This window comes from Oratosquilla oratoria, chromosome 13 (assembly GCF_046742065.1).
Source record: "Oratosquilla oratoria isolate Oo_2021 chromosome 13, ASM4674206v1, whole genome shotgun sequence".
Taxonomy (NCBI): Eukaryota; Metazoa; Arthropoda; class Malacostraca; order Stomatopoda; family Squillidae; genus Oratosquilla; species Oratosquilla oratoria.
The window spans coordinates 33,551,250-33,623,338 of NC_134789.1; the positions used below are offsets into that span (position 1 = coordinate 33,551,250).

General features: G+C 36.5%; 1 protein-coding gene and 1 long non-coding RNA gene across 4 annotated transcripts in view; both read left to right on the plus strand.

Annotated features, from left to right (window-relative positions):
* Window positions 1-11,132: 11,132 nt before the first annotated feature.
* LOC143032366 (52 kDa repressor of the inhibitor of the protein kinase-like) lies at window positions 11,133-29,956 on the plus strand. Of its 3 annotated transcripts, XM_076197002.1 has the most exons (5): window positions 11,133-11,206; window positions 16,160-16,331; window positions 29,081-29,248; window positions 29,352-29,396; window positions 29,694-29,956. In XM_076197002.1, the coding sequence occupies exons 3-5, from the start codon at window positions 29,191-29,193 to the stop codon at window positions 29,855-29,857; spliced, it is 267 nt and encodes an 88-aa protein (XP_076053117.1). In that variant the 5' UTR covers window positions 11,133-11,206; window positions 16,160-16,331; window positions 29,081-29,190; the 3' UTR covers window positions 29,858-29,956. The 3 variants fall into 3 exon arrangements, with proteins under 3 accessions (XP_076053117.1, XP_076053118.1, XP_076053116.1); XM_076197001.1 differs by lacking the exons at window positions 11,133-11,206; window positions 16,160-16,331 and adding an exon at window positions 28,758-28,977; XM_076197003.1 differs by lacking the exons at window positions 11,133-11,206; window positions 16,160-16,331; window positions 29,352-29,396 and adding an exon at window positions 28,639-28,977 and having other exon boundaries at window positions 29,694-29,833.
* Window positions 29,957-40,181: 10,225 nt separating this feature from the next.
* The window catches only part of LOC143032370 (uncharacterized), a 134,980-nt gene continuing 103,072 nt past the window's right edge, over window positions 40,182-72,089 (plus strand). The window contains exon 1 of the long non-coding RNA XR_012967106.1: window positions 40,182-41,035. This is a non-coding gene — a long non-coding RNA (uncharacterized LOC143032370). The remainder of the gene's footprint in view (window positions 41,036-72,089) is intronic.

Sequence of the window (72,089 nt, forward strand, 5' to 3'; positions counted from 1 at the left end):
CCATCTATAACCACCACTCACTGCAACCAATTGCCACAATGACATAGAACTTCATTTACAATAATGACTTAAAGCAAACTTACAACCACCTGACTTAACCTTGTGTTTTAAAGAAATTTGACCATTAATTAAAAGGAAACAAAAATTATATCAGAAGTCCATAAAATAATCATAATAAAAATAATTTTGTTCTGATACAGAACGTAACCAAACCCATCCCCTTACCTAATCTAACCATACTGCTGTTTGAAGATCTTTGATGCCATGGCAAAGTTCCCATCCATATACCAAGTTCAATTAGTAATCCCTCAAAGGCAATAATATTACCCCCAAAATAACATGCAAATGAAAAGTTCTGTTACCAACGCCAATTAATACACATTATCTCAAAGAATTGTAATTTCTTTCAAAACTACTCGTACGGTATTCTATTCTATCTTACCTTGGATTCCAAAGAAAATGGTTCAGAATTCCACAAAAATTCTACAACAATCTCAATTAAATCATAATCCAACAAAAACCTTAATACCAAAAATTGTATAGATTTAGAGAAGAATGCCATAAGGGTGTGTGAACACTTGTCCACTTCTGAATTAAGACTGTGAGCATTTGTCCGTACACAGGGAAAATCACAATATTGGTAAAGGGAAGTGGAAAACTGTCCATACACCGTTACCATGACTGAGTTAAAAATAACCTAACCTAACCTAACCTTCAAAACCAAACCAAACTTAACCTAAACAAAACAATTTAAGATAGCACTAGTCACTAACACAATGAAATTAAATCATTATATAATCACAAATTTACAGGAATTACAGCAGGTTTTATTTTTGGCCTTCTAATAAATTCTACAATACTATAGTAAAATCACATGCGTAAGGAATATTTTTACACTCCGCCATGTACCAAGTGTTCGGGTTTCGTGACCTATGGCCCAAACGAACTTTGTCGAAATACCTAACCTAACCTAACAAAACCTAACCTAACAAAACCAAACCTAACCTAAAAAAAAAACCTAACCTAACTAAAAAAACTAAAAACCTAACCTAACCTACCCAACCAAACCTAACATAACATAACCTAACCTGAACCTTACCTAATCTCAACCTAACCTGTTTGAAGATCATTGATGCCATGGCAAAGTTCCCATCCATATACCAAGTTCAATTAGTAATCCCTCAAAGGCAATAATATTACCCCCAAAATAACATGCAAATGCAAAATTCTGTTACCAACGGCAATTAATGCACATTATCGCAAAGAATTGTAATTTCTTTCAAAACTACTCGTATTCTATCTTACCTAACCTAACCTACCTAACCTAACCCACCTAACCTAACCTACCTAACCTAACCAAACCTAACTTACAAGCACAACTACAACGACCACCTACAACCAGCACATACAACTATCATATATAACCACCACCACTGCAACCAATTGCCACAATGACATAGAACTTTCATTTATAAAGTTTGGCAATAATATTACCCCCAAAATAACATGCAAAGTTCTGTTACCAACGCCAATTAATGCACATTATCGCAAAGAATTGTAATTTCTTTCAAAACTACTCGTATTCTATTCTATTCTACCTTACCTAACCTAACCAAACCAAACCTAACTTACAAACACAACTACAATGACCACCTACAACCAGCACATACATCTACCATCTATAACCACCACTCACTGCAACCAATTGCCACAATGACATAGAACTTCCATTTACAATAATGACTTAAAGCAAACTTACAACCACCTGACTTAACCTTGTGTTTTAAAGAAATTTGACCATTAATTAAAAGGAAACAAAAATTATATCAGAAGTCCATAAAATAATCATAATAAAAATAATATTGTTCCGATACAGAATGTAACTAAACCCATCCCCTTACCTAATCTAACCATACCGCTGTTTGAAGATCTTTGATGCCATGGCAAAGTTCCCATCCATATTACCCCCAAAATAACATGCAAATGAAAAGTTCTGTTACCAATGCCAATTAATACACATTATCTCAAAGAATTGTAATTTCTTTCAAAACTACTCGTATTCTATTCTACCTAACCAAACCTAACTTACAAACACAACTACAACGACAACCTACAACCAGCACATACAACTACCATCTATAACCACCACTCACTGCAACCAATTGCCACAATGACATAGAACTTCCATTTACAATAATGACTTAAAGCAAACTTACAACCACCTGACTTGACCTTGTGTTTTAAAGCAATTTGATCATTAATTAAAAGGAAACAAAAATTATATCAGAAGTCCATAAAATAATCATAATAAAAATAATATTGTTCTGATACAGAACGTAACCAAACCCATCCCCTTACCTAATCTAACCATACCACTGTTTGAAGATCTTTGATGCCATGGCAAAGTTCCCATCCATATACCAAGTTCAATTAGTAATCCCTCAAAGGCAATAATATTACCCCCAAAATAACATGCAAATGAAAAGTTCTGTTACCAACGCCAATTAATACACATTATCTCAAAGAATTGTAATTTCTTTCAAAACTACTCGTACGGTATTCTATTCTATCTTACCTTGGATTCCAAAGAAAATGGTTCAGAATTCCACAAAAATTCTACAACAATCTCAATTAAATCATAATCCAACAAAAACCTTAATACCAAAAATCGTATAGATTTAGAGAAGAATGCCATAAGGGTGTGTGAACACTTGTCCACTTCTGAATTAAGACTGTGAGCATTTGTCCGTACACAGGGAAAATCACAATATTGGTAAAGGGAAGTGGAAAACTGTCCGTACACCGTTACCATGACTGAGTTCAAAATAACCTAACCTAACCATGAAAACCTAACCTAACCTTCAAAACCAAACCAAACTTAACCTAAACAAAACAATTTAAGATAGCACTAGTCACTAACACAACGAAATTAAATCATTATATAATCACAAATATACAGGAATTACAGCAGGTTTTATTTTTGGCCTTCTAATAAATTCTACAATACTAGAGTAAAATCACATGCGTAAGGAATATTTTTACACTCCGCCATGTACCAAGTGTTCGGGTTTCGTGACCTATGGCCCAAACGTGCTTTGTCGAAATACCTAACCTAACCGAACCTAACCAAACCAAACCTAACCTAAAAAAAAACCTAACCTAACTAAAAAAACTAAAAACCTAACCTAACCTACCCAACCAAACCTAACCTAAACCTTACCTAATCTCAACCTAACCCAACCTAACCTGTTTGAAGATCATTGATGCCATGGCAAAGTTCCCATCCATATACCAAGTTCAATTAGTAATCCCTCAAAGGCAATAATATTACCCCCAAAATAACATGCAAATGCAAAGTTCTGTTACCAACGGCAATTAATGCACATTATCGCAAAGAATTGTAATTTCTTTCAAAACTACTCGTATTCTATTCTATCTTACCTAACCTAACCTACCTAACCTAACCCACCTAACCTAACCTACCTAACCTAACCTAACCTACCTAACCTAACCAAACCTAACTTACAAGCACAACTACAATGACCACCTACAACCAGCACATACAACTATCATATATAACCACCACTCACTGCAACCAATTGCCACAATGACATAGAACTTCCATTTACAAAGTTTGGCAATAATATTACCCCCAAAATAACATGCAAAGTTCTGTTACCAACGCCAATTAATGCACATTATCGCAAAGAATTGTAATTTATTTCAAAACTACTCGTATTCTATTCTACCTTACCTAACCTAACCAAACCTAACTTACAAACACAACTAAAACGACCACCTACAACCAGCACATACAACTACCATCTATAACAGTTCTAACAGTTGATGTTCTGGAAGAGGCTGTTAAGCCTGTACATCCAGCTCGGAATGATTAACTAGATTTGTGATTACACTGGTGGTGGTGGTGGCTATATTATAAATAATTTTACTATAATCTATTTTAGCTCTATAATTATAAAATAAATCTTGATCCCTCCATGCCTTATCTATATTGTTTTCAAATTTCCAAATAGACTGTGAGTCAACAACAAATTGTGGCAGCATGTTCCAATTGTTAACCACTCTATTACAAAATTAATTCTTTCTTTTTTCCAGTCTGAAACAATTAGTATATTCCCTTCTTTGCACCGTAATTCAATACATAAGTACTCACTGTATTGTTGCTCCATAATTACCTCTGTAAAAGATAAATCCCTTCTCACATACAGCAACAGCCCTCTGCCTTCCGGTGCATTTATAACATTTCTCTCAATAATCTCATATCCATCAATATCATATTCAACCAACAATCTTTCAAATCTCATATTTTTTGGCTTTACTTCTTGTAATGCAATTATAGAAGGCTTTTCTGATGCTTCCTCCAATCTCAATTTTAACTCGCTTATCTTATCTTGAGAGAATACATCCACATTGCTGAATAATATCTTAAACTTATTTACACTTACATAACCATCACCATCAGTCTTTTTTCTTTGTCCTGGATTCCCCCAACTTACTGATTCTCTATTCCTTCCACTTTCCTGATTTTCTTTATCTTTAATTTCTCTGGCGGGCCCCTCACCCGATAAATGTAGTTTCCCGAGAGATCTTCTGCTTCCGTCTTCTTAGCCTCTGCCACTAATTCCCTCATGTCCTTTCTCTGTGACCTCGTTAAATCATGTTGAATTCGAATTTCCACCACTCACTGCAACCAATTGCCACAATGACATAGAACTTCCATTTACAATAATGACTTAAAGCAAACTTACAACCACCTGACTTAACCTTGTGTTTTAAAGAAATTTGACCATTAATTAAAAGGAAACAAAAATTATATCAGAAGTCCATAAAATAATCATAATAAAAATAATATTGTTCTGATACAGAACGTAACCAAACCCATCCCCTTACCTAATCTAACCATACCGCTGTTTGAAGATCTTTGATGCCATGGCAAAGTTCCCATCCATATACCAAGTTCAATTAGTAATCCCTCAAAGGCAATAATATTACCCCCAAAATAACATGTAAATGTAAAGTTCTGTTACCAACGCCAATTAATGCACATTATCTCAAAGAATTGTAATTTCTTTCAAAACTACTCGTATTCTATTATATCTTACCTTGGATTCCAAAGAAAATGGTCCAGAATTCCACAAAAATTCTACAAAAATCTTAATAAAATCATAATCCAACAAAAACCTTAATAACAAAAATCGTATAGATTTAGATAAGAATGCCATAAGGGTGTGTGAACATTTGTCCACTTCTAAATTAAGACTGAGCATTTGTCCGTACCCCGGGAAAATCACAATATTGGTAAAGGGAAGTGGAAAACTGTCCGTACACCGTCACCGTGACTGAGTTCAAAATAACCTAACCTAACCATAAAAACCTAACCTAACCTTCAAAACCAAACCAAACTTAACCTAAACAAAACAATTTAAGATAGCACTAGTCATTAACACAACGAAATTAAATCATTATATAATCACAAATATACAGGAATTACAGCAGGCTTTATTTTTGGCCTTCTAATAAATTCTACAATACTAGAGTAAAATCACATGCGTAAGGAATATTTTTACACTCCGCCATGTACCAAGTGTTCGGGTTTCGTGACCTATGGCCCAAACGTGCTTTGTCGAAATACCCGTAATTAATGCTAACATGGAGGTAACCCCTATGGACATTTGGGTCATGGACCTAATATTTTTATCTAACTTATTTGGAAATTGAATTATGCCTATACATATAACATACGTGACATTATAGTTAAATAACCACTTCAGTTTGTGATATACAGAGCCCTTAGATGCCTAAGTACGGCCCAAGGCAAAGTACCGCCCCGGCGAAAGTTCTCAGTGACACACACACACCCTCCCCATCATTACTTTACATCTCCACCATCCCTTACAGCCTGCTAGAGCTATTGGCTTGTGAAATAAATATACGATTTTAAAATTTGTATTTAAAATCCCTATTTCAGAAAGGATAAGGGGAAAATATTTCATATTCTGTTTACTCTAACAGAAAATTCGTATATTACGGTAAAATATTTGAACCTTTTTATTAGAATTATTTTGTCAGCCTTGTCCTTTGTCAGCATGTCCAGATTACAATTGCCACCACCCAAATGTGCCGCCTCATGGCATATCTGTGATCTTAAGGACAATTACTTTGGACTTGTTCTACAGGGTCTAACAGATAAATCCTTACAAACTTTGAAGAGGTTTTAAGCACTTAAAAAGTAACATATGGCAATTCTGATTGTTTCCAGATACTTCCATTTGTCTAATAATTTAGCCAGTTGTATACTAGCACCAGTGCAATAAACATTAAGCAATGGAACAAGCCAAACGTTCAGCCATATGCGAACTTCGTTGCGCGGGTCACACTAGTAGCGCCATAATAAGGATGCTAAAATACTCCAGACAAACTGTTTACGATGTTTGTAAACGTTTTGATGAGACCGGCGAAGACCAACGAGCTGCTCATAAGCCCAGAAGGGGCAGAATTCTAACACCTCGCTTTTTAGCTGGTCTCAAGAGAAGTGTCAATGCAAATCCAGCCTTACCATTATCGACATTGGCAAAGAAGAGAGGTGTCAGCACAATGACAATTCACAGAGCATTAAAGAAATTGGGATTAACCTCATTCTCATAAGGAAAAAGACATCTTTTGACACGAAAAATGAAAGAAATCCGCTTGACCAGGTGCCAAAAGCTGTTGAACTGGATGAAGTCGAATGGCTCAGTCATCAAGTTTTTTTCCGACGAGAAGATTTTCACGGTTGATGCAACTTTCAATAAGCGGAATGATCGCTGGATAGCCTCCTCATCCTCAGAGGTTCAACACAAGACAACGACGAAGAAACCAGCAAGTGTCATGGTGCTCTGTGTGGTGTCAACTGAGGGGGACGTCTTCACTCACTTCTTCAACAAGGAGAAAGTCAATGCCGTTGTCTATTGCAAAGTTCTAGAAGAGAAAATAATACCCTGGATGAAAGATAAGGCTAGTGGCAACCAGTTTGTCTTCCAACAAGACTCGGCTCCAGCCCACACAGCGAAGAGGACCACCAACCTTCTCGAAGGGTCAAATATGCAGTTCTGGACAAAGAGTTGTGGCCCTCAAATTCGCCAGACCTAAACCCTTTAGATTATTATTTTTGAGCGCGAATTGAGGCCAAGGCATGTGACAAGCCACACAGAAGTATAACAACCCTGAAGACAGACATCAAGAAGGCTGTGGGTTCATTATCAAAGTCTGAGATCATCAACGCTGTATCCAAGTTTCGTAAACGCGTGAATGAAATCATTGTTCTTATTGCCATTTCTAAATATACTGAAAATTTCATACTCTCTGTTTATTATAACCCCGAGATATTAATCTTAAAACATGTGATAAGAAGTTGTACGGATTTATCTGTTAGACCCTGTATATGGTCTTGATATGTCCCTGTACTGCTTTAATAATTAATTAGTAATAATTTTTAACTGACATGAATAAGATATGATCATGTGAAAATATTTCCTGTGCATATCTGCGAGTCTGTAATGTTATTTTCTAACTGACGGAGATTTGTGCTTTATGTTATTGTTCTATCCCTGTATTGTTTTATTAGTAATTATTTGTAATTAACGTGAATAAAATAGGATTGTGTAAAAATATTTCCTATGCATATCTGTGAGTTGGTCATGTAATTTTGTAACTGACGGATTTATTATATGATCAAGTGAAATTAATATCAGTATTGACGTAAAATAAGATCGGGTACCTAAAAACCAACCCAACCTAAGCTGGTGGGCAAAAAGCCCTCTAGCATGATAAAGTACTGATAAGATGGGTTACCGTGACAGATTTAAAAGTGAACATGACTCTCGATATGGAGCGCAATCTCCACTAGAGTCCTTCTGGGAAAAGCACCTTAGCATGCTAAAGTAATGAGGCAACAGGTGACAGAGTTCAAGATGAACCTGACTTACTATATACAGTAGGTTTTAAGCTCCACCACAGTCCTGGTGACAAAGCAATATAGGGTGTTAAAATGCTGAGTAGACCTAACCTAACAAAATCTAACCTGCAAGGCAGGATACTTACGTGTGGCTCCAGGTCTACATTACCAACTTGTGACGGCGTGTGGTGGATCACTGCACTTCACAGTTTATCGCTTCACTACATTAATTATATTCCGTTACACTAATAAGTGCACACTCACTAACACTGACATAGCACGATCACATTATCATAAGAGAAAGAGGAGGGAGCTATATTCACAGCGTACGTTCTATTCGGCCCACCTTTGCGCGCAACTTACGCTTCACTCTCCTGCACTATCACTTTCACTTCAAAAAATGTCTCCGATTTTCCACCGCACCCTACTGTTCCTTGGTCTAAGTCAAAGTTCCCGCAATGCAAGACACATCCCACTGATGATGTTGATTCTCCGAGATCACGTCATCGACTGAATGACGCCTTCTTCATTAACAGTATACTCTCATTGTGGATCACCCCGCTGGGCGTCTTAGAACGGAGCACGCTGATTGGTCCGTTCCTTCTTCCAGGACATGCTTGGCAGTAGCCAATGATAGGTTGACACAGCTGTCTCCGACATGGAAAAGTGTTTTGCCCACCAGGACTGTGGTGGAGCTTACGTACTATATCCTAAGTCAGGTTAATTTTTAACTCAGTTACAGTGATCTGTCGCCTCAGTACTTTAACATACTAAAATGCTTTGGTGTGTATCAGACGAGGAAAACAGGGGATCATAATTTTGCCAATATATTCGATAGCGACAACATGGAGATCATTACTACTAAAAGAGAAGCCCAGAAACTTTGCTTGGATAGATTTATGTATACGAAGAAGACCGTGGCGAACAATGAAGATAAAATAACATGGCCTTGTTAAGCGTGATTCGCCCGTAAAATGTCAAGCCTTAATGAAAACTCAGGGCTTTCTTTCCAATAATTCTAATTTTTCTCTATAATATACGCCATACTTTAATAATAACTGGGCGGCTGAAAATGCTAAGAAAATTTATTGTTAATGAAATGTTCCGTCGAAAAACCCGAAAGGCTAAGTAGATTATAACCCAACCTTAGCGGCCGAAACGTCCTCTTTGTTCCTAAACAAAGACAGAAACGTTCGTTCAACTCTGCTCACACCTCCGTTTCTCTACCACCTTCTCCATTTAAAGTGGCTAGTCGACAGATCGCCGTGCCTGAGTTAAAAATGAAACGGACTTACAATATAGAACGTAAGCTCCACCACAGTCTTGGTGAGCAAAGGACAGGCGGTAGATTACTGTTATTGAGTTAAAAATCAACCTGACTTACGATATAGAACGTAAGCTGCACCACAGTCCTGGTGGGCAAAGTACTTTACCATGTCAGGGTACTGAAGCGACGGGTCACCGTGACCGAGTTGAAATGAACCAGAATTACGATACAGAAGGCAATCGCCACCACAATCGTGTTCTAGTTTTGACTTAATGGTAAGTTTTTAATTTTAACTTACATACAGAACTTGTAAGTAAATCAACTTCTTGACATATTTTATGCTGAAATAAATCAAATAAGCTTTTCCGTTTTGTGCCCCCAATGTCTTCCAAATGCACAAATTAATTAAAATACGCAGTTTAAAGATATAGGGATGACTAAAATAAATAAAATTTCTCATTTTCTCTTTTTCAATGTATGTTGGTGGTGATGGTAGTGTGGCATGGGATTCTTGCATACATACATACATATACCAAGGCTTTTTCCCCCTTCCAAGGGAGGTAGCCAAAAAGGGAAAGGCATAAAAACACTCCCACCCATTTCATCCCTAAATACACTCCACACCCCTCCCACCCTCCCTCTCATCTGAGCACCTGGATGACGGGTCATCCCTGCACCCTGCCCACCGCCCTGGGTCAGAAGCAGTGTCGCAAGACACAGCACATCCACAGCAAGGCCGCTTCATTTAATCGGCGACCCCCCCTCTCCGTCCCCCCTTGCATATAAGGAGAGGATGGGGAGAAATCCCTTCGGGCTGCGTCAAAATTTACTCACACATACTACCCCACCCCCCACCTCCCCGCCCATTCCTCCTCATGCAATCAGAACATCATCCATATACAAACATTCTCCACTCACCTCTATGCACTCATTTAAATCTATCCAAAAGGCCTCCCTTTCTTCCACGCTCTTCTCACTGCCTGGCCCATATGCACTTACAAAGACCCACATCTCCTTTCCCAGTTTCACCTTCATCCACATTATCCTTGAGGAAACCTCCTTCCACTCCACTACCTCACTTACTAGAATAGCCACCACTTCCCTCCCTCGTCCTCTCTTCACTCCTGATAACCTCCCACTTACACTCCCAAACTTACACTCACCCTTCCCTTTCAACTTAGTTTCACTCAAAGCCAACACATCCATCTTTCTTCTCACAAACATACTACCTATCTCTTCCCTTTTACTCTCATCTGTACCACATCCACGCACATTAAAAGACCCAAACCTTAGGGTGCTGGCCCGAGGCCCTCCAGCACCCCTTATGCCTTCACTTTTCTTTTTAGGATATATGCCCCGTGGGGCTACAGGGAGAAGGATGCCTAGTCCCTCTCCCCGTCCCTTTCTTCTTGCCTCTTACGATCCAAGTGAGATACTTGGTGGCAGTATTCTTTTCCCCCACCACAGGGAATTCCCCCATCACAGAAAGAGAATACTCAGAGAAATGGTACAGGACAGCAACAAGGGGTTGGGGGGCAGCATAACGGAGGGACAGTCGTAGTATAAAAGTGTCATCATTTCTCTATGAACAGAATTTCTTCTATCATAGACAAAATGATGTGTGGCTCTGGTCCGTAGGGGCGCCCCATATAGACCCTAAAGTATCGACTGCATGCTACTTTGCCACAATAACAAGCAGCCAATACCCCAGACATTCTTGCATAATGTATAGAAAAATATTTATCTTACCATGTTGTCGTTCATAATTCTGCTCTTTCATATGCGAGTTGTAATTTTACATTATCTACTGAGAACCGAACCCGGAACAGTCAGGGGTCATTTATTGTAACTCATGCAAGTTCTTTCACAAAAACAGCTTTCACTTCACAGGTGCTCAATATTGGAACTCACTAGCCGTGTCCATTAAGCGGTCAGATAGCAAGGTTACCTTCAAGAAAAAAGTCAAAGATTACGATATGCCTCAGGTATGGACCGAGAATAGCACTGACTTTATATACTACTAGTCTAGTGAGGGGTACCAGACTCCTTCAGTAATACCTTCCAAATCTGCATCCACTCAAAACTGTTCTGACCTTCCCTTTCTTGTCCTTTAGATGTCGTAGAATAACAATGTTTGATCCTCAAAACTGGTTTCCTCCTTTGTTTTGCTAGTCATAGTATGGTATATGCTTCAGGTATGGTCTGAGACTGGTTATGATCTGATCATAATACTAGTCTGATGAATCAGGGTACCAGGCAACAATTGGACCTTTCGACCCTCTTGTTTTGTTTTTTGTTTTTTTTTACTCAAATCCCGGACGTTTCGGCCTATGATATCTATTGGAAACGTTCATTCACAATTAAGTGATTTTCAGTGGCGCAGCTAAGGGGGGGGGCGTGACAGTTTGCAAGCGTGTTAACACACACACACACATATATATATCCTTTAAGAAGATAAATTCCCTGTGGTCGGGGAAAAGAATACTGCCACCAAGTTTCCCACTTGGATCGTAAGAGGCGAGAAGAAAGGGACGGGGAGAGGGACTAGGCATCCTTCTCCCTGTAGCCCCACGGGGCAAATTCCTAAAAAGGAAAGTGAAGGCATAAGGGGTGCTGGAGGGCCTCGGGCCAGCACCCTAAGGTTTGGGTCTTTTAATGTGCGTGGATGTGGTACAGATGGGAGTAAAAGGGAAGAGATAGGTAGTATGTTTGTGAGAAGAAAGATGGATGTGTTGGCTTTGAGTGAAACTAAGTTGAAAGGAAAGGGTGAGTGTAAGTTTGGGAATGTAAGTGGGAGGTTATCAGGAGTGAAGAGAGGGCGAGGGAGGGAAGGGGTGGCTATTCTAGTAAGTGAGGAGATAGGTAAACAGGTAGTGGAGTGGAAGGTTTCCTCAAGGATAATGTGGATGAAGGTGAAACTGGGAAAGGAGATGTGGGTCTTTGTAAGTGCATATGGGCCTGGCAGTGAGAAGAGCGTGGAGGAAAGGGAGGCCTTTTGGATAGATTTAAATGAGTGCATAGAGGGTTTAGGAAGAAATGTCAATGTAATAGTACTGGGAGACCTTAATGCTAGGGTGGGAAATGGTCCAATCGATGGAGTGGTTGGGAAGTGTGGAGTTCCAGGAAAGAATCGTAGTGGAGAGTTGATGGTGGAAATGTGTCTAGAAAGAGAGTTGATGATAGCAAATACAGTGTTTCGGAAGAAAGTCAAGCATAAGTACACATGGGAGAGGGTGGTGGAGGGAAGGGTGGTAGATAGAGCGCTAATGGATTATGTAGTGGTAAATAGGATTATGATAGGAAGAGTTAAGGATGTACATGTGCTAAGGGGAGAGGGTGGGGGAATATCAGATCATTTTTTGGTGGAAGGTAAGCTGAGAGTGGAGGATAGATGGAGAAAGAGGAAAGGGACAAAAGGTAGGGAGGTTCTTAGAGTGAACTCCTTGAATGAAAAGGAAAAGGAGAAGGAGTACGAAAAGAAGCTGAAGGAGGAGTGGGAGGGAGTAAAGGATAGAGCAGAGATGGGTGTGGAGGAGGAATGGGGATGGTTCAAGGAGGGAGTCTTAAAGTGTGCAAGGATGGTGTGTGGAACAAGAAGGACAGGGGGAAATAGAAGAAAGGGTAGTGAATGGTGGGATGAGGAAACGAAGAAGGTTGTAGAAGAGAAGAAGCGAGCATTCACAGATTGGTTACAAAAGAGGACGGGGGAGTCGTATGAGACGTACAAAGAAAAGAAAAGGGAAGTAAAGCAAAAGGTAAAGGAGGCAAAGAGGAGAGCAGATGTGAAATGGGGTAGGAGTATGACAGAAAATTTTGAAAGTAATAAAAAGATGTTTTGGAAAGAAATTAAGAGAGGAAGAGGAGGCGAATCAAGTAGAGAAGAAAAGGTAAAAGGTGCAGATGGAGAGATGATAATGGAAGAGATGGCAGTAAGGGGAAGATGGGCAGAATATTTTAGGGAGTTGCTAAATGTGAAGGAGGATAGGGAAGGAAAGATAGTTGCAGTGGGAAATGCGAAGAAAATGAGAGTGATGAGTGAGGAGAATGGAGGAGAAATAGGGAAGGATGAGGTGAAGGCAGTTGTAAAGATGATAAAAGTAGGTAAGGCACCTGGTCTGGATGGATGCCATGCAGAATGTCTGAAAAAGGGAGGTTCAGTGATGGTGGACTGGTTGGTGAGGTTATTTAATGTTTGCTGGAGAGAGGGTAGAGTACCGGAGGACTGGAGAAGTGCCTGTATAGTTCCTCTTTACAAGGGAAAAGGGGACAAGTGTGAATGTAGTAGTTTCAGAGGGATTAGCCTGTTAAGTGTAGTAGGGAAGGCTTATGGGAGGATCTTAATTGAGAGGATTAGGAGAGGAACAGAAGGAGTAATTGGTGAGGAACAGTGTGGATTTAGGACAGGTAGAGGTTGTGTAGATCAGATCTTTGTGGTAAGACAGATATGTGAGAAAGCTATAGGAAAGGGGAAGGATGTTTTTTGGGCTTTTATGGATCTGGAAAAGGCTTATGATAGGGTAGACAGAAAGGCACTGTGGGAAGTTATGCAGATTTATGGGATAGGAGGAAAGCTTTTAGGAGCTGTCAAGAGTTTTTATGAGAGTAGTAGAGCATGTGTCAGGATTAGAAATGGAGAGAGTGAGTGGTTTGAAGTAAAGGTGGGACTTCGTCAAGGATGCGTTATGTCGCCCTGGCTGTTCAACTTATACATGGATGGGGTGGTGCGAGAGGTGAATGCTAGGGTAGTGGGTCAGGGATTGGAGATGGTTAAAGAAAATGGAGAAAAGTGGGAGGTGAGCCAGCTGTTGTTTGCGGACAACACTGCGCTTGTGGCAGGGTCAGAGGAGGGATTGAGGAAGCTGGTGGCAGAGTTTGGGAGAGTATGTGATAGAAGAAAGCTAAAGATAAATGTGGCTAAAAGTAAGGTGATGAGATGTACAAGGGGTGAAAGTGGCAGTAGACTGGAAGTGAACATTAAGGGAGAGCGACTGGAGGAAGTGGATAGTTTTAGATACTTGGGTGCAAGTGTAGCAGGAAAAGGTGGAGTAAAGGTGGAGGTAGAATGTAGATTGAGAGAAGCGAGTAAATGCCTTGGTGGTTTAAAGAGTGTAATGAGGAATAGACATTTGGGAATGGATGCGAAGAGGAGACTGTATGAAGGAGTGATTGTGCCAACAGCACTGTATGGGGCAGAAACGTGGAATATAAGAGAAGAAGAGAGAAGGAGTTTGAATGTGTTTGAGATGAGGTGTCTGAGAAGTATGGTGGGGGTTACTAGGCTGGATAGAGTGAGAAATGAGGAGGTGAGGAGGAGAACAGGGGTGAAAAAGGATTTGGGAGATAGGGTTGATGAAAGAATATTAGGATGGTTTGGACACATGGAAAGAATGAGTGAAGAAAGACTAGTAAAAGAGGTATGGAAGGCAGATGTGGAGGAAGTGAACATGAGGGGACGTCCTAGGATGAGGTGGATGGATGGGGTGAAGGGGGCTTTGGGGAAGAGGGGAATGTCTGTTGAGGAAGGAAGGGAGAGGACGGAAGACAGAGGTGAGTGGAGAATGGTTGTATATGGATGATGTTGTGACTGCATGAGGAGGAAAAGGCGGGGGGGGGGGGGCCGGGGTAGTATGTGTGAGTAAATTTTGACGCAGCCCGAAGGGATTTCTCCCCGTCCTCTCCTTATATGCAAGGGGGGACGGAGAGGGGGGGTCGCCGATTAAATGAAGCGGCCTTGCTGTGGATGTGCTGTGTCTTGCGACACTGCTTCTGACCCAGGGCGGTGGGCAGGGTGTAGGGATGACCCGTCATCCAGGAGGTGCTCAGATGAGAGGGAGGGTGGGAGGGGTGTGGAGTGTATTTAGGGATGAAATGGGTGGGAGTGTTTTTATGCCTTTCCCTTTTTGGCTACCTCCCTTGTAAGGGGGAAAAAGCCTTGGTATATGTATGTATGTATGTAAGAAGATAAAGTGCATTTGTAATATTAAATTCCTTGTGAGAAGGGGCGACAAACATGAGGGCAGCCCCGGTCGGCAAAAGCATTTAGCTACGCCACTGAGCCCACCTCTCATTTTTTAAAACAGTAACATTGCTGGATTTCCGAAAAAAAAAAGAATGTTCGTATCTTGGTGTATATAAGACGATGAAAACAGGGGGCGGGGGAGTCATCATTTTAAGAATATACTCGATAGCAACAACATGGAGATCGTTACTACTAAGACAGGAGCATAAAAATTATGCTTTGATGGATTTATGTATACGAAGAAGACCGTAACGAAGAATTAAAATAAAGTAACATGGCGTTCTGTTAAGCGTGGACCGCCCGTAAAATGTCAGGCCCTAATGAAAACCAAACAATCGAAAATCAAAATGTCACGAAAGAACATTCGCATGAAACGCCCTGCAAAATACCCGAAAATGCTATTTATTAACAAGTAGTTGTGAATAAAGATGATAAATACTAATAATAAAATTCAGCATGTTTTTTTTTCTAATAATTTGGATCATATCTCTATAATATGCGCCATACTTTAAATAAAAGTTTTTTTTTTTATGAACGACACATATGCCCCGTCGAAATACCCGAAAAAGCTAAGTAAAGTTAATTATTTATTGACCACACCTGCCGGAACGTCTCTATTCCTAATCAATGGCCGAAACGTCCTGTCACCAGTACTGGTCCCCAGTACCTTACTTCTGGTGATACAGATGATTATGTATATCCACTTCCTGGTGCTCAAACTAATGTGTAATTGCCCACACTATCCCATGTTCTTAACAATTGTAGAGAATAAATATTGAAAAGTTAATGGTTGATCAGTATAAAAAGATGTTTAAGCTTTGTGACTATTTATTTCGTTTATTTTGATTCTTTTTACTTATATGTATTAATTACTTTATTGTTTTATTTTGCATTTCATATGAAAAAATAATCTATCAAGATACCCTCATCAGTTTTAATGGGCACCATATTTTCCTTGATCAAGTTCTGTTAAAATGAAAGAAAAATATACAACGGCGAGCCACAAAACTGACCCCACTCTCGACTTCCCTCACTTCACACGTGTCATGACCTAGTTGGTCAGGTCCATTACCCCTCGGAGTGGTACGAAGGTTAGTCAGCTATTTTCTCATTCCCTCAAAATCAGCCTTTCTTTTTTTATACATAGACTGATACAGGCCTACTATGTATTTCACTATATCTTGGAATTTCAGTAATAATGGCATTTTCATTATTTGATATTTTTCTTTTAATATATTGATTCCCGATTTTGAAATGTGGTATTCACAAGTCATATTGTAGCCATTCGTATTGCTTATCATTCTCTAATATAAATTAATAGCGTTATCCTGCATGTGTAGAAATGACAATGTTGGAAAATGGATGTGTGAAAATGCGTGCATTTCCAAGTTCAGATATTTTGGAATTTCAATATCAATGGGCATTTCCATTTTCATTAACTGATATTCTTCTATTAATATACAGATTTCTAGTTTTGAATTGTGATATCCATAAGTCACATAAGTCCAATACAAGGTTGTAGCAGCATCCTTATCGCACATTAATAATTTTTATTAAATGAATAAAATGTGGGAAAATGGATGAAATTAATAAAATGTGGCAAGGTGTCCTCCTGCGGATCCATGACATAATACATCCGCCCAAAATCCCACACCCAAAATACCTCCAGCCAAAATCCCACACCCAAAATACCTCCTAAACCACCCATAATACCTCCATGCAAATGATAAGTGTTATGATAAGGACATTTGGGGATGATATTGTAAACAATATGTAGAGTATAGAATCCTATAGAAAGTATCATTAGAGGACTTTTTCATTCAGGATTATGGTAGTATGGTAGATCAAAGGAATAATCCATTCTATATAGAAATTGTTAATCAAAGGAATAATCAGGCAAAACAATTGATCAAAGGAATGATTAATTTTATATAGAAAAATTTAATCAAAGGAATCAGACATAACAATATAACAACTTAAGTTCATATGTTCAAATCAAATAATGTATTTTACCCTATATAATGTATTTTACCCTATATCAGTACCTGGTCGCCATCTGTAATGGCATATAGTAATTAAGCAATTTTCAAAAATAAAATAAATAAATAAAATAAGATACCTCTGACTCCAATTACTATATGCCATTACAGATGGCGACCAGGTACTGATATTGGGTAAAATACATTATATGATTAAACTTCTGATTTTAAGGACCACTGTATCCAATTTTTTAAAATAATTACCTATGGGTGAACATGTGAACTGAAGTCATTGTATTGTTTTGTCTGATTCCTTTGATTAAAATTGTCTATAGAGAATTAATTATTCCTTTGATCAATTGTTTTGCCTGATTCCTTTGATTAACAATTTCTATATAGAATGGATTATTCCTTTGATCTACTATATACCATAATCCTGAATGAAAAAGTCCTCTAATGATACTTTCTATAGGATTCTATACAAAGGATTACAAAGGCAGAGCATGCCGACAGGAGACCTTTTGGTCCATATCTAGGTCGGATGCGAAGAAAAAAAACATAATAAAATAATAAAAACTATAATAATGTAAATAACAAATAAAATACATAAATAAATGCATAGGTATAGTTAAATAATAAACAAACAGGTAAATAATAAATAATAATAAATTGACATATAACTAATAATAAATGAAAATCAGACAGACAAATGAATGACAATGTCTTTAACGAGATTTGGTGACTATACGGAAACAGCATATTTAGGTAGGTCAAACACCACCATAGGCGCCACCGTCGATGACGAGCACAACAGCGCGTCATTTTATGCGCACGCCATGCAAACGGCCAAATTTATATACCGCGGGAAAGTTAATTAATAAAAATGTTGTGTGAGTGTATTTACTACGATCGTAGTAAATTTCAAACATTCACATCCTCAGTTACATGTCGGTCAATAAAAACATAAGATAAACATGGCGGCCTGCATTCAGCAGTAAATCGAAAATTGGCATATGTTTCAACGTAAAAGATGAGCTAACATATTTACGGTTGTGGCAATTGACTATAATAATGAAAAACTACTAGTATCGTGGATTAATCTAATTCAACAATAAAGGCAGCGTGTTACGGTAGAGCTGAGAAATCGGAGGTATTAATTAGTTTTTTTTTTCTATCGGGTCGGATTATCGGATAACAACATCAACATCAACCCGCCATCTTATCAAACTTCACTCTATTAAGTTTCTTACTATTATGTTATTAGCGTAATAGACTTATAGTTGAATTATTTGAACTATTTTCTTTAAAATGTGTGATTTTCATGTAATTTGATCAAAGAAAAGTTACGTTTTTATCCTCCGTAATATTACGGACCACAGCCACGATTCGTCCTGCCCGCTATCTATGATCACTGGTGGTATGGATCAGACTACACTATTAAGTTTGTTACTATTGTGTTATTAGTGTAATAGCTTGCATATAGTTGAATTATTCAAACTATTTTCTTTAAAATGTGTGATTTTCATGTAATTTGAAGGTATTCGTAGCTGTGGTGGGTAATTTTGCAGAGGATAAAAACGTAATTCTATGATCAAGTTACATGGAAATCACACATCTTAAAGAAAATATGTCAAATAATGCAACCATATGCTAAATTTTTATATAAAATTGTGCCTGTCAACAAAAACCGTCATTGTTTACGTTCGATCGGCGATTCGTCAGACCGCACGTTTCGGCCCGATTTCCGGGGAGAAAATAGGCCAGATTTAATTCCATTCAAAATGCAATATCTCGAGAACAAGGACAGCTAGATGGATAATTCAAATTGCATTATACTCATAGCGACTTTTTGCATCCCATGAGAACTACTTCAGCTCAAATATCATGAATTCCATTTTCATGTTGACCTAGCTAGCATATTCCAAATGTGGACGAACTAACGATTTATATAGCTTGTTAATGAGTGATGGACTTTTGAAATCAAAAGATCGCGCAATCAGTCCTAGAATCTTATTTGCTTTCTCAGAGGCTGAAATACACTGCTTGGATGATTTGAGGTCGTTACCGATAATTACACCGAGATCCTTTTCACTATCCACTTTTGTTAACGAATTTCCAAATACAGTAACTTGTATTCGTACTTACTGTTATTTTTACCTATGTGCATTACCTTGCATTTCATTGTTTACAATACCATTCCCAAATGTCCTTATCATAACACTTATCATTTGCATGGATGATTTGAGATCGTTACTGATAATTAGGCCGAAATCTTTTTCTCTACTCACTTTGGTTAATGAATTTCCAAATAACTTGTAATCGTACTGTTATTTTTACCTATGTGCATTATCTTCCATTTACTAGTGTTAAATTTCAATAGACACTTTTCAGACCATTGCTGTAATTTATCTAAATCTTCATTCCGCAAATTATAATTATTCCGATAAACTTAATAATTTAAGATTATAACCTTCTAAGCAGTACAAACGGCACAATAGGCATGGAGGTATTTTGGGTGTGGGATTTACAAAACACTTTAGCATGTTTAAGTACTGAGGCGACGGGTCACCGTGATTGGGTTCAAAATGAACCTGCACCACTACCCTAACCTAACAAACCCAGGTTGGAATATTTCATTCATATCTTCAATCTTTACGTAAGTCTGCAGGGACAAAAACGCTATGGCAATTTTTATAAATAAATAATTCAACGAACGAATAAATAAAAGCAGCAGCACTACCACCACTTCCACGACGACCACCCCAACCCTCATCACACATTGCTGTTACCTGGGGACATATTGCCACTCTGTCCTCCCCCCATGAAGACCAGTAAAACAATAACAATTAATCGTTGAGTCCGTTTTCTTCAAATAACCACTTGCATGTGTCCTGGACAACGTAATATGGCGTGTTCCCACACTAAGCGCATTTTTTACTTTTCTTTTTTTAATTATAACTTGTGTCTAACAAATGATTACAACATTCCTCAGTAAACAGTACACCATAAACATCATTCCCGAGTGTTCAATTCACACTTCAATTTCCGCGCCTCATTTGTACCTTCATACAATGTTGTATAATTTGACCATTAGAGTGGCGACGTCCGAAACATTTAGTTTTGTGAAGGCTACAATAAACTAATAACATCTAACTAGTTGTATTTAACCTATCTAGATTTCATGCAACCTGCCTAGGGGCATCAACAGATTAGAAACTAGATGTAAACTATTAAACGCATTGTCACTTTGTACAAAACACGGACATGAGACGAGTTCGACGTCTGTAATATCAATTAAACACCAAACCGACTACTAACTCATCCCTTGTTTATTCACACTTAACCACCACTCTAATTACTCTAACCTTCCCGTAGTGAATGGGGTTAGCTTCTGCCGATGAACCAGATCAGTTTAGTAGGCTAGGTGAGTTAAATCTTAGACTATTCCAAACTATTCTACCCGGCTGCATGGTCTACCCACCACCTCTCCCTCTTGTATTAAGGCAATTAATTATCAAAAATTGATTTTTTTACACAAACCTATCAAGTCACATTTGTGTATAATGGTAACATACCTTTCAGAACTGCTGCAAGCGGATTGCAAGCAAATCCATGCCCGGTCACACGCACGTACACACGTCCTTGTTTTCTAGCTAACGGCATATTTACACGTCGGCATAAAATGGAGCTCATTACGAACGGCAAAGATGAATAAAATCGTCTAACGGCAACAATAACCATATCCTATAACACCTCGATACAGAAGTGAATCGATTTATGCTGTAACAATGATAATTACAAAAGGAAATCGCAAAGAAACACCCTCTGTTACACCTGAATGATGAGATAGGTACCCTTCAAAGCAGACATTATTTCAATGCCTTCCTCGCCTTACATGTGTTTAATATCACTTGGCGATGCAGGATACGTCCTGCTAGGATACAACAAGGTTTATGCGGCCCACTACAAGCACTGCGCATTTCAAAACACGAGGCACTACGCTGAGCACTTAGCACTTCCACAGCACCGTGGGATACAACGCGGTAGATACAAATTAACGTAAGCACTAACGCACTGCCATATCAAAACACTTAGCATTTTCACGGCACTGTGGGATACGACACGGTAGATGCAGATTAAAGCAAGCACTAACACAAGGCAGGAGACATCTCACTTGAGATGCTAACTCTCCAAGATCGCGACGTCTACTGGGGACGGTTTTAGAAGTCCAGTTGCCAGTTTCTGAACACAATATTATCGTTTTCATGACAAAATTATGGTACTGAAGAAATGTGGTACAAATTATTGTACATTTTGAAATATAATATAATGTACACTTTATGTAACATTTATAAATTCTATTAATGTGGAGAAATTCAAATAAATGATCTTTCACAAATTAGTGTTTCATTGAAAATAACCAAATAATATGCCTAATCATCAGTGTATTGAAATGAAAATATTTTAAAAAGAAAAACTTTCATATTTGTGATGCAAATTCCTGGACAGTGGAAGAAGGTGGTAGATGAGGTGGTGTGGGTAACACGTACCTTAAGTGATTGATGAAGGGAGGGGGAAGATAGCTGCAGTTGGGGAACCGAAGTCCAGGCGATTTGTATCACATCTCGGGACCACTCGCCTTCCCTCCAAGGCAAGCGTGAGTAAATCAAAGAGGGGGGAGGGGTATGATGGGACAACTCATTAAGTGAACCGTCCTAGGCTAATGAAACCCAGAACTCCTATTGTGAGTTTTAATGAATTGAATAATTAAACACTAAAAATATGCTACTTGACATTAAATAAGGGTTTTAACAGTTGGATTTCATACATACATCCTATCTATTCCCTGCGCGCGTTCCTAGCTTAAGAAATTGTTAATGACTGAGTACTTAATAAGTGTCTTGCTTGTGGAGACGTCTTCAATTAGCATGATCTGCTGAGCTTCGATCGGCGCCGCTTCGTTTGGTGGGGGCGGGGGGGTGGACGGCCTGGGCGCGCTGTGATGGGGGTTGTAAGTCACTTCATCGGCGTATTCCCGGTCAATCGCACTACACTCAGAGTTTTTGCTTGAGGGGTTTATACCCAAATAATCGACACTCGATTTGTTCACGAGGATATAAATCCCCAACAGTCACATGAGGAAGGAAAGGACACGCTTGTTCTTCCGAGATCGAGCGGTCTGACCTCCTTTTTCAAACTCGATGCTTAGACTGCTTGTGTCCTGCGACAGGTCAGGTCACGATGTCCGCTAGCCGGCTTCCGACGTTGCCAATAGTTCTATGTCTCCGTCCCTAGTTGCGAAGGGTACTACGAATAATGTTCATGCGGGAGGGTGACACAGTTCCAAGTGTTCTTTGAGGTAGACACTGTTCACGAGCGGATTAGACACAATCCTAATTATTCTAATTGCCTAGCTTAAACAAATATGTGGCAGGGGGGGGAGGGGTGTGTTTGGCGCTTTGTGTGGGCGCGAAAACCGTTGAGCCTGGCTCTGAGAACACAAATAAAAAAGGGGGGAGGGTGTTTCTAGATAATTAGAAGTCTCTCCCTTCGTTAAGGCACTGAAATTGATTGTCAAAAATGTCATGACAGATGAAGAGGATAACGAGGAGGAGAAAGGACAGGATGTAGCTACTAGAAGTCTTAAGGACTCTGGTAATTCCCCCGAGTATAGGGAATAAAGGGCCGTAGTGGTGAGAAATCGGACGTGAGAAAAATGGGAAGGGAGACAACGAGCTGGGTGTCACAATTTAAAAATTGTGACAATTTGTATGTAATTGAAAATAACTATTCATATTCTAGACATTAGCTATTCCTCATGGCTTATAACATTACTCAGAATGTGAGGTGTAACTGCTGTGGTAAGTGCCAAACACGCAGTATTTTTGGTAGGAGTTTATTGCGGAGGTCTACACACAAGTATAGCTTGGGGGCCTTGGGCATTAAGACGCGCTCGTGCTCTACTTCCTGATACATTGTTGCCAGGCGGGAAAAAGATTGGGCGAAACAATACATACTAACATATCTAGGTATATACATAAGAACGTACAGAAACAAGAGAACAATCACATATAATAATGAATATGCATGCAAAATGGTTAAGGGTAACATATATTTAGTACCTTAATGCTATGACGTGTACAATTGGTAGACGCATACGCGTTTAGCGTACGCCTAATGACGTATATATATTCGGTTATATAATTATGTATAGGGAATTTATATAATGTAATGACTACATAGGCTTACATATACAAAACATTTACAATAGATATATGTTGATATTACGTACTCATGTATAATAAAGAAGTGTTACTCTTTATTGTCTTTATTGTTCCTTTTTAATTCTTCATTCTCCTATTTTACTTCTCTTAACTGTCTTTTTAATTCTTCTATTTCATTAGTTAAAATTTTGTTCGTCTTCTCTAGTTCTTCCAATTTTTCAACTCTCTAACCTAACCTAACTTAACCTAACCTAACCAATTCTCGCCGTCCATTCAATGAAAGTGTGTGTGTGTGTGTGTGTGTGTGTGTGTGTGTGTGTGTGTGTGTGTGTGTGTGTGTATTTACCTAGTTGTATTTTACGGGAAAGGGAGCTATGCTCGTGGGGTCCCGTCTTCATATCTCATTTTATCTAAACTATTTTTAAATTCATGTATTGTTTTTGCACACACCACTTTCTCATCTAACTTGTTCCAACTGTCTATTACTCTGTGAGGAAAGCTGTTCTTTTTCAAATCTCTTCTATAGCTGTCTTTTTTTATTTTCTTTCCGTGTCCTCTTGTATTTCTGCCATCCCATTTTATCAGATTCTCTCTATCAGTAATTTCTATGCCTTTCATGATTCTGTAAATAGCTATCAAATCTCCTCTCTCTCTTCTTTGCTCTAGTGTCTGTAGTTTAAGTTTTTGTAGTCTCTCTTCATATGATAGTTTTGAGAGTGTTGGTGCCAGTTTTGTGATTGCTCTTTGTATTCTTTCAAGTTTTTTTATACATTTTTTTGTACTTGGTGACCATATCGTTGCTGCATATTCCAATCTTGGTCTTATCAGGGTGATTAGGATTTTCCTCACCATTTCTTCATCCAGGTATGTAAATGCCACTTTGATTGTTCTTATTAAATTATAAGTTTCTCCAAAAATCTTATTTATATGTTTCTCAGGTGACATATTATTCATAACAATGACTCCCAGGTCCTTCTCATTTTCTACTTTTTTTTATTCCTTCTTCTCCCAAATTATATGATCCTGTTATTCTGTTTTTGCTTTTTCCAAATTCCATGATACTACACTTTTTTGTATTGAACTCCATCTCCCACTTCCTACTCCATTCTTGTACTTTATTTAGATCTCTCTGTAGTGATTCACAATCTTCTTCAGTTTTCACTCTTTTCAGTAGTTTTGCATCATCTGCAAAGAAGCTCATATAGCTTTCAATTCCTTCATCCATATCATTAATATATATAGCAAACATTATTGGGGCCAGAACTGTTCCCTGCGGGACACCGCTTATTACTTCATTCCATTTTGAGTGCTGATCTCTTATCACTACTCTCATTTTTCTTTCTTGCAAAAAGTCTTCCATCCAATTTAGCAATTTACCTTGTATTCCTCCTTCATATTCTAATTTCTTAAGTAACTTCTTATGTGGTACTTTGTCAAAAGCTTTTTTTAGGTCTAGAAATGCACAATCAGCCCATCCATCTCTTTCTTGTATTATATCTATTAGTCTTGAATAGAAACATATTAAATTGGTGACGCATGATCGTCCTTGTCTGAATCCAAATTGCCTTGGATTTAGTACGTTGTTTTTTTTCCAAGTATTTTACCCATCTACTTTTGATAATTCTTTCACAAAGTTTTGCTATTGTACTTGTTAGAGAGACTGGTCTATAGTTGGTAGGTTCTTCTTTATTTCCTCCTTTATATATAGGTACTATATTTGCTTTTTTCCAATCTTCTGGAACTTTTCCTTCTTTTAAGGAACTGCTTATTATGCTATGTATTTTGTCTGCCAGTTCATTCCTGCATTCTTTCAGAATCCAGTTTGCTATTTCATCTGGCCCATGCGATTTTCTGACATCAAAATTACCCAAGTGTGTCAATATTTCATTCTTTGTTACTTCTATTTCTTCCATAGGGGGGACTTTTTCTTTCCACTCAATCTCTTCAGGTTGTATATTTTCCCTTGTAAACACTGATTTAAAATGTTTGTTCATAATTTCTGCCATTTCCATTTCCTCGGTGTATTCAACTCCTTGTCTTAATTTCTCCAAGTCTTGTTTGTTTTTCAGTTTATTGTTTACAAATCTGTAGAATAGTTTTGGTTGATCTTTACACTTTTCTATAACATCTTTTTCATATTTTCTTTTTTCCTCTCTGCACTTTTGTACATATTCATTTCTATAACCAGTATATATTTTCCATTTTTCAGGTCTTCTGTCTTTTTTCCATCTTGTCCAGGCTTTGTCTCTTTTGTCTTTTAACTCCCTACAACTTTTGTTGTACCAGCATTTCACATATTCTTTTTCTTGTTTTTGTCTTGGGACATACTTTTCCACTCCTTTTTTGTAAATTTTTGTCAAAATATTCCATTTCTCTTCCACTGATGTTTCTTCTTTGTATATTTCTTCCCAGTTTTCTTGTTGGAAGAATTCTCTTATTTTATCAAAGTTTGTTTTTTCATACATCATTCTTCCTTTTCTATATTGTTCATTTCTTTTCATATATTTTTCTTCATTAAGTTCCAGTTCAATCAATATGTGGTCACTTTTACCTATTGGTGTTTTATATTCAATCTTGTCCACTATTCTAGGTTCAGATATAATTATTAAGTCTAGCCTCGATGGTTCTTCTTCATTTCTATACCTAGTGTTCTCCTGTATCCATTGTGTCATTGAATGGTCAGTAATCATTTCAAGTAGAGCATTTCCCCATGAGTCATCACCACTCTTTACTGTCATTTCTTCCCAGCAGATTTCTTTGCAATTAAAGTCGCCCATCATAACTATTCTTCCTCCGTCTTCCATTATTTTAGTTAATGCTATCTTTGTGTCCTCTAACATACTTTTATATTCACTCTCCTCCCATGAGGCTGTTTTCGGAGGCACATAATTGATCACAAATTTTCTGCTCTTCTTATCTCTGTCTTCCACTTCTATCATAATCATCTCTACTGTATTCTTTCCATATATGACACCTTTCACGTTTATATCCTTCTTAGTCAGGAACATAACTCCACCCCCTTGCTTTTTCTCTCTGTATCTACTCCAATAATTGTATGCATCATGTCCTACACTGTTGGGTGGTAGTGGGCCTTTTAATTTTGTTTCTACAATTCCCATTATGTCCGGTTCTTTTTCTTTCAAATAATCATTCAGCTCATTCAATCCTGTTATTAATCCATCTATATTTGTGTAAGACACTCTTAGTTTTCTGCCACTTCCATTGTGTTCTCTGTTTCCCTTATGTTTTTCTTTTGTATGTCGAACTTCCTTAGTTTCATGTTCACTACTCTCCAATAGAATCTCTCTTTCTCTGACTCCGTTCTGTTCTCGTTTTTTGCCTTAGCTTCCAGTCTTTTCTGCTTTTCTTCCTCTCTTTCCTCTTTATTCATTTCTCTTTTTATCCATATCTTTTTGTATTGTTCACTTGTTGCTAGTTTCCCTGTTTTGGATAAGATATTCTCTGCCGTTGTTTGTGACTTGAATTTAATCTTAATTGGTCTGGTCTTGTCTGTGCTATACTTTCCGAGTCTAAATTTCTCTTCGATTTGTTTCATAATTTCTGGTTCATCTTCCTGAACTGATTCTAGTAATTGGCTTACTTTTTAATTTTCCTCTTTGATTCTTGTGGTTCTATCTGTGTTGTGTTTCTCTTCCATTCCTAATATAATTATACATTTCTTCTTGTCTGCTAAATCCCTTACTATATTCTCCTTTTGTCTCATCACTTTAATAACTGAGTCTTCAGTATGTTCTTTCAATTGCTGTTTGACTATGTCAGTGAATGAAACCTTATTTCCTTCTTGGGTTTTCTTCCAATTTTTACTTTCTTTAGCTATCGTTTCTCTGTTTTCTTTACTATTCTTCTTCAATTCCTCATTCTCCACCTTTACCTCTCTTAACTGTCTTTTTAGGTCTTCTATTTCATCAGTTAAGTTTTTATTCGCCTTTTCCAGTTCTTCCAATCTTTCAACCCTTTGTAAAATGGTGTTCATATGACCTAACCTACTCTCCAAGTCCTCGATCACCTTATCAACCTTCTTCTCTAGTCTTGTCAGTCGGGGGGGGGGGTTGTGTCCCCCCCACCCTCTTTAAATCCCTTGAAAATATTCTCATCACTTTCTGCTATATTGCTCCTATCTATACCTCTAATCTTCACATTCCTATTAGACATGTCGTCATCATCCAACTCGTCTTGGGGTCGTTTGTCTACCTTTCGGCGGCCCGTCAGGGCCATTTCCTCCACCTCCTCATTACCTTCCATTTCCCCAGCAATCCCTCCCCCTCTCCTCTTTCCTTACTTTCCCACTACCCCACGAGCAATTTCCCCCCACCCTGCAAATACAAAAAGGCACTTCTCTTTGCGTTGGGATCCACAATCTTCACTTTTCTTCAGAACGTTCTTCAAGCCGTCCGTTCGTTGAAAGTGTGTGTGTGTGTGTGTGTGTGTGTGTGCTCGCGTGTGCGTGTGTGTGCACTTATGTGCTGTGTGTAATTCACCTCGGATCTGCTGTAGCCTCTGTCGAGACAGCCAGACACCACCCTACGTCAGCGAGCTCAGAGCTCATTATTTGCCGATTTTTGGGTAGGTCTGAGACCACTCACACACCACACACCGGGACAGCAAGGTCACAACTCCTTGACTAACATCCCGTACCTACTCACTGCTAGGTGAACAGGGGTTACACGTGAAAGGAGTCAAACCCATATTATCTCCGCCCAGCCGGGGAATCGAACCCCGGTTCTCTGGCTTGTGAGGCCAGCGCGTTACCAATTCGCCACCGAGCCGTGTGTGTGCTCGCGTGTGCGTGTGTGTGCTCGCGTGTGCTCGCGTGTGCATGTGTGTGCTTATGTACACTTGGTCTTTGGATCACGTGTTGGACTCGTGATCGACAACTATTCCCCTCCTGGAAGAGAGCTCAGAGCTCGTAGGTCCGATCTATGGGTAATGCTATGACTTTACACACACACACACACACACACACACACACACACACACACACACACACACACACACACACACACACAACTCCCCGCCCACGAGAGTCCGAGTAACGACCCGAAGCGCAGCGGCACCGATATAATTTCGGCCCTGGGCAGGATTCGAACCAAGAACTACGGTTCGAATCCTGCCCAGGGCCGTGTGTGTGCGTGTGTGTGCACTTATGTGCTGTTGTATTTACCTAGTTGTGTGTGTGCTTATGTGTGTGCACTTATGTGCTGTGTGTGTGCTTATGTGTGTGCACTTATGTGCTGTGTGAGTGCGTGTGTGTGCACTTATGTCAAAGACTATATACGAAAGACTGGAAGGCACGAAAAAGGTGTAAATAGCCTAACTGATTACTCGTGAGTTTAGTTACTTCAACCAACGCTAGAGATCGCTGTGCTTTATTCGGAAAGAATTAGCGGGCTTTTTGGATCGTCTGCATGTTTACATTTCAGCCATATGTCACTTGGAACACATTGTTTTTTCAAACGGTCCAAAAGTTCTCATCCTGAATTCATGTACCATCGGTTTCCTAAAGAACCACAAAGGTAAGTGTATATTGTACTGCCAACATTAAGTATTATAGACATATAAGTGTCATTTTATTCATTAAGTAAAATTGTAAATCAACATTCTCTTCTTTTTTGATAGATGTTCAAAGTGGATACAAGTAACCGGTATATCGACATTAAGGAAGAAAACACCTACACAATTAAATAAAAGTCAAAGGATATGTAGCCATAATTTTTCTCAACGGCAATATGCATCATCAACCCGTTTGTGCCCCAATGCATACCCAGATCAAAATTTGCCTGCTGAGTGAGTCAATGCAGTTTTATATATACATTATCATAAGATTACAATAATTAACATTGTTTGGTAAGAAGTAATGATTTTCATTATGCGTTATATTATCTATCAGATCCAGCACACCCAGATGAGCCAGAAATAACCAGTATGGATGCAGGTAAGTGCTTGATCAATGTGTAAATAGTATAGTACAGTTCTAAGATTAATTGAAATGACTTTATTTTATTAGCACATTGCATTTGAAACAAAACATTGGTTGTCTCTATATATTATATATTTCTGTATTACTTTAAAGTTGAACATTATTTAGAATATTCTTTCATTGCCATTAGCTAATTTTTGTATTTGCACAAAACATATTTCAACTTGAAATTACAAACTAAATTATGAGCATAGATACCTTACATACATTATCTGTTTATAACTACAAAACATCACATATATTATTTTACAGATATTGACCTGCACTTGGATACTGCAAGTACTTTGCAAGTACTTTGCATCACCAGCAAATTGAAATGGAAATCTTGCCAAGTTCATTGGATGAGAACTTTGGTTAGTACTGACCATTTATTAGCATTGCATAATTCTATAAGACCTGTAAATCATAAAAAGTAAGCAACATATGTCAAATTGCAACAACAGATATTAGTACCACAATTGAGTCCACAGTTATATAGATGTTTTATAGACCTACTTCACACTCTTGGCCACGGTGTCACTAATTTCAGAGAAAACAGAGAAACAGAGAAAACAGAGAAAATACAAAAAAGGACGGGTTTTGCTCAAATGCACACTTCTATATATGTATGGTTGCATATAGTTGAATTATTTAAACTTTTTTTCTTTAAAATGTGTGATTTTCATGTAATTTGACCAAAGAGAAGTTATGTTTTAGTCTCTGCAGTATGACCGACCACAGCTACATATACCGTAACAAATTAGCATATGGTTGCATTATTTGAACTATTTTCTTTAAAAGGTGTGATTTTCATGTAATTTGACCAAAGAGAAGTAACGTTTTTATCCTCTGCAAAATTACCGACCCCAGCTACGATTCGTGGTTACGATTCGTGGTTACCGCTAGCCTGCCATCTATGTTCCGCGAATGCAGATCATCACTGAGCGTCAGAGTTGCCAGATTGGCGTTTTCAATGCCAAATTTTGTATCTTCGGAATGTTTTTACCGTGTTTGGCAGGAAAATTTGTTGGGTGGCATTTTTGGGAATTTGGCATTTTTGGGGGGCGTTTTTAATTAAATACCCGGTCGTGATTAGAGATCACTTTTACTTATATCAAGAATTAAATGATGATGTATATGAATGATATAAATTTATCTTGGTTATATCATGCGGGAAATGTTGCAAAGATTTTGTGCCTAGCCAAAGGATGTTTCAGCTCTTCTTTAGTGAAAATATGTAAGAACGGAGTAGCTCATCAAACATTTCTAAATCTGATGATGCTTTTGATTATATTTAGACACAATAGAAAAGTCACATGTATTTTTATTCATGTATGTCAGAGTCTAGAAGGTTGTTTAATAAACTGGTTTAATTTATTGTAGAGGATACCAAAAAGTTTACTTAGGAACTTAAACGTAATGTATGGAGTAATACATTTTATTTTAGTTATTGGTATTTTTTCTTTCTCACATAATACGGAGTATAATATATTTTATTTTGGAAGTTCATATCTTTCTTTCCTTTTCACACACATTCTTGAAAGTAGATTTATTTCAGAGGATGGTGGTTTATTACAGTACCACTAGAATTAAATGATGGTGTACATGAGTGATATAAATTGATCTTGGTCATATCATGTGACATTGTTTTATATTGGCTAGTCAACAGTAAAAATTATTTTTATATTGTAATTGTAGTTATACACATTATTTTTAACTACTTGATCTTGGTTATATCATGTGGTATTGTTTTATATTGGCTAGTCAACCGTAAAAAATAGTTTTCATGTAATTGTAGTTATACACATTATTTTTAACTACACATGTAAAACCAAAATGCAAAAAAGAAAAAATCTTAGACAATGTAATGGTTGGCATTTTGGGGCATGTTTTAAAAACAATTTGGCAGTTTTTGGCAGCATTTTGTCAGAAGTTGGTATTTTTCCTGGTAGAAAACCTGGCAACCCTGCTAAGCGTGGTTGATGGAGTTGGCCAAAAACATAATACTTTTAGAATTTCTTGTGAGGTTCGAACATGTGGGGCATATTTGCATACTAACTTGAATAAATGTAGAGTGATTTTTTTTCAACTATTGTTGTTTATTTCTTTATAATACAAAGGTTGCTTAATATTCCATGCAATTAAATAAAAAAATCATTAAATTTTATTTGAAATGCGCTATACAAAATTTATATTCTATGAAATATGACATTGCATACATGGTATTATGCAAAGTAGACCACTTGAAAAAAGAAACTAACGAAGCAGAGCGCTTTCGTATATCACATATTCAATACAAAAAGTACATAGTTGAATAGAAATACATATTTGGCATATACATGAAAAAGGAATACAAAAACTCCATTAAATATTGACGTCAACTTCGCCGTGTTCCATCATGCCAACCAAGAAGACCACAGAATGGACTGGGATAACGCACCAATTATATTCAAATCCCATTGTAGCTTTCAAAGTGGTACCATCGCAAATGCCAAGATATTCCGCAAACTACGTTCCAAGAAGTCGGTGAGATGTCCCTTGGGTACTGGTGCAACTCTTGCGTAACGAACGGGTGCTTCGAGGATAAACTGTTGCTTTTTTGTATAACCATAGTAGTTTGTTGCAGGAAGCACAAAAAGGGAACAAATATTTTTGCACAATACACCAAGTACATCAACACCTATAACCTTGGGCAAGTTTGAATTTAAGATTTGTTATATTCTTGGGGGTGTTTCTCGGCGTGTTTCAAGTATCGGTTATCGCTTATCGCCCCCCCCCCCCAATAACAATCCTGGATCCGTGCCTGGGTGGTATGGATCAAACTTCACTCTATTTAGAAACACTATTGTGTTTTTAGTGTAATAGACTGCATTTAGTTGAATTATTTTCTTTAAAAGGTGTAATTTCCATATAATATGATCAAAGAGAAGTTACGTTTTTATCCGCAGAGATATGATAGATTCTGAATGGAGAACATTCACGCTCGATTGCTCATCACATCAATTACGCACCGCAATTACCGAAAGTACTGCTACCCGAGACTTCCCCCTTCTTGAGAAATCTCGCCCTGGCAGGATTATGTCCCGCTCTCACGCGTTTAGGCGCACTCGGGCCTCGTGTTCGATAATTGTTGCGAGATTACAAAGGCGGAGCATGCCGACAGGAGACCTTTTGGCCCATATCTAGGTCGGATGCGAGAAAAAATCATAATAGTAAAAAATAAATAAATAAAAACTATAATAATGTAGATAACAAATAGAATACATAAATAAATGCAAAGGTATAGTTAGATAATAAACAGGTTTCGTGCGTTAAGCGACTTATTTGGCACCAAAAGGATTTTTTTATGTTCATTCATCCATTCATCCATAAATAGATAAATAAAGGTAAATAAAATATAAATAAAGAATGACCAAAGTAGTTATGTTGGTGCTCAAAAAATAATAATGGCATTTTGGTGTTCTAAATTTTAAGTAAACAAAGAAACGAGTTAAGCGTAAACATGTCCAGCTTCAGAATAAACTAAATACTTTGCGAGCAGCATCGCGATGGCATATCAGATGTCAATGATTTCCTTCGTCGTGTTGGAAGAAGTCTGCGATCATGAACTAAAAGTTTCAATAAACTGTGTTTCTCATGATGATATCTGTGCTAGAACGTTGACAAATACCCGTAATTCTACTCGTCTTACATAATTGTAAACTTATTAAAGTGAATGATTATATTACATTGTATTGAAAAATGTATATCATATGTGTCTATACATAGTAAAGAATTATCTATACATAAATTTCAATCGTTCTTGAATGATTGTATTACATTGTACTGAAAATAATGCATATCATATGTGTCTATAAATAATAAAGAATTGTATAGACATGAATTTCAATCTATCTTTTTTTCTTAATATAGATATTTTAAGCTGATTATCCTATTATAACTTGAAGATGAGGACTTGTCCAGAAGACTAAATGCCTGAAGACCAGTTATTTTGCAAAGGAAGACCAATTGTCCGAAGACTAAATGTCCCGAAGACTAAATGTCCCGAAGACTAAATGTCCGAAGACTAAATGTCCGAAGACTAAATGTCCGAAGACTAAATGTCCGAAGACTAAATTTTAGTCCGAAGACTAAATTTTAGTCCGAAGACTAAATTTTAGTCCGAAGACTAAATTTTAGTCCGAAGACTAAATTTTAGTCCGAAGACTAAATTTTAGTCCGAAGACTAAATTTTAGTCCGAAGACTAAATTTTAGTCCGAAGACTAAATTTTAGTCCGAAGACTAAATTTTAGTCCGAAGACTAAATTTTAGTCCGAAGACTAAATTTTAGTCCGAAGACTAAATTTTAGTCCGAAGACTAAATTTTAGTCCGAAGACTAAATCTTAGTCCGAAGACTAAATTTTAGTCCGAAGACTAAATTTTAGTCCGAAGACTAAATCTTAGTCCGAACACTAAATTTTAGTCCGAAGACTAAATACTAGTCCGAAGACTAAATTTTAGTCCGAAGACTAAATCTTAGTCCGAAGACTAAATTTTAGTCCGAAGACTAAATTTTAGTCCGAAGACTAAATTTTAGTCCGAAGACAAACTTTTAGTCCGAAGACTACAGATTAGTCGGAAGACTAAAATTTAGTCCGAAGACTAAATCTTAGTCCGAAGACTAAATTTTAGTCCGAAGACTAAATTTTAGTCCGAAGACTAAATTTTAGTCCGAAGACTAAATTTTAGTCCGAAGACTAAATTTTAGTCCGAAGACTAAATTTTAGTCCGAAGACTAAATTTTAGTCCGAAGACTAAATTTTAGTCTTCGGACTAAATTTTAGTCCGAAGACTAAATTTTAGTCCGAAGACTAAATTTTAGTCCGAAGACTAAATTTTAGTCCGAAGACTAAATTTTAGTCCGAAGACTAAATTTTAGTCCGAAGACTAAATGTCCGAAGACTTAATGTCCAAAGACTAAATGTCCAAAGACTAAATGTGACAATGGTTAATCAATTAATAAAGGTTTATTGTATAAATTATGTACATGGATATATACATTTATATACAATGCGGGTAACAGCACGCCAGTGGGGGAGTTATCGTGCCCTAGTGGGTGGAAGGTGAGAGCGTGGGCCCTTTCCCTCAGGTGGGCGGCGTGGGCTGTAAAAGGCAGCCACTTGTCCACGGATCCATGACAAAATACCTCCACCCAAAATACCTCCTAAACCACCCATAATACCTCCATACGGAAACAGCATATTCTATATGTGGACGAACTAACGATTTATATAGCTTGTTAAGTGATGGACTTTTGAAATGCATAGGTATAGTTAGATAATAAACAAACAGGTAGATAATAAATAATAATAAATTGACATATAACTAATAATAAATGAAAATCAAACAGACAAATGATAACAAAACAAAAACAATATGTATAGTATAGAATCCCATAGAAAGTATCATTAGAGGACTTTTTCATTCAGGATTATGGTAGTATGGTAGATCAAAGGAATAATAAATTCTATATAGAAATTATTAATCAAAGGATTCAATGAAAATCAAACAATAAACTCTTTGATCTGTGCACCAATGGTGTCTGGTGATTTTTGCTCACTTGACGATTTAGGATTTTAACCTACAAAGGATTACAAAGGCGGAGCATGCCGACAGGAGACCTTTTGCTCCATATTTAGGTCGGATGCGATAAAATCTTAATTATAATAAATGAATAAATAAAAACTAATGCAAATAACATAAAATACATAAATAAATGCATAGGTATAATTAAATAATAAACAGGTTAGTAAATAACAATAGATTGACATATAATTAATAATACATGAGAATTAGACAGACAAATGATAAAACAAAAACAAATAATATAAAATAAAAGATTAAGTACAGTATCTTGCTTAGGTGTTTACCTAAATGATTTTTAAATGTCATGGACATTTTGGAATGATATTGTAAACAATACGTACAGTAGAGTATAGAATCCTATATCAGTACCTGGTCGCCATCTGTAATGGCATATAGTAATTAAGCCGATTTTCAAAAATAAAATAAAATAGATAGATAGATAAATAAATAAAATAAAATAAGATACATCTGACTCCAATTACTATATGCCAAACTTCCATGTTGAATCAGCCTAACCCAAAAAGTGAAGTACCTACAGTCAAGCAGAAATTCGGGTGAAGCCCTTCTGGTAAGATTACAAAGGCGGAGCATGCCGACAGGAGACCTTTTGGTCCATATCTAGGTCGGGTGCGAAAAAATCATAATAATAATAAATTAATAAATAAAAACTATAATAATGTAAACAACAAATAAAATACATAAATAAATGCATAGGTATAGTTAAATAATAAACAAACAGGTAAATAGTAAATGATAATAAATTAACATATAACTAATGATAAATGAAAATCAAACAGACAAATGATGACAAAACAAAAACAAATAATATAAAATAAATCATAATCATTACAGCATCTTGCTTAGGTGTTTATCTAAATGATTCTTAAAGCTTCGAACTGAACTACATTGCACTACCTGTGCAGGAAGTTTATTCCATTCATTAATTACACGGTTGGCGAAGTTTTTTTCTACCTACTTCCAAATTGAATCTATTTCCGGACAGTTTGAGACCATTGTTTCTTGTCTGATTCTCATTCAATGTGAAAATTTTGTCACTTTTGATGTTGTCAATTCCCTTTAGAATTTTAAAGGCCGGTATCAAGTCACCTCTGAGTCTACCCTTTTTTACTCAGTTTTGTGGCTCGCCGTTGTACTTTTTCCAGTCTGTCAATGCCTTTAATGAGATTCGGTGACCATACGGAAACAGTATATTCCAAGTGTGGACGAACTAACGATTTATATAGCTTGTTAATGAGTGATGGACTTTTGAAGTCAAAAGATCGCGCAATCAGTCCCAAAATGTTATTTGCTTTCTCAGAGGCTGAAATACGCTGCTTGGTTGATTTTAAATCGTTACTGATAATTACGCCGAGATCTTTTTCACTATCCACTTTTGTTAACGAATTTCCAAATAACTTGTAATCGTACTTACTGTTATTTTTACCTATGTGCATTACCTTGCATTTACTTGTGTTCATTAGCCATTTTTCAGACCATTGCTGTAATTCATCTAAATCTTCTTGAATATCTAATTGGTTTAAGTGATCATTTGCCATGCCGCACAGTTTTGTATCATCAGCAAATTTGGAAACAGTAGTCCATTGTCTATATCATTTATATATACTATGAATAAAAGTGGCCCAAGAACGGAACCCTGAGGAACTCCACTTGTAATATTTTTCCGTCTAGAAGTTTTTCCATTTAAAACAACTCTCTGTTTTCGATCATTCAACCAATTACTAGATGAAGTCCCTACACACACCTATGCAAAAACATAAAGTTCGGGTGAAACCCTTCTGTGTGCCCTTTATAATTGTAACACTGATAGTCCTTCATTGCTCTTTGTCTTGGTTATGTGAAACTATCCAAAAATAAATTGATATTCGTATAAAATCATTGATTCTTTGCTTACTTACACATAACATTTCTTTAACATTTTAGTTATTTGGATTATTTTTATTTCATCATTATATATTTTTCAGGTTTTTTTTCCTTTCTTATTCATAGAGAATCAGAAACAATGCATGTCTGATGCTGTGTGATTCTCATATGTATGTCTGAAAGTTGATGGCAGGAAACTAAGTAATTTATCATCTTTTTGTATTCGTCACGTGACATAGTAAAACCCAACTAATATAAATTATTCATGCCTAATTTAACATTTTCATGCCTGCTGTTCAAAAGAATCATCTTTTATTATTTTTTCTTGGTTTGAGATCGTAATATGCAGCACGAATTATGCTGTGCCCAGATGTCGCACCCAGTACTTTGTGACCAAATGTCGTGTCCCCAAATGTCTTGTGCCTAAATGTCCTGTGCCCAAATATCCTGTGCCCAAATGTCTGGATACCCACAGAACATCCCACGTAGAGTCGTTGTTCTTGCCTTTATAGATTGTCCGCACTCGTAAATTCGTGGCTAGGTGCTAATTCCCGCACAGTGCTACCGAAAAAGAGTTGGACTGGCAATTCCATCCCCGGTTACATGAATCGTTCGGTTCTTCACACCACCACACTTGTCAAGGACTGCAACGGCATTCGTATCAGGTTCCAGATGAGCTTCAAACTTGCCTAAGGTTATAGGTGTTGATGTACTTGGTGTATTACGCAAAAATATTTGTTCCCTTTTTACGCTTCCTGCAACAAACTACTATGGTTATACAAAAAAACAACAGTTTATCCTCGAAGCACCCGTTCGTTACGCAAGAGTTGCACCAGTACCCAAGGGACATCTCACCGACTTCTTGGAACGTAGTTTGCGGAATATCTTGGCATTTGCGATGGTACCACTTTGAAAGCTACAATGGGATTTGAATATAATTGGTGCGTTATCCCAGTCCATTCTGTGGTCTTCTTGGTTGGCATGATGGAACACGGCGAAGTTGACGTCAATATTTAATGGAGTTTTTGTATTCCTTTTTTATGTATATATAAAATATGTATTTCTATTCAACTATGTCCTCTTTGCATTGAATATGTAATATACGAAAGCGCTCTGCTTCGTTAGTTTCTTTTTTCAAGTGGTCTACTTTGCGTAATACAATGTACGCAATATCATATTTCATAGCTTATAAATTTTGTATAGCGTATCTTAAATAAAATTCAATGAAAATTTTGTATTTAATTGTATGCAATATTAATGTAATCTTTGTATTGTAAAGAAATAAACAACAACAGTTTTTAAAATAAAAATGTTCACTCTACCACATGTTCGAACCTCACAAGAAATTCTAAAATTATTATGTTTTTGGCCAACTTCATCAACCACGCTTAGCAGGGTTGCCAGGTTTTCTACCAGGAAAAATGCCAAATTCTGACAAAATGCTGCAAAAATGTTTTTAAAACATGCCCCAAAAATGCCAACCATTACATTTTCTAAGATTTTTTTTTGTATTTTGGTTTTACATGTGTAGTTAAAAATAATGTATATAACTACAATTACAATATGAAAAATAGTTTTTACGGTTGACTAGCCAATATAATACAATACCACATGATATAACCAAGATCAACTAGTTAAAGATAATGTGTATAACTACAATTACAATATAAAATATTTTTCTACTGTTGACTAGCCAATGTAAAACAATGTCACATGATATGACCAAGATCAATTTATATCATTCATGTACATCATCATTTAATTCTAGCGGTACTGTAATAAACCACCATCCTCTGAAATAAATCTACTTCAAGACTGTGTGAAAAGGAAAGAAAGATATGAACTTCCAAAATAAAATATATTATACTCCGTATTATGTGAGAAAGAAAAAATACCAATAACTAAAATAAAATGTATTACTCCATACATTACGTTTAAGTTCCTAAGTAAACTTTTTGGTATCCTCTACAATAAATTAAACCAGTTTATTAAACAACCTCCTAGAGACTCAGATGTACATAAATAGAAAATACATTTGTGACTTTTCTATTGTGTCTAAATATAATCAAAAGCATCATCAGATTTAGAAATGTTTGATGCACTACTGCGTTATTACATATTTTCACTAAAGAAGAGCTGAAACATCCTTTGGCTAGGCACAAAATCTTTACATTTCCCACATAACCAAGATAAATTTATATCATTCACATACATCATCATTTAATTCTTGATACAAGTAAAAGAGTGATCTCTAATCACGCCCCCCAAAAATGCCAAATTCCCAAAAATGCCACCCAACAAAATTTCCTGCCAAACACAGTAAAAACATTCCAAAGATACAAAATTTGGCATTAAAAACGCCAATCTGGCAACTCTGACGCTCAGTGATGATCTGCATTCGCAGAACATAGATGGCAGGCTAGCGGTAACCATGAATCGTAACCACGAATCGTAGCTGGGGTCGGTAATTTTGCAGAGGATAAAAACGTTACTTCTCTTTGATCAAATTACATGAAAATCACACCTTTTAAAGAAAATAGTTCAAATAATGCAACCATATGCTAATTTGTTACGGTATATGTAGCTGTGGTCGGTCATACTGCAGAGACTAAAACATAACTTCTCTTTGGTGAAATTACATAAAAATCCACACATTTTAAAGAAAAGAGTTTAAGTAATTCAACTATATGTAGTCTATTACACTAATAACACAACAATAAGAAACTTAAAAGTGTAGTTTGATCCATACCACCAGTAATCATAGACGGCGGGCTGGACGAGTCGTAGCTGGGGTCGGTAAAATTGCAGATGATAAAAACGTAAGTTCTCTTTGATCATATTACATGGAAATCACACACTTTAAAGAAAATAGTTCAAATAATGCAACCATACATATATAGAAGTGTGCATTTGAGCAAAACCCGTCCTTTTTTGTATTTTCTCTGTTTTCTCTGTTTCTCTGCAATTAGTGAGACCCCTTGGCATAAATGTGATGATGTGATAAGAATAGGAATTGTTCTGGTAGGTGTTCTTTGGAATTAATAAAATTATGAAATAAAACCTAAGCTTTCATTTGCCCATATTACCACATATAATACCCATGAAGACAAATGATAAAGAAATTCATATGTATATAAATCAAATAAGAGAATTATATATATATGTGTGTGTGTGTGTGTATATTATAATTTTTTCTTTATATTTTATGAAAAATTCAGAGGTATGAGAGATATATATACGAGATATTGTCAAATGTCAAGTATGTGAAAGCAAATACTATTTACACAGTAATGGTTACAAATGAAGTAAAAAAAAAAGTATTGAACTAAAATAATAATCATATACAAGGCCGAAAATATCAATCAATATATAATTCTAAAAATATATAAAATACAATAAAATGGCAACAATAGCTATCGCTTCGATTTTTAATTTTTCAACCGCGCAATAGATGGCGTTAAAACCCCAATAGTCTAGCGGTATTTGGCATTAATTCTGGCTACATATTTTTGCTAAACACCTTACGAACCCTTCCTGTCTTTCTTTTATAGTCTTTGCTTATGTGCTGTGTGGGTGTGCTCGCGTGTGCGTGTAAAAATAAATAACGTTTTCTCTCAAACCAATACATTGAATAGAGAACGGAAAATGGGGTGACTACAATTTTTATCCATGTCTAAAGACACTCTTTTCATCGAACGCATGAACGACAATATGTCTCCTCATTAATAAAATCTTTATCTATGATATGAACTTCATTTTATTTTGTCCAGGTGGGAAATAATCTTTTATGAAACCGAACTGCGTTTTTCATCCAATACATATAAAGAAACTTTTCCTCAAACGCATGAACTCGCCAATACGTCTCCTCCGTATATAGAATGAAGCAGAAGCCTGATGATATACCTAAACAAATTATATTTGGTTTACATAGGAACTTTAAGGGAAAACAAGTTAATTCTATGAAATTTCGACATTTCAAAGTTGAAGTCTCTAAACACACGCCATATCGACGCCATATTGTAAACAAACATCAAACTTCAAAGAATCAGAAAAATAGTTATTTAACCCTGCCAGTGCCGGCACCCAACCGTCCTTATAGATATGCAGGTAATGGAATATTTATTACACTGTTTATTATGATTTTATAGTGTGTAAATTTAGATTTAAATGTTTTTTACGAAAAAATTACATCGGCGCAGTCAGTGACCACATATGATTTTATTCTGATCACTGAGATTTTTCCGAATTGGCGATGCGGGATAAAGCGTGTCATTCAATGTTAGCATGAATTTTGTAATCATGTTGGCCCACTGTGCGGCGTCGTGGAATTTTTTCCCCACTCAACATTTGGATTTTTTAAATATGGAACATTGTTTAGGTACGGGCACAAATTTTTCATTTTCATTTTAACTCTTAAGTTATTGTTGCATATGAAAGGCAATTTTATTAGAAACAAAATGCTTTTTAATTTTTTGAAATAGCTAAAAAATTAAGTGAGATACGATTTTTTGAATTATTTTTTTTAGCCCGCATTTTTGGCTGGACTTCACCATGTCCATAGCAAAATGTTAGAATTAAGGGTGGTCATTTGTAAAGATTTCGGTAAAGAAATACACGTTAACTCTAAACCACTGGTCCAATTTTATTAAAATTCGGAATACTTGGGTTTTAAGGATCAACAAATCACATGAGTATGTCAAAAACAATGCAAGACATCTCCATCATACCATATTTGCCTTTACATGGCAACCATAAAGTTGCCAATTTTCAGATTATCATAAATAAAATCCAAACCCCTGGCCCAACTGACATGCAACTTGGCATTTCTAGGTTTTATGGGTCAATAAAACACCTGAGCATGTCAATAACATTGCAGGACCTTCTTCTGACACCATTCTTACAAATATCTATCACGTTGCCATGGCAACTGTTGTCAATTTAGAAATAATCAATAAAATCCAAACCGCTGGCCCAACTGACATGCAAAGGTTTTATGGGTCCAAAAATATCCTGAGCATGTCAAAAACAATGCAGGACTTTCCTCTTACACCGTTCTTACTGACACCTATCACGTTGCCATGGCAACAATATGTCGAATAGGCATCTAAGCTTCAAGAAACTTAGATTGCACAACTGCGCTATTACCAACGATTTCAAAGTTGCTCATATCCGGTAGAATAGAGGCTAATAAACAACATTATTACATTTAATATTATATGATTTAGTTTCTTGCCTTTACACTTTTACTCGGAAAACTAATTTGCCAAGGCTAATATAAAAAATTGCGTTGAAACCGGCAAGAATTAGTAAAGTTTTGAAGAACTGGGCATAAACTTGTTTAACAACAAGATAATTTTAATACCCTGTGGATGTGCTGAACGCTCCAAGCATTCAAACTAAGCCAAACAAAAATCAAAATCCAACGGGGTGCAAAAGATGGCGATATCAGCGCCGCGCATGGTTTTGCGCGTGACCATATGCCTACATGTGATGACCCTAAGCTCAAACATCAAGTGATCAACGATCTTAAGCTTCTCATTTCCGGGAGAAAATAAGTTGATAAACATGTTTATGTAAATTAAAATAATATTTAGTGATGCCTTACCTTAATATTTTTACTTGGAAAACTATGTTGCCAAGTTTGATAACCAAATTTCCGTTTAAATCGCTGAAAAACTGTTTCTATTTTAAGAATTGGGCATACATTTGCAAAACAACAAGGTAATTTGAATATCTTGCGCATGCGCTGAACGCAGCAAGCATTCAAACCAAGCTAAACAAAAGCATGTGTGAAAAGAAAACACTGCCTACATCTGCTCCAGAAAGAATCAGGACCCTATTGGCCTCCAGCTTCACATATAATGGTCCCAGAATCTTCAATAGCCTACCAAAACATATAAGAGAGACAAAAATCTACCCAGTCACAAACTTTAAACGACACCTAGATAAATATCTGAAGCAACTGGCAGACGAGCCTCCCATACCTGGATACATGGCTCATTGCAGGGCAGCCTCAAATTCCATCCTAGACCAGATCAACCTACAAAAAGGAGATTCCCGGACTGGTAGTAGCAGTGGATCACCACAGCTATGAGGAAGACCCTCACTGACAGACGCTTTTTCAATAATTTCATTATTTATTTTGATCGGCTTAGTGCTTTCATTATTTTTGTAGAAAAGTAGGTAGTTAGTTTTATGATATGTTTAAGGATAGTTTATTGGCTGAAAACCAGTTGGATAGCTGACATAATCCTTCATTAATTGTCTTGATCAGTTTGTCGGAATTTATATCGGAGCATAGAATGGTGGTATCGTCAGTGAACAGTATAAATTTCATAAGGTTGGATACATTTGTAATGTCATTAATGTATACCGTATTTTCCGGCTTAAAATGCGCATCGGGTTATAATGCGGACCCATATACTTCGTTATCTCAGTACACAGATAGCGCGCACCGACGTATAACGCGCATGTCAGGAAAAGTCACTGGTGGCTAAAGCTCGTGAACTGCATGTATGCGACTCCTGCTTGCGTTGGTCCATTGTTTTGTGGGAAATTTGAGCCATGAAAAGTTTATTGAATACAAAATGTACATGAAAAATTTCGGATTTTTACAGAAAAATTGTAATTTACTATCCTGAGGGAATAATTCATCTTACAAGTTTTTATCACCGTGTTCAAGTTTTTATCACCGTGTACAAGTTTTTATCGCCATGCAGCAACTATGTTTCGGTTCATAAGTGTCTTTACTGAAGTGACGTTTAGTTTAACAAACTCTCACAAGAGGGTGTTGTGTGTAGGCTAGATTGGCAATAGAACTGTTAATCTGAGCCCTGATCTCGCATATTCCGGGTGAGCTAAAACGGCCAACGTTCATGATGTTGGTACCAGTGCTGTTTTAAGGATCCCAAAATTTTGCATAGACTACGATAATTAATGTTAGTAAAAATAAACCAATGAAATAACGGCGATTAATTACTTAGTATCATATGAAGGAGGTTACATGGAGAAGTATTTTTCATTGGCTAGAGCCACCGCTGGGAAATCTGTTGATTTGTCACTAAATTAAGTGTCAGTTTAGGCATCAATCAGCACACAACTAAGAAAATGTCGGAACTACATGTACCGGTATATGACTCATGTTGTGCGTTGGTCCCTTATTACTTTGTAGCTTAAATAGTTTGTAGGAAATATGATCTAAAAAAAGTTTATTGGAAGTAAAATATACAGAAAAATTTCGGGATTTTTACAGAAATTTTTCATGTTATATCTTGAGGAAATAATTCGTCTTTACCATTTTTTATTTAATACTGAAACAAACTACAGACTGTTTCATTTTAGCTTTGAACCTACAATGACAGTGGTGAAATAGGACAGTCTCTCATCGAGGTGACGTTTAGTTAATATAACTCCCGAAAGAGGGTGTTGTAGTCAGGTGTTTGACACGAGTTTATGAACGGCCGCAACGGAATTTGTACCATACCTATAGTGAAGCAACAAAGCCAACATAAAGATTCAAACTAGGATGCTGTGAACATGGGCAAATATCATGAATATTGATCATGTTTCATGGTGTTTAGGCCTATTTAAACATGAAAAATAAGATTCGATAGATACCTACCTATACCAAATATTCATATATCCCATGCTGGCGTATTCTTTCATGTCACCATGGCTGTTCTTCTTGTTCTCACGGAACGTCACGGAGAAGTGTGCCGTCCTGACTTTGTGACGGCCAACATCGTCACGTTGTGAAAAAAATTACACAGCCACAGAATTTTTATCGTAGGCCGTAGATAATGCGCACCACCGGATAACGCGCACCCCCCATTTTTAGGCCCTTCCAACGGAAAAAAGTCGTGCACTATACGCCGGAAAAGACGGTAGTAAGAATAGTTTGGGTCCTAGATCTGAACCTTGAGGTACTCCGCATGTAACTGGTAGAATATGAGATCTTTCTTCCTCAATGGCTACATATTGTTTCCTGTTTTTTAGATAACTTTTTAACCAGTCATTAACTTTACCTCTTAGCCCATAGTATTCGGCCTTTCGAATTAGGATTTCATGATTTACTGTGTCAAATGCCTTTTTTAGATAAATATGCTGGCTGTCTTTTTCTTTTGTTCTATATTGTTAGTTATCTCTTCAATTAATTCCATTACTGCTGTTGACGTTGAAATCCATATTGACTATGGTAAATGACGTCATTTTTTTTTTAGAAATGAGTCAAGGCTAATTGTGAATAACCTCTCAATAATTTTGGAAAACTGTGGTAATAGTGAAATTGGTCTATAGTTATTATAACTTGATTTGTCGGCTGATTTGAATATCGGTATTACTTTTGCTATTTTCATTGCATCTGGAAATATTCCTTGTTCAAATGATTTATTGCATATTGTCAGAAAATGATTTTTGATGATAGGCATAATTTGTTTTACGAGGTTCATATTGATTCCTGTGCAATCGAGTGATTTCTTGTTCTGCATTGATTTTACTGTGTTCATAAGTTCGTTTTCCATGACGGGTTTTAAAAACATAGTGTTACTTATTCGGTGTTTCAAAAATGTCTCATAAGTTTGATGTGTTGTCTTTATTTGTTTCACGAGGTTAGGTCCTACACAGGAGAAAAATTAATTAAATTCGTTTGCCACTTCTTTTTTAGTTTTTCCGTTTTTAATAATGTCTATGAATTCATCGGTGTTATTAATTTTGGGCCTAGTTAAGTTGTTTATTACTTCCCATGTCTTTTTTATATTACCTTTATAATTTTCAAGCAGTGTGTCATAGTATTTTTTTCGCAGTTGCGTAAAATTGTTGTAAGTTTGTTTTTGTACACTTTGTATTTGTTTTTGTCTGTCAAGGACTTGCTTTTAATAGATTTCTTGTAAAGTTGGTTTTTCTTTTGACACGCGTTCTTAAGACCGTTTGTAAACCATGGTTTTGAGTTTACGTTACATGGTTTTATTTCTACTTCTCTCTCTGGGCAGCATTTGTTTACATTACTCATGATAATGCTTACAAATTCGTTATATGATAGATTGGCATTTTCTGACTCGTAAACCTGATCCCAATTTTCTTCTTTTGCATTGACAGTTGCATCATGCCTTCTCATGACATTACTGTATAAAGTGCATATAATGCTTGATATCTGCCACAAACTTGTTTCAGTATAGAATATCTATCACTGCAAAGTATTTTTATGTAATTTATCTCTTCCAGCTGGCATTCACCTCTCAAATTTTTATGAAAACAAAGCTCCCCCAACCCGAAAGGAAGTGAAGGGATTTGTGATAAAAGATGAGCCCCAGTCTGATTCTGATGTTGAGGAGTTGGAAATATTTCTCGGCATCTGCATTTATATGAGTGTAGTAAAACTTAGACTTGTAGATACTGGCATCCTGAAGCTAATATAAGGTCTGTGGCAGATTACATGTCTCGCAAAAGGTGGGAAAGAATTAAGAGTTGCCTTCATTTTGCAGACAACACAAAAATGCCTGAAAAAGGTACACATGAGTATGATGAATTGTATAAGGTCAGGCCATATGTGAACATTCTGAAAGAAAACTTTAATAAGATTCTTTTGAGTATGAATGTTTGTGTTGATGAGATGATGTTTCCTTACAAAGGTAGTTGAGGTCCTCGTTACTACATCAAGTCCAAACCTAACCTTTTGGGATTTAAAGTTTGAACTTCAGCTGATTCTTTTGGCATTGTGCATAATTTTGATATGTGTGTTGGTGCAACACCAAAAGTTCCTGATTTGAAATCCAGTGGTAGTATTGTTTGTAAATTGGCGTCTATTATTCCTCACCGTAAGAATCACATACTTTTCATGGATAATTTGTTCACAACAGTTCCTCTGTTTTTTTTTAAATGTTCAAGAGTTATATTGTGCATGGGAACTGTTCGGAGTAACAGACTTGCTGGACTGAAGCTTATTTCAGATAAGGACCTAAAATCAAAGGGAAAGTCTGCCTTTGTAGAATATGAAGGAAAGGTTAGCACATGTGCAGGTTCTGTAAGGGTTGTTAGATGGAATGATAATATATGTACAGTCATGTCTACAATGGGATATACTCAACTTGACACAAAGGCTATTGGATGCTGGGACAAAAATGTATCCACAACACAGAAAAATGATGCAAGGGGTCCTGCTCTTATCAAGTATTATAATGCTAACATGGGAGGTGTTGATAAAATGGATGCCCTTATTGCTTTTTATAGGATGTTTTTCAGATCAAAGAAGTGATATCATCAGCTTTTTTATAATTTTTTTGATGTGGCAATAGTCAGTGCTTGGTGTACAGATGGGATCACACGGCTTTTGGTGTCTCTGCAAAGTCTCTAAAATTACATGATTTCAAACTAGTTTTGTCCTCATCCCTGCGTCTGCAAAATGAGCCATTGACAGGTAGGCCATCAGCTGGTGGAGTTGATGAAAAGCAAGCTGAGAAAAAGTGCAAAGGTCATAACACTAAAGCAATTCCTTCTAAGGCAATTAGGCATGACCAGTTTGAATATTTTCCTGTAACTCTAAAAAAAAAGAGAAAGGTGCAAAATGCCTGGTTGCAAGTCGTCACCTGTAACATGGTGGTTGAAGTGTGAACTCTGTGTATTGCCTCAGACAAAAGGTGTTTCTTGGATTTTCATGGGGTTCACTATGATCTGCAAACACTGCCACATGAAAAATGAATTGATCTTTCTAGTACAAGAAAAAAAGTTATGTTTCAGGAGTTTTGACTCATTTAAGTACCTTTTAGTTGGTTTTCATTTGTCTAATTGGGAATGTGAGATAAGGTATTTCTTGATCTGTAAACATTGTCACATGCATAAGGAATTGATTTCTCTTATACTTGATAAGAAATTTGTGGTACAGGAGTGTTAGATATTTTACCAGTACCTCATAGATGGCTTTGATTTTTAAAAATCTATATTTTTTTCATTCAGTCTAATAATGAAATATAGCAAACTTCACTCACTACATTCATTATTAATCGTATCAAATGTTTTTATCATGAAAAAATAATCATTTTCACTTTCAGGTAAGATTAAAGCTTGGTATGTAATGATTCTGTATTTTGGCTATATTTCACTAAAAGGCCTGTCCTGTGCTCAGATCATCGAAAAAGGCACGTTTGAAAAAAAAAATATTTATAAGAAAAAGTTAAAAATAAGGCAATTTTTGTAATCTGGAATGCAAAAGCAATCAAAAACACCTACTGACATTTTTTTTGGAAGCGGGAACTTAATGCGTACCATAAAGGGTTAAGGATGATGAACAAATAGTTAGGTCTATAGCAGAACTTGGGTTGTGAAAGACATCAAACCTAGTTTTGGAACAGTCATTCATCAAAATGACATCGTTATTATCAATAAATTCTTCAATTATATTGCCCCAGGGGTCACACCTTGATTCACCCCATAGAGGATGCTTGGCGTTAAAGTCACCCATTAGAATAAAAGGCTCAGGGAGCTGGTCAACCAAAGATTGTAGGTCATTTAACTCAAACTGATGGGGGTGGTTATATATGTCTAGGAGTCGATCTTCCAGTTCAGGTTCCAAATACAAAGAACATAAAGTGATCCATTTAGTGGTAAAGATTTGTACTGCACAAGCCTGCAACACCGAATGTAGGTGGACACTTCTGTGGTTTACAGATTTCTTAACAATGATACCAGTACCTCCGTGGGCACGGCCCCCAACCATAGGAGGAGATCTGTAAAATTTATAATTAAGTCCAACATCAGGGGATAAATCGCCAAGCATAGTTTCTTGGAGACAAATAGCAGACTCATCATGTTCTTTAAAGAGAATCCCAACCTGCTCTCGATGAGAATTAAAACCTTGAATATTCCATTGAATTATGGACATTATACTGTTTTCTTTTTCTTTTTTTGGGTCTACTGGTCTGGCAAGAGAAGTCTGGGAGAGAGAGGGTCTACAATATGGGTTCTTTTCTAATTTCTTTGCTTTCGCGGGTGGCACCCTCCTCTCTGACAATGGTCCAACCGACGATGTAGAGTTTGGGTTATTAGTTCCTTTCTTAGATTGCATATCACGATTTGAGGAAGAAGATGGAGATGAGAATGGACTGTGGAGTCTTACTGCGCACAGCTTCAGACTCCATAGATTTGCTTCTGTGCGCCTCAATTGAGTGAGGCGCATCAGTCCGTGATACCTTTATTGGGGAGCCCCCAAGTTTGGAAGGTTGACTGATTGATAGGAGGCTTTATTAAAGGAACCCTGTGGGGTTTCAGCAATGGGAACTTTAGGTGCCCCTCTAGATGGGGCAGGAGACATTCCCTCAACTGGGGATGGGAGAACCTCCGCAGAGGAGGGTTGAGGAGTACTACAATTTCCAAGTTGTGGAGCAGAACGATTAGGTCTAGTAGTGACTCTTTCACGTTGAGGCTTGGGTTCAGCATTTGGTTGATCCTCATTGCTTCTGTGCACCTCTACCGAGTGAGGCACACTAGTCAGCAATCCCTCTACTGGGGATTCCCCCAAGTCTGGAAGAGAGATTGCCTGAGAGGAGGCTTCATTAGAAGAAGCCTGTGAGGTTTCTACAATAGAAACCTTAGGTGCCCCTCCAGATGGGCAGGGGACACCCCTTCAACAAGGGGTGAGGAAACCTCCACAGAGGAGGGTTCAGAAGTATTACAAATTCCTAGTTAAGAAGAAGACCATTGGATTTCATAGTGACAATTTTACACTGAGGCTTGGGTTCAGTGTTAGAATTCATATTGGCATTTTTATTTCTATTGCATTCTACAGTTGGCTGATCCACTTTATTATTTGTTTTAACAACATCACTGTATCTTTTGGAATTACTTAATAGTCTTTTAGCATGTCCTACACTTATATGTTCTGCATGAGCTTTTAGTAGTATTTCCTGTTCCTTCTTATAGATTACACAGTTCTTATCTCTGGCATCATGCTCTTCTTTACAATTTATACAAACTGTTGGGCGGGAACAATCCCCATGTTCAGGCTGAGCACATATCAAACACAGTTTGTCCCTTGCACATCTGCAGGAAGGATGGCCAAAACCATAGTAGTTAAAGCACTGAAGGGGACGGGGCTTAAACTGCTTCACATAAACTATCTCTTTTTCTATTTCTACATAATGAGGTAGATCTTCACCAGAAAAAGTTAGGATAATCATAGAAGAATGAGGGATTTTAGCAACCTTCCAAACATTAGTTGGGCACATTTCTAAAAACAATTCTTCCTCAAAGTCATACAGATCTCTATTCAAAATTACCCCTTTGGCATAACTAAAGGTATAGTGGGGTTTAACTTCCTTAATGTTGGATTTCTGTTTCAAGTTAAGCACCATGGCAGCTTGTTCATAAGATTTTACATGAATTAAGAAGGAATTTCTTCCAAATCATGATACCTGCGAGTTAGTCAAATTACCAGAGCCAAGGTGACTCTTCCATCTTCTAAACTTGAACAAGTTAGCACGTTCCTTTGCAAGAGTGATAAGAAGCCACTTAGCTGGATTGGGAGGCCTCTGCATACTTTCCTTCCTTTCCTCTACTGGGTTTTCTGGATAAAAGATATCCAGGTTAGGTGGCACTCTAGCAACAAGTTGGGCCGAAGATTCATTTTCATTGCAATTATAATCCAAGCAGGCAGCAGCTGCATCTGATTAGAAAGAAACGAGATCGAGACTAGCCAAGCTTTAAAGTTGTCAGTTAGTTTAACCCTGATCTCTTTAATTTGTCCAAATTTACGGAACTTTTCATATAAGTCTGTATAACTCTTATCAAGAGAGACATATTTTAGATGTAAGATTCTATGACTATTAGGGGCAGTATTTGAGCTATTTATTGGTTTCTGAGTATCTAAGGATGTTTTCATCACTTCAGAATCCATTCTAATTGTAAGTTCCTGGGCTACAGAATTATCTGTCAATGAAGTCTTAGTATCTTTACCGAAGTCCTTTTTCAAGCCGGAGTCATCAACTGGGGGTTTTACTTTTGCTGAGTCAATAGCATCAACATTAGGATTGGAAATATTAGGAGAGGGATCGGGGGGTTTAGGAGGAGGATCAGGTAGTGGTGGAGGTTTAGAATATTCAGTTTGGACAGCCACCATGATCGTGTATATTTATGAGGCCACACTATATATTAAGATAGAAAGATAAATGCATGGAAGAAGATACTGCAGTTGCCTGATGCCTCAAGCAATAAAAGAAAAGTCTCTGCAGAGTTGGGAAGTTCCAGAAACGACTATTTACTCATGCAGGGCCTCGGAGGTGAGTTAGAGACTTTGTCAACCCAGGGTTTGTCCTCTTTTGTTTTGTCCCATTTAGGATGGGTCCGGCGTAGTCACTCTGCATGTGTACTGGATAGGGAGAAAGGAAGTCGGCAGCCTAGTACCTACCTCACAATCATGCATTCCCCAGTCTGTGGGCTTTCGGCCCTTGCAGGGAGTAGTGACCTCGCGGTATACACCCCCACTTGACTGGGTTCAGACATGTAGCTTGGAAGGCACCAAGATACCAGAACCTTCCTTAACAATTATTAGAGAAAGATGGTGAAAAAGGAGAGTAGGGTAGCAAATATGAAGGGTAGGGATAAGGGAATTCACAAAGGAAAAGGGTGAAGGACCCCCTATCCACTACCAAAAAAAAAAAAAAAAAAAGGGCTGACCTCTCCAGTATGGTTGCTCCTGACTGGCACAGCTCAGCCCGTCCTTGCAACACAGAAGCCCCCCCACTGCATCAGAGTACTGGGCCTCGGGGGGGGGGGGGGATACAACTTAGAGGTATCGAGTGGGAGTAGAAAGTCCCTCCTATGAAAGAGATAGTAGTAACAAGGAATGAAATAATGAATCACTTGAGTAATCTTCATGTCAGAAAATTGCATGGACCAGATGAGATGGGAAACTGGATTTTGAGAGAATGCAGGAATAAACAGACAAAATACATAGTCTAATAAGCAGTTCATTGAAAGAAGGAAAAGTTCCAAAAGATTGGAAAAGAGCAAATATAGTACAAATATATAAAGGGAGAAACAAGGAAGACCCTTCTAACTATAGACCGGTCTCTTACAAATACGATAGATAAAATTTGTGAAAGAATTATCAAAATTAGTCTCCTTTATCTCATCCTTTTTCTTTTTCATTATTTTAAGTGCTATTTTCTTTAAACTATGGAATAACCCTTCAGGATATTTAAGTCCTGAGAACACTTTAAAAATGTAGTTGACCTCTCTGTCGATATGTTCTTCACTGCACACCTGGAACGCTCTGAGAAAAAATTCAATTATTACTCCTCTCTTTATCCTTTCACTATGTGCCGAAAAGTAGTGCATGAGGTAATTTTTATTTATTGCTTTCCTCATTCACTACTTTTTGGCACACACACACACGTCGGACGGACGGCGAAGATTGATGTCCTGAAGAAAAAGTTAAATATTCGTGGATCTCAGCGCAAAGGAAGTACCTATTGTATTTACAGGGAAGGGGATTGCTCGTGGTGTAGTGGGAAAGTGAGGAAAAAGGAGAAGGGGAAGGATTACTGAGGGAAATGGAAGGAAATGAGGAAGGAGAGGACTTGGTCCAGGCAGGCAGACACCATGTAAACAAGCAATTTAGTGACGATGAAGGGACTAACAAAAATGTAAAGATTAGAAACATAGATAAGAGCAGCACAATAGAAGATGAGGATAATAATTTCCATGGATTTAATGAGGGAGGGGGTGGACACCAACCTCCCCTGACTGGCAAAACTGGAGTAAAAACTTGAACAAATGACCGAACATTGGGAGATTAGGTTCGGTAGTATGTCAAAAATTGCGCAAAGGGTTGAAAGATTGGAAGAACTAGAGAAGGTGAACAAAAACTTAACTGATGAAATAGAAGAACTAAAAAGACAGGTAAGAGAAGTAAAAGAGGAGAATGAAGAATTAAAAAGGAACAATAAAGACAAAGAAGCAATAGCAAAAGAGGCACAGGGGTGGAAGAAGATACAGGAAAATAGTAAAGTTGCATTTCCTGATATAATTAAACAGCAAATGAAAGAACAAACTGAAGACTCAGTCATCAAAGTGATGAGACAGAAGGAGAATATTGTAAGAGACTTAGCAGATAAAAAGAAATGTATAATTATATTAGGAATGGAAGAGAAACATAACCAAGATAGAACCACAAGAATCAAGGAGGAAAATGAAAAAGCAAGCAGATTACTAGAATTAGTTCAGGAAGATGAACCTGAAATCATGAAACAAATTGAAGAGAAGTTTAGACTCGGAAAGTATAGTACAGATAAGACCAGACCAATTAAGATTAAATTCAGATCACAAACAACAGCAGAGAATATCTTAGCAAAAACAGGGAAACTAGCAGCAAGTGAACAATATAAAAAGGTATGGATAAAAAGAGAAATGAATAAAGAGGAAAGAGAGGAAGAAAAAATGAAAATGAAAGAAGCTAAAGAAAAAAACAAGACCAGAATGGACTCAGAAAAACAAGAATTCTACTGGAGAGTAGTGAATATGAAATAGAAGAAATGAACCATAACAGAGAGAAACAAAAAAGAAACAGAGAATACTATGGAAATAACAGAAAGTTAAGAGTATCCTACACAAATATAGATGGATTAATAACAGGACTAAATGAACTGAACGAGTATCTGAAGGAAAAAGATCCGGACATAATGGGAATTGTTGAACTCCATCTCTCACTTCCTACTCCATTCCTGTACTTTATATAGATCACTCTGTAGTGACTCACAATCTTCTTCCATGTTCACTTTTTTTAATAGTTTTGCATCATCTGCAAAGAAGCTCATATAACTTTTAATTTCTTCATCCATATCATTAATATATATAGCAAACATTATTGGGGCTAGAACTGTTCCTTGTGGAACACCGCTTATTACGTCATCCCATCTTGAGTGTTTGTCCCTTATCACTACTCTCATTTTTCTTTCTAGCAAAAAGTCTTCCATCCATTTAAGCAGTTTGCCCTGTATTCCTCCTTCAGTTTCTAATTTCTTAAGCAACTTCTTATGTGGTACATTGTCAAAGGCTTTTTTTAGGTCAAGAAATGCACAATCAGCCCATCCATCTCTTGTATTATATCTATTAGCCTTGAATAGAAACATATTAAGTTAGTGACACATGATTGTCCTTGTCTGAATCCAAATTGTCTTGGATTCAGCATGCTGTTTTTTTTTTTTTTTTTTACCCATTTACTTTTGATAATTCTTTCACAAATTTTTGCTATTGTACTTGTTAGAGAGACTGGTCTATAGTTGGTAGGGTCTTCTTTATTTCCTCCTTTATATATAGGTACTATATTTGCTTTTTTCCAATCTTCTGGAACTTTTCCTTCTTTCAAGGAACTATTCATTATGCTATGTATTTTGTCTGCCAGTTCATTTCTGAATTCTTTCAAAATCCAGTTTGCTATTTCATCTGGTCCATGTGATTTTCTAACATCAAGATTACTCAAGTGTTTCATTATTTCATTCTTTGTTACTTCTATTTCTTTCATAGGGGGGACTTTCTCTTTCCATTCGATCTCTTCTGGTTGTATATTCTCCCTTGTATACACTGATTTAAAATAATTGTTCATAATTTCCGCCATCTTATTTCCTCTGTGTATTCAACTCCTTGTCTTAATTTCTCCAAATCTTGTTTGTCTTTTAGTTTGTTGTTTACAAATCTGTAGAATAGCTTTGGTTGATCTTTACATTTTTCTATGACATCTTTTTCACATTTTCTCTCTTCCTCTCTGCACGCTTGTACATATTCATTTCTATAACAAGTATATATTTTCCATTTTTCAGGTCTTTTGTTTTCTTCCATTTGGTCCAAGCTTTGTCTCTTTTGTCTTTTAACATTTTACAACTTTTATTGTACCAGCACTTAACATATTCTTTGTCTTGTTTTTGTCTTGGAACATACTTTTCCACTCCTTTTTTATAATTTTTTTGTCAAAATATTCAATTACTCTTCTACTGTTGTATCTTTGTGTTTTCTTTCCCAGTTTTCATTTTGAAAGAATTCTCTTATTTTATCAAAAATTGTTTTTTCATACATCAATCTTCCTTTTCTATATTGTTCATTTCTTTTCATGTATTTTTTCTCATTTAGTTCTAGTTCAATCAATATGTGGTCACTTTTACTTATTGGTGCCTGGTATTCTATCTTTTCCACTATTTCAGGTTCTGATGTGATTATTAGGTCTAGTCTCGATGGTTCTTCATTTCTATACCTAGTGTTCTCTTGAATCCATTGTGTCATTGTGTGGTCAATAATCATCTCAAGTAGAACATTTCCCCATGAGTCTTCTCCACCCTTTACTGTCATCTCTTCCCAGCAGATTTCTTTGCAATTATAGTCGCCCATCATAACTATTCTTCCTCCATCTTCCATTATCTTGTTTAATGTTATTCTTGTGTCTTCTAACATACCTTTATGTTCACTCTCTTCCCACGAGGCTGTTTTTGGGGGCACGTAGTTTATTACAAACTTTCTGCTCTTCTTATCTCTGTCTTCTACTTCTATCATAATCATCTCTAGTGTATTCTTTCCATATGTGACGCTCTTCACGTTTATATCCTTCTTAGTCAGGAACATAACTCCACCCCCTTGTTTTATCTCTCTGTTTCTAATCCAATAATTATATGCATTGTGTCCTATGCTGTTGGGTGGTAGTGGACCTTTTAATTTGGTCTCTACAATTTCTATTATGTCCGGTTCTTTTTCCTTCAGATACTCGTTCAGTTCATTCAGTCCTGTTGTTAATCCATCTATATTTGTGTAGGATACTCTTAACTCTGTTATTTCCATTGTATTCTCTGTTTCTTTTTTGTTTCTGTTATGGTTCATTTCCTCACTTTCATATTCACTACTCTCCAGTAGAATTCTTCTTTTTCTGACTCCGTTCTGGTCTCGTTTTTTTCTTTAGCTTCTTTCATTTTCATTTTTTCTTCCTCTCTTTCCTCTTTATTCATTTCTCTTTTTATCCATATCTTTTTATATTGTTCACTTGCTGCTAGCTTCCCTGTTTTTGATAAGACATTCTCTGCTGTTGTTTGTGATCTGAATTTAATCTTAATTGGTCTGGTCTTATCTGTACTATATTTTCCGAGCCTAAACATCTCTTCGATTTGTTTCATTATTTCAGGTTCATCTTCCTGAACTAATTCTAGTAAACTTCTTACTTTTTCTTTTTCCTCACTGATTCTTGAAGTTCTATCAAGGTTATGTTTCTCTTCCATTCCTAATATAATTATACATTTCTTTTTATCTGCTAAGTCTCTTACTATATTCTCCTTTTGTTTCATCACTTTGATAACTGAGTTTTCAGTTTGTTCTTTCATTTGTTGTTTAATTATATCAGTAAATGCAACTTTACTGTTTTCTGTATTTATCTCCACCCTTGTGCTTCTTTTGCTATGGCCTCTTTATTGTCTTTATTGTTCCTTTTTAATTCTTCATTCTCCTCTTCTACTTCTTTTAACTGTCTTTTTAATTCTACTATTTCATTAGTTAAATTTTTGTTCGCCTTCTCTAGTTCTTCCAATCTTTCAACCCTTTGCGCAATTTTTGACATACTACCGAACCTAATCTCCCAATGTTCGGTCATTTGTTCAAGTTTTTCTCTAGTCCTGCCAGTCAGGGGAGGTTGGTATCGGCCCCCCCCCTCATTAAATCCATGGAAATTATTATCCTCGCCTTCTATTGTGCTGCTCTTATCCATGTTTCTAATCTTTAAATTTTTGTTAGTCCCTTCATCGTCAATAAATTGATCTGGCCCGCGTTTGTTTATATGGCGTCTGCCTGCCTGGACCAAGTCCTCTCCTTCCTCATTTCCTTCCATTTCCCTCAGTTATCCCTCCCCTTCTCCTTTTTCCTCACTTTCCCACTACACCACGAGCAATCCCCTTCCCTGTAAATACAATAGGTACTTCCTTTGCATTGAGATCCACGAAAATTTCACTTTTTCTTCAGGACGTCAATCTTCGCCGTCCGCCCGACGAAAGTGTGTGTGTATTTACCTAGTTGTATTTTACAGGAAGGGGAGCTATGCTCGTGGTGTCCCGTCTTCATATCTCATTTTATCTAAACTATTTTTAAATTCATGTATTGTTTTTGCACACACCACTTTCTCATCTAACTTGTTCCAATTGTCTATTACTCTGTGAGGAAAGCTGTTCTTTTTCTGATCTCTTCTATAGCTGTCTTTCTTGATTTTCTTTCCATGCCCTCTTGTATTTCTATCATCCCATTTTATCAGATTCTCTCTATCAATAATTTCTATGCCTTTCATGATTCTGTAAATAGCTATCAAATCTCCTATCTTCTTTGCTCTAGTGTCTGTAGTTCAAATTTTGCTAGTCTCTGTTCATATGATAGTTTTGAGAGTGTTGGTGCCAATTTTGTAATTGCTCTTTGTATTCTTTCAAGTTTTTTATGCATTTTTTTTTTGTACTTGGTGACCATATCGTTGCTGCATATTCCAATCTTGGTCTTATCAGAGTGATTAGAATTTTCTTCACCATTTCTTCATTCAGGTATATAAATGCCACTTTGTTCTTATTAAATTATAAGTTTCTCCAAAAATCTTATATGTTTCTTGGGTGACATATTATTCATAACAATGTCTCCCAGGTCCTTCTCATTTTCTACTTTTTTTATTCCTCCCAATTTATATGATCCTGTTATTCTGTTTTTGCTTTTTCCAAATTCCATTATACTACACTTTTTAGTGTTGAACTCCATCTCCCACTTCCTACTCCATTCCTGTACTTTATTTAGATCACTCTGTAGTGACTCACAATCTTCTTCCGTGTTCACTTTTTTCAACAGTTTTGCATCATCTGTAAAGAAGCTCATATAACTTTCAATTTCGTCATCCATATTAATATATATATAGCAAACATTATTGGGGCCAGAACTGTTCCTTGTGGAACACCGCCTATTACTTCATCCCATTCTGAGTGTTTGTCTCTTATCACTACTCTCATTTTTCTTTCTTGCAATAAGTCTTCCATCCATTTCAGCAGTTTGCCCTGTATTCCTCCTTCAGTTTCTAATTTCTTAAGCAACTTCTTATGTGGTACTTTGTCAAAAGCTATTTTTTAGGTCTAGAAATGCACAATCAGCCCATCCATCTCTTTCTTGTATTATATCTATTAGCCTTGAATAGAAACATATTAAATTGGTGACGCATGATCGTCCTTGTCTGAATCCAAATTGCCTTGGATTTAGCACATTTTTTTTTTTTTTCCTAAATAATTTACCCATCTACTTTTGACAATTCTTTCACAAATTTTTGCTATTGTACTTGTTAGAGAGACTGGTCTGTAGTTGGTAGGGTCTTCTTTATTTCCTCCTTTATATGTAGGTACTATATTTGCTTTTTTCCAATCTTCTGGAACTTTACCTTCTTTCAAGGAACTATTTATTATGCTATCTATTTTGTCTGTCAGTTCATTCCTGCATTCTTTCAAAATCCAGTTTGCTATTTCATCTGGTCCATGCGATTTTCTGACATCAAGATTACTCAAGTGTTTCAAAATTACAAAGGATTACAAAGGCAGAGCACACCGACAGGAGACCCTTTGATCCATATCTAGGTTGGATGCAAAAAAAAAAATCATATTAATAATAAAAATAAATAAAAACTATGATAATGTAAATAACAAATAAAATACATAAATAAATGCATAGGTATAGTTAAATAATAAACAAACAGGTAAATAGTAAATAATAATAAATTGACATATAACTAATAATAAATGAAAATCAGACAGACAAATGATAACAAAACAAAAACAATATAAGATAAATTATAATCATTACAGCATCTTACTTAGGTATTTATCTAAATGATTCTTAAAGCTTCGAACTGAACTACATTGCACTACCTGTGCAGGAAGTTTATTCCATTCATTAACTACACGGTTGGCAAAGTTGTTTCTACCTACTTCCAAATTGAATCTATTGCCGGACAGTTGGAGACCATTGTTTCTTGTCTGATTCTCATTCAATGTAAATTTTTTGTCACTTTTGATGTTGTCAATTCCCTTTAGAATCTTAAAGACCTGTATCAAGTCACCTCTGAGTCTACGCTTTTTTAGGGAAAACAGATTCATATGTTTTAGTCGATTTTTGAATTATTTATTTTTGGTATTTGGAATCAATTTTGTGGCTCGCCATTGTACTTTTTCCAGTCTGTCAATGTCTTTAATGAGATTCGGTGACCATACGGAAACAGCATATTCCAAATGTGGACGAACTAACGATTTATATAGCTTGTTAATGAGTGATGGACTTTTGAAATTAAAAGATCGTGCAATCAGTCCTAGAATCTTATTTGCTTTCTCAGAGGCTGAAATACATTGCTTGGATGATTTGAGGTCGTTACTGATAATTACGCCGAGATATTTTTCACTATCCACTTTTGTTAACGAATTTCCAAATAACTTGTAATCATACTTACTGTTATTTTTACCTATGTGCATTACCTTGCATTTACTTGTGTTAAATTTCATTAGCCACTTTTCAGACCATTGCTGTAATTTATCTAAATCTTCTTGAATATCTAATTGGTTTGAGTGATCATTTGCCACTCCGCACAGTATTGTATCATCAGCAAATTTGGAAACAGTAGGTTTTAGTCCATGGTCTATATCATTTATATATACTATGAATAGAAGTGGCCCAAGAACGGAACCCTGAGGAACTCCACTTGCAACACTTTTCCATCCAGAAGTTTTTCCATTTAAAACAACTCTCTGTTTTCGACCATTCAACCAATTACTAGTCCAACCTAGGCTACCACTTATTCCATGCAAAGCTAATTTAGTAAGTAGTCTTTTGTGTGGGATGGTATCAAAAGCTTTTGCAAAGTCTAGATATACTAAATCTATATTGTTTCTTTTGTCAAAATTCGAGATAACTGTGTTGTAGAATTCGAGTAAGTCACGCAAGAACGTTTCCGTCTGAAACCATGCTGGCTATCATTTATCAAATGGTTACTTTCTAAATGATGTTCAATAGCATCTCTGATGATAGTTTCCATTATTTTTCCTACAATTGAAGTCAAACTTATAGGCCTATAGTTATTTGGTTTCTTTTTGTCACCTTTTTTGAATATGGGAGTAACGTTAGCTAGCTTCCATTCTCTTGGGACATCTCCGGATATGATGGATTTCTTGAAAATAATTTCTAATGGAACAACAATCTCATTTTTCATTTCCTTTAAGGTTCTTGGATGCCAACCGTCAGGCCCTGGTGTTTTATTAACTTTGAGTTTGTCTAAACACCTTTTAATTTTTTCTTTTGTTATATTTACCGTAGTGAAGTTTACCCTAGACTTTTCACAGGTTTCAGTTTGGAATTCACCATGAGGTGTTTCGTTTACGAATACCGAGCTAAAATAATTGTTTAAGATATTACACATTCCTTCATTTAAATATTCAAGTTGACCGTCAGCAGATAATATTGGACCAATGTGATTTCTAACAACCTTTTTATCTCTAATGTAACTATAGAATTCTTTGGGATTCTCTTTGGATTTATCAGCGATGTTCATTTCGTATTGTCGTTTTCTTTTCCTTATTGTCTTTTTTAAATCTCTCTGTATTGATACATAACTTTGATAGTCATTAGATGCACCCGAGCACTTATATTTCTTATAAGCCTGTCTCTTTTTAGCAATACTTTTTTCAGTTTCTTTGTCGAGCCACTTTGGGTGAGCCTGATTTGGGGGACGTCTGTCCTTAAAAGGAATGTAAGTTTGAATCATCTTAGTGAGCGTATTTTGAAATATTTCCCACATCTGATCTACAGGTCTTTCATTTAATTTTGCCTCCCAATCTGTAAGCTGAAGCTCCTGACATAGTCCTATGAATTGAGCTTTACTGAAATCGGGTAATTTAGAAACACAAGTATCTATTCTAAAATTGTTTAGGAGTTTGAATCTAACTAGGTTGTGATTGCTATTTGCAACAGATTCACCAACTTCTACATCAGTTACCATGCTTTCGCGGCTAGTGATCAAAAGATCGAGTAAGTTTCCATATCTTGTGGGCTCTTTTACATGCTGAATTAAGTAATTGTCACCAAGAAAATCAAACAAGCGACTACCTATATGGCCATGTTCAAGGGTCATTCAATCAATGTCAGTAAAATTGAAATCACCCATTATCAAGAAATCCCGGTTGCACAAACTGGACAGTTCTTGAAATAACAGTTTGTCGTCTGCTAATGATAATGTCTTTGGCCTATATATTACACCTATATTCATTTTTTGTCCATTTGTTTGGGTTAACTCAACCCACAAACTATCATATGCATCCTGTTTCACTTTCTCTAAAACACAAGCGAAAACATTGTTTTTAACGTACAATAGAACACCCCCACCTTTCTTGTGTTTTCTATCCTGATGAAAGTGTTTAAATCCCGCAATATTAAATTCAGCTTCGAACTCTGTACCATTTTAACCATGTCTCAGTTATTCCTATCATATTGAGATTTTCGCTTTTGACATACGCCTGTATTTCTTGAAATTTGTTTCTAATACTACGAGCATTAAAGTACATGGTTTTAAGAAACTCGTGATTATTTCTTTTTGACACATTTTGAATTTCAATATCATGTCTTACATTATCATTTTGTTTTTCATTTATACCTTGCTCTATATTATTATTTGGTCCTTCATTGACGTTCAATGCCTCATTAACATTTCTCCCATCCAAATTAACATTTCCCCCATCACGGACATCTGGTCGATCACGGTCATCCGATCTCTTTTGTACATTCTTAGTTACTACTATTTCTTTCATGGGGGGGACTTTCTCTTTCCATTCGATCTCTTCAGGTTGTATGTTCTCCCTTGTAAACACTGATTTAAAATGCTTGTTCATAATTTTCACCATTTCAATTTCCTCTGTGTATTCAACTCCTCCTTGTCTTAATTTCTCCAAATCTTGTTTGTTTTTCAGTTTGCTGTTTACAAATCTGTAAAATAGTTTTGGTTGATCTTTACATTTTTATATGACATCTTTTTCATATTTTCTCTTTTCCTCTCTGGACTCCTGTACATATTCATTTCTATAACAAGTATATATTCTCCACTTTTCAGGTCTTTTGTGTTTCTTCAATTTGGTCCAAGCTTTGTCTCTTTTGTCTTTTAACTCCGTACAATTTTTGTTGTATCAGCACTTTACATATTCTTTTTCTTGTTTTTGTCTTGGGACATACTTTTCCACTCCTTTTTTTTTATAAATTTTTGTCAAAATATTCCATTTCTCTTCCACTGTTGTTTCTTCTTTGTATATTCCTTCCCAGTTTTCTTTTTGAAAGAATTCTCTTATTTTATCAAAGTTTGTTTTTTCATACATACTTCCTTTTCTATATTGTTCATTTCTTTTCATGTATTTTTCCTCATTTAGTTCCAGTTCAATCAGTATATGGTCACTTTTACTTATTGGTGTTTTATATTCAATCTTTTCCACTATTCTAGGTTCAGATGTGATTTTTAGGTCTAGTCTCGATGCTTCTTCATTTCTATACCTAGTGTTCTCCTGTATCCACTGTGTCATTGTATGGTCAATAATCATCTCGTGTAGAACATTTCCCCATGATCCGTCTTCACCCTTTACTGTCATCTCTTCCCAGCAGACTTCTTTGCAATTAAAGTTGCCCATCATAACTTTTTCCTCCATCTTCCATTATCTTATTTAATGTTATCTTTGTGTCCTCTAACATACTTTAATGTTCACTCTCTTCCCACGAGGCTGTTTTCGGAGGCACATAATTTATCACAAACTTTCTGTTCTTCTTATCTCTGTCTTCCACTTCGATTATAATCATCTCTAGTGTATTCTTTCCATATGTGACACACCTCACGTTTATATCCTTCTTAGTCAGGAACATAACTCCACCCCCTTGCTTTGTCTCTCTGTTTCTAATCCAATAATTATATGCATCATGTCCTACACTGTTGGGTGGTAGTGGACCTTTTAATTTTGTTTCTACAATTCCCATTATGTCCAGTTCTTTTTCCTTCAGATAATCATTCAGCTCATTCAATCCTGTTATTAATCCATCTATATTTGTGTAAGACACTCTTAGTTTTCTGCCACTTCCATTGTGTTCTCTGTTTCCCTTTTGTTTTTCTCTAGTATGTCAAATTCCCTTACTTTCATATACACTACTCTCCAATAGAATTTCTCTTTTTTTTTTTTACTGTTCTATTTTCGTTTTTTATTTTTTCCTTAGCTTGTCTTTTCATTTTTTCCTCCTCTCTTTCCTCTTTATTCATTTCCCTTTTTATCCATACCTTTTTATATTCACTTGCTGCTAGTTTCCCTGTTTTTGATAAGATATTCTCTGCCGTCGTTTGTGACCTGAATTTAATCTTAATTGGTCTGGTCTTATCTGTACTATACTTTACGAGTCTAAACTTCTCTTCAATTTGTTTCATGATTTCAGGTTCACCTTCCTGAACTAATTCTAGTAATGTGCTTACTTTTTCATTTTCCTCCTTGATTCTTGTGGTACTATCTGTGTTGTGTTTCTCTTCCATTCCTAATATAATTATACATTTCTTTTTATCTGCTAAGTCTCTTACTATATTCTCCTTCTGTCTCATCACTTTAATAACTGAGTCTTCAGTTTGTTCTTTCATTTGCTGTTTAATTATGTCAGTAAATGCAACTTTACTGTTTTCTTGGATTTTTTTCTAACCCTCTCTGTTGTCCTTACTATTCCTCTTTAATTCTTCATTCTCCTCTTTTACTTCTTTTAACTGTCTTTTTAGTTCTTCTATTTCCTTAGTTAAATTTTTGTTTGTCTTCTCTAGTGCTTTCAATCTTTCAACCCTTTCCGCCATTTTTGCCATTCTACCGAACCTACTCTTCCAATGTTCGGTCATTTGTTCAAGTTTTTCTTCGAGTCTTGCCAGTCGGGGAGGTTGGTATCCGCCCCCCCCCCTCATTGAATCCATGGAAATTATTATCCTCGCCTTCTATTGTGCTACTCATATCTATGTTCCTAATCTTTACATTTTTGTTAGAGCTTTCGTCATCACTAAATTGGTCCTGCCCTCTTTTGTTTACATGGCGTCTGCCTGCCTGGACCAAGTCCTCTCCTTCCTCATTTCCTTCCATTTCCCTCAGTTATCCCTCCCCTTCTCCTTTTTCCTCACTTTCCCACTACACCACGAGCAATTCCCCCCTGTAAATACAATGGGTACTTTGCATTGATATCCACGAGAATTTAATTTTTTCTTCAGGACGTCAAACTCCGCCGTCCATCCAACGGACGTGTGTGTATTTACCTAGTTGTATTTTACGAGAAGGGGAGCTATGCTCGTGGTGTCCCGTTTTCATATCTCATTTTATCAAAACTATTTTTAAATTCATGTATTGTTTTTGCACACACCACTTTCTCATCTAACTTGTTCCAACTGTCTATTACTCTGTGAGGAAAGCTGTTCTTTTTCAGGTCTCTTCTATAGCTGTCCTTTTTGATTTTCTTTCCATGCCCTCTTGTATTTCTATCATCCCATTTTATCAGATTCTCTCTATCAGTAATTTCTATGCCTTTCATGATTCTGTAAATAGTTATCAAATCTCCTCTCTCTCTTCTTTGCTCTAGTGTCTGTAGTTCAAGTTTTGCTAGTTTCTGTTCATATGATAGTTTTGTGAGTGTAGGTGCCAATTTTGTAATTGCTCTTTGTATTCTTTCAAGTTTTTTTATACATTTTTTTGTACTTGGTGACCATATCGTTGCTGCATATTCCAATCTTGGTCTTATCAGGGTGATTAGAATTTTCTTCACCATTTCTTCATCCAGATATGTAAATGCAACTTTGATTGTTCTTATTAAATTATAGGTTTCTCCAAAAATCTTATGTGTTTCTCAGGTGACATATTATTCATAACAATGACTCCCAGGTCCTTTTCATATTCTACTTATTTTTATTCCTTCTCCCAATTTATATGATCCTGTTATTCTGTTTTTACTTTTTCCAAATTCCATTATACTACACTTCTTTGTATTGAACTCCATTTCCCACTTCCTACTCCAATCCTGTACTTTGTTTAGATCTCTCTGTAGTGATTCACAATCTTCTTTCGTGTTCACTTTTTTCAATAGTTTTGCATCATCTGCAAAGAAGCTCATATAGCTTTCAATTCCTTCATCCATATCATTAATATAGATAGCAAACATTATTGGGGCCAGAACCGTTCCTTGTGGAACACCACTTATTACTTCATCCCAGTTTGAGTGTTGGTCTCTTATCACTACTCTCATTTTTCTTTCTTGCTAAAAGTCTTCCATCCAATTTAGTAGTTTGCCCTGTATTCCTCCTTCAGTTTCTAATTTCTTAAGCAACTTTTTATGTGGTACTTTGTCAAAAGCTTTTTTTAGGTCTAGAAATGCGCAATCAGCCCATCCATCTCTTTCTTGTATTATATCTATTAGCCTTGAATAGAAACATATTAAATTGGTGACGCATGATCGTCCTTGTCTGAATCCAAATTTTCCTTGGATTTAGCACGTTTTTTTTTCTAAATATTTTACCCATCTATTTTTTACAGTTCTTTCACAAATTTTTGCTATTGTACTTGTTAGAGAGACTGGCCTATAGTTGTTAGGGTCTTCTTTATTTCCCCCTTTATATATAGGTACTATATTTGCTTTTTTCCAATCATCTGGAACTTTACCTTCTTTCAAGGAATTGTTTATTATGCTATGTATTATGTCTGCCAGTTCATTCCTGCATTCTTTCAAAATCCAGTTTGCTATTTCATCTGGTCCATGCAATTTTCTGACATCAAGATTACTCAAGTGTTTCAATATTTCATTCTTTGCTACTTCTATTTCTTTCATAGGGGGGACTTTCTCTTTACATTCAATCTCTTCAGGTTGTATGTTCTTCCTTGTAAACACAGATTTAAAATGTTTGTTCATAATTTCTGCCATTTCAATTTCCTCTGTGTATTCAATTCCTCCTTGTTTTAATTTCTCCAAATCTTGTTTGTTTTTCAGTTTGTTGTTTACAAATCTGTAAAATAGTTTTGGTTGATCTTTACACTTTTCTATGACATCTTTTTCATATTTTCTCTATTCCTCTCTGCATGTTTGTACATATTCATTTCTATAACAAGTATATATTTTCCATTTTTCAGGCCTTTTGTCTTTTTTCCATCTGGTCCAAGCTTTGTCTCTTTTGTCATTTAATTCCCTACAACTTTTGTTGTACCAGCATTTTACATATTCTTTTTCTTGTTTTTGTCTTGGGACATACTTTTCCACTCCTTTTTTATAAATTTTTGTCAAAATATTCCATTTCTCTTCCACTGTTGTTTCTTCTTTGTATATTCCTTCCCAGTTTTCTTTTTGAAAGAATTCTCTTATTTTATCAAAGTTTGTTTTTTCATACATCATTCTTCCTTTTCTATATTGTTCATTTCTTTTCATGTATTTTTCCTCATTTAGTTCCAGTTCAATCAATATGTGGTCACTTTTACTTATTGGTGTTTTATATTCAATCTTGTCCACTATTCTAGGTTCAGATGTAATTATTAGGTCTAGTCTCGATGCTTCTTCATTTCTATACCTAGTGTTTCCTGTATCCACTGCGTCATTGTATGGTCAGTAATCATCTCAAGTAGTGTGTTTCCCCATGAGCCGTCTCCACCCTTTACTGTCATCTCTTCCCAGCAGATTTCTTTGCAATTAAAGTCGCCCATCATAACTATTCTTCCTCCATCTTCCATTATCTTATTTAATGTTATCTTTGTGTCCTCTAACATACTTTTATGTTCACTCTCTTCCCACGAGGCTGTTTTCGGAGGCACATAATTTATCACAAACTTTCTGCTCTTCTTATCTCTGTCTTCCACTTCGATCATAATCATCTCTACTGTATTCTTTCCATATGTGACACACCTCACGTTTATATCCTTCTTAGTCAGGAACATAACTCCACCCCCTTGCTTTGTCTCTCTGTTTCTAATCCAATAATTATATGGATCATGTCCTACACTGTTGGGTGGTAGTGGACCTTTTAATTTTGTTTCTACAATTCCCATTATGTCCGCTTCTTTTTTCTTCAGATAATCATTCAGCTCATTCAATCCTGTTATTAATCCATCTATATTTGTGTAAGACACTCTTAGTTTTCTGCCATTTCCATTGTGTTCTCTGTTTCCCTTTTGTTTTTCTCTAGTATGTCGAATTTCCTTACTTTCATATTCACTACTCTCCAATAGAATCTCTCTTTTTCTGACTCTGTTCTGGTCTCGTTTTTTTCCTTAGATTCAAGTCTTTTATTTTTTTCCTCTCCTCTTTATTCATTTCCTTTTTTATCCATACCTTTTTATATTGTTCACTTGTTGCTAGTTTCCCTGTTTTTGATAAGATATTCTCTGCCGTCGTTTGTGACCTGAATTTAATCTTAATTGGTCTGGTCTTATCTGTACTATACTTTCCGAGCCTAAACTTCTCTTCGATTTGTTTCATTATTTCTGGTTCATCTTCCTGAACTAATTCTAGTAAACTGCTTACTTTTTCATTTTCCTCTTTGATTCTTGTGGTTCTATCTGGGTTATGTTTCTCTTCCATTCCTAATATAATTATACATTTCTTTTTATCAGCTAAGTCTCTTACTATATTCTCCTTCTGTCTCATCACTTTAATAACTGAGTCTTCAGTTTGTTCTTTCATTTGTTGTTTGATTATGTCAGTAAATGCAACTTTTCTGTTTTCTTGGATTTTTTTCTAACCCTCTCTGTTGTCCTTACTATTCCTCTTTAATTCTTCATTCTCCTCTTTTACTTCTTTTAACTGTCTTTTTAGTTCTTCTATTTCCTTAGTTAAGTTTTTGTTTGCCTTCTCTAGTGCTTTCAATCTTTCAACCCTTTCCGCCATTTTTGCCATTCTACCGAACCTACTCTTCCAATGTTCGGTCATTTGTTCAAGTTTTTCTTCGAGTCTTGCCAGTCGGGGGAGGTTGGTATCTGCCCCCCCCCCTCATTGAATCCATGGAAATTATTATCCTCGCCTTCTATTGTGCTACTCATATCTATGTTCCTAATCTTTACATTTTTGTTAGAGCTTTCGTCATCACTAAATTGGTCCTGCCCTCTTTTGTTTACATGGCGTCTGCCTGCCTGGACCAAGTCCTCTCCTTCCTCATTTCCTTCCATTTCCCTCAGTTATCCCTCCCCTTCTCCTTTTTCCTCACTTTCCCACTACACCACGAGCAATTCCCCCCTGTAAATACAATAGGTACTTTGCATTGATATCCACGAGAATTTAATTTTTTCTTCAGGACGTCAAACTCCGCCGTCCATCCAACGGACGTGTGTGTGTGCGCGTGTGTGTGTATTTACCTAGTTGTATTTTACGGGAAGGGAAGCTATGCTCGTGGCGTCCCGTCTTCATTTCTCATTTTATCTAGACTGTTTTTAAATTCGTGTATCATTTTTGCACACACCACATTCTCATCTAACTTGTCCCAAACGTCTATTACCCTGTGAGGAAAGCTGTTCTTTTTCAGGTCTCTTATATAACTGTCTTTCTTGATTATCTTTCTGTGTCCTGTTGTATCTCTACTATCCCATTTTATTAGATCCTCTCTATCAATAGTTTCTATGCCTTTCATGATTCTATAAATAGTTATCAAATCTCCTCTCTTCTTTGCTCTAATGTCTGTAGTTCAAATTTTGCTAGTCTCTCTTTATATGATAGTTCTAAGAGTGTTGGTGCCAATTTTGTAATAGCTCTTTGTATTCTTTCAAGTTTTGTTATATATTTTTTGTACTTGGTGACCACGTTGTCGCTGCATACTCCAATCTTGGTCTTATCAAAGTGACTAGTATTTTCTTCACCATTTCTTCATCCAGGTATGTAAATGCCACTTTGATTGTTCTTATTGAATTATAAGTTCCTCCAAAAATCTTGTTTATATGTTTCTCAGGGAATATATTATTCATAATAATGACTCCCAGGTCCTTTGCATTTTCTATTTTTCTTCTTCCAATATATATGATCCCACTATTTTTTTTTTTTTTTTTTTTTTTTTTTGTGCTTCCAAATTCCATTATACTACACTTCTTGATATTGAATTCCATCTCCCACTTCCTACTCCATTTCCATACTTTATTGAGATCACTCTGCAGTAACTCACAATTTTCTGCAGTGTTCACTTTTTCAACAATTTTGCATCATCTGCAAAGAAGCTCATATAACTTTCAATTCCTTTATCCATATCATTAATATAAATTGCAAACATTATTGGGGCAAGACTGTTCATTGTGGAACACCACTAATCACTTCATCCCAATTAGTGTTTGTCTATTATCACCATTTTTTTTTTCCATGCAAGAAGTCTTCCATTCATTTCAGCAGTTTGCCCTGTATTCCTCCTGCAGTTTCTAATTTCTTTAGCAACTAATTATGTGCCACCTTATCAAACGCTTTTTTCAGGTCTAGAAATGCACAATCAGCCCATCCATCTCTTTCTTGTATTACATCTATTAGCCTTGAATAGAAACACATTAAGCTTGTGATGCTTGATCGTCCTTATCTAAATCCAAATTGCCTTGGATTTAGTACTTTTTTTTTTTAAATGCCTTACTCATCTAATTTTGATAATTCTTTCACAAATTTTAGCTATCGTACTTGTAAGAGAGACCGGTCTATAGTTAGAAGGGTCTTCCTTGTTTCCCTGTTTATATATATTGGTACTATATTTGCTCTTTTCCAATCTTCTGGAACTTTTCTTTCTTTCAATGAACTGCTTATTAGACTATGTATTTTGTCTGCCAGTTCATTCCTGCATTCTCTCAAGATCCAATTTGTCATTTCATCTGGTCCATGTGATTTTCTGACATCGAGGTTACTCAAGTGATTCATTATTTCATTCCTTGTTACCTCTATATCTTTCATAGGGGGGGGACTTTCTCCTCACACTCAATATCTCTAAGTTGTATGTGCTCCCTTGTAAACACCGATTAAAAATGCCTGTTCATAATTTCTGCCATTTTTATTTCCTCTGTGTATTCAATTCCTCCTTGTCGTAGTTTCTCTAATTCTTGTTTCTTTTTCAGTTTGCTGTTTACAAATCTGTAAAATAGTTTTGGTTGATCTTTACATATTTCTATGATATCCTTTTCATATTTTCTCTTTTCTTCTCTGCACACTTGTACATATTCATTTCTATAACTAGTATATATTTTCTATTTTCAGGTCTTTTGTCTTTTTTCCATTTTATCCAAGCTTTATCCCATCTGATTTTTAACTCCCTACATCTTTTGTTGTACCAATACTGTACATATCCTTTTTCTTGTTTTTGTCTTGGAACATTTTTCCACCCCTTTATCGATTTTTGCCAAAATATTCCATTTCTCTTCTGTTGTTTCCTCCTTGTGTATTCTTTCCCAGTCTGCTTTTTGAAAGAATTCTCTTATTATATCAAAATTTGTTTTTTCATACATCAATTTTCCCTCTATATTGTTCGTTTTTTCCATGTGTTTTTCCTCATTTAGTTCCAGTTCAACCAATATATGGTCACTTTTACTTATTGGTGTCGTATATTCAATCTTTTCCACTATTTCGGGTTCTGATGTGATTATTAGGTCCAGTCTCGATGGTTCTTCCTCATTTCTATACCTAATATTCTCTTGTATCCATTGAGTCATTGTATGTTCTATAATCATATCAAGTAGTACATTTCCCCATAGGTCATTGCCAACCTTCACTGTCATCTCTTCCCAGCAGATTTCTTTACAATTAAAATCATCCATTATAACTATTCTTCCTGTGGGAATCAACACCGTGTGAGATCGAAACCATTATTGGTACGACGTTTCGCTTGTTACAGTTTTTTCAAGTACAGACATATGGCAAACACACTGAGTACATATAGGCCGACGGGGAAGGAACTGTGAGAGAATATCAGGGAGGGGTGGGTGGTAGGTGGAAGGGCAGGGGGTGTGTGAGAAGGGGACGGGTGGGACTTGGTGGAGAAAAAGGAGGACATTTCGGACAGTTTGTTGAAATGGACTAAGGGGGACATTTCATACATTTGTATAATGCGGGTAACAGATGGATGATAGGAGGGGCGATGTTGAACATGCCTCTGTTCTACTCAATGGTTTTGAAGCTTTGAATGGCAGTTGCTTCCAGGCATTTCCTCCTCACCCTGTCTGGTTCACTAAAAGGAATCTCTGCGTTATCCCAATCCATCAGGTGGTCGTTGGTGTTCCGGTGGATAACACAGGCGTTGGTGATGTTGTTCCGGGAATCGTAGTGATGCTCCCGGATCCGGGTCTTCAGGTCACGGGAGGTCTCGCAGATATATACCCTATCACACACACACCCCGTCCGCCCTTCCACCTACCACCCACCCCTCCCTGATAACCTCTCACAGTTCCTTCCCCGTTGGCCTATATGTACTCAGAGTGTTTGCCATATGTCTGTACTTGAAAAAGCTGTAACAAGCGAAACGTCGTACCAACAAAGGTTTCGATCTCACACGGTGTTGATTCTCACAGTCTTGTTGGCTTTTGCCTTTGTGTTTCAACTATTCTTCCTCCATCTTCCATTATCTTATTTAGTGTTATCCTTGTGTCTTCTAACATACTTTTGTGTTCTCTCTCTTCCTATGAAGCCGTTTTAGGAGACACATAATCTACTACAAACTTCCTGCTCTTCCCATCCCTGTCCTCCACTTCCATCATAATCATCTCTACTGTATTCTTTCCATATGTGACATTGCTCACATTTATATCCTTAGTCAGGAACATAAATCCACCTCCTTGTTTTACCTCTTTGTTTCCAATCCAATAATTATATGCACCATGTCCTACACTGTTGGGTGGTAGTGGACCTTTCAATTTTGTCTCTACAATTCCCATTATGTCCAGTTCTTTTTCCTTCAGGTACACATTCAGTTTGTTCAAGCCTGTTATTAAGCCATCTATGTTTGTGTAAAACAGTTTTAATTTTCTGCTACTTCCATCGTGTTTTCTGTTTCCTTTCCGTTTTTCTCTGTTATGAACCATTTCCTCACTTTCATATCCACTACTCTCCAATAGCATTTCTCTTTTTCTGACTGTTCTTTTCTATTTTTTTTTTCCCTTAGCTTTTAGTCTTTTTGTTTTCTCATCCT

Coding starts and splice junctions, on each gene's coding strand:
- LOC143032366 (XM_076197002.1), top strand. CDS start 29,191: ATGCATCATCAACCCGTTTGTGCCCCAATGCATACCCAGATCAAAATT. Junction 29,249..29,351: donor GATCAAAATTTGCCTGCTGA/GTGAGTCAATGC, acceptor ATTATCTATCAG/ATCCAGCACACCCAGATGAG. Junction 29,397..29,693: donor AATAACCAGTATGGATGCAG/GTAAGTGCTTGA, acceptor ATTATTTTACAG/ATATTGACCTGCACTTGGAT.